The following is a 72,089-nucleotide window of genomic DNA, read 5'->3' as shown; positions in this document are numbered from 1 at the left end:
TGATATTGAGGGCCTCTCTAGTATATTCACTGGTGGTGTGACTGGTGTTGGTGTTGCTGTTGCTGTTGCGTTGTTTCCACCCGTCAGTTGGACAATGAGCTCATGCTGTCTCCGAGCCATTGCTTCTTGATTTGTGGCAGCAAAGTCCAGATTTAGCTGGTTCATCACTTACTGATAGGTGGCAAAGCAAGACAGAAACGTTGAAGAGAACAGATGGCACTCCTGCCTCTTGTGCTGCAGTCTTGCTACGGGTCGTCGGGTGGAATCTGCTTGGTGGATCTGCCGTCTCCCAGACATAAGGATACTTTTAAGGATAGAATGTGGATATGAGACAATTTTACTTTTTCGTCTGAAAAGACAATTTTGCTTTTTTAGTGTACACATAGAAGAGGGGAGTCCTTATGACTCACTTGTGCAAGATGCAATGCACAGTGCAAGAGAGCACGGGTGGAAGACAGCAGCCTGTACTGGACAGTGTTGTCCAATGTGAACGTGCCCCGGACACTGAAATACCCTATTAAAGAATGGGAGAGTCACACTGGGGAAGTTCCAACCACAGTTGCAGGAACTTTGAGCCAGAACTCTTGGCCACCTAGCACTGTCAAGTGTGTAGCAGCGTGTGCTTGTTAGTGACACTCCAAAGAGTGTCCTGTGGCATCTACGCCAGTTTTAGCGTATGTGTAACACAAATTTCCTCTCGCTCGCAGCTACTGCAGGTACAGGGGGAAGGCAGCTGCTCAGCTGTGACTCACCCGTAGTACTGCCCGTGGTTTTCCTTGGTGGGAGGACTGGAACGAGGTGCACCAAGCCTTGTGATGCCCATTGAGGAACTGTTGGACTGAGGCGTAGTGACTCTGAGGTCAAGAAAGCTGGCAGTGACCAGAACAGGGTGTGCTGACGCCGCCCCCCCCCCCCCCCCCCCTACTGCTTTCAGTGATGACATTTGCAGAGGATTACACTGTGGTTGGTCATCTGGTTTTGATGTGGGCCAGAACATGAAGCTTTCCTTTGCTTTTTTTTTGCTAAATTGTCTCTTACTTCTGCACACAAACACCTATACAGAGCAAATGTATTGGCATCCAAGGTTTGGTTATTTGGGGGGGGGGGCAGGGGGGAGTGACGGTCTGTTATTGTTTCCACCCCCCCTCGCCCAGCTTCCCTCAAAAATGCAACTCGCTAGCAACCTCGCTGTTAGCATACGACAGACATCTACAATTTTAATAACAATAATAAACACACAAAAATATATTAAATTATTCAATATAATAGTAACAATACAAATAGGTGGATCAAAGAAGGAAGAAAACATAGAACAAACAAAAGAACTTCAGAAAGTGTGCAAACTGACGTGGACACACTATAATAAAAGAAACATTTCAGTACAAGGCAAACACATGCACTACAATACAGTTATAGTATCAGAAGCACTCTTCGCATCAGAAATGACCACAATCTGAGGACCAGGCACCACAAAGCAGAAAGAATACAATGCAAAATCCTCAGAAAATTTTTTGGAGCAGTGCACAGAGATGGTGTATGGATGAAGAGATCAACCAGAGAATTATATAAACACAGAGGCAGACTCAGTCACAATCAGAAAACACCGACTAACATTCTATGGACACATACACACAATGAATAGCGACAGATTCACAAAGGGATTTAGGATGTAGTAAATGCCTTAATCAAAAAAACCAGGTGGTTTCAAGAAATAGAAGAAGGCTAAAACGAGCAGGAATCAGAATGGAAATGATGAATGAAAGAGACAAATTCAGAAACAAAACTATGAACATAAAACTTGAAGTAAAGGGAAGGAAGAAAGCAGAGAAAATATGTACATATCAAAGGAAACAAGAACACAGTCAAAGAATGAAAAGATTTTGGGAAGAGAAAAGGGAGGAGGAAAGAAGGAAAAAGCTGAACAATCACGTAACAACCAAGTTGAACTCTGTCAAAGTGTGTGCTCACCATCATTATTTCAATAAACATTATGACTGAACAGAGGTCTGCAAACACATGTGAATGAGGGGAATACTGTTTCTATCAGTGATTTCCAACTGTGTTCTGGAAGTCATTCTTTCTGTTGTTGTTGTATCGGATCTGTTGTTGACAGCTGGTATGTTCAACCCAGTCCTGTGCAGCTTTACCCGGCTGCAATGTTGTCAATCAGACCAAAAGCATGTCCTTGTGGGCAGACCCTAGCACGAGCAACTGAAAAGTGGCCTTTATTAAATGTAGCTTGTCATTGCTGGAAGAACTTGGCATTTTGTACACACTTCTGTTTCCACGCTACCTCCTTCTCCAAAAGTTATGTGTGCATTTGGAAATTGGTGAAGTAAAAAATATAAAGACATCGTGTCATTCTGCCACATCTGTCTGTAGTGTGCATTTTGGAGTGTGTGTACGATACAAGGCATTTAGGTATGGTGAGGTTACTTAGCCATTAGTGTTCACAATGGCTGGCATAAAGGAAACATGACAAGTATTACATTAGAAAGCAACAGCGATAGCTTTCCGACTGCATAAATTCTACTAGGCAGAGTTAGAAGCAGACACAGTGGCCTGTGCCAGATAGGAGTGTTGGAAGTGGCTGAAATGTGAGTCGTGGGACAGAGAGAAAGAAAGAGAGAGAGAGAGAGAGAGAGAGAGAGAGAGAGAGAGAGAGAACACACAGACAGCATCATAAAGCATTCCCCATCTCTTTCTGCACAGAATGCACCACATTGCTGCCTTCTTAAGTGCACCCCAGTATAATATGTTGTTTGGGAAGTGGGTGGTACTTATCACCATTGCCACGACCTCCCCTTGTATCCACTCCTGCAAGATTGTAAAATCTACAGCCACTGAGGAGATTTATGCGAGATGTTCCTATCAACTTTGTGTAATATTCATATTGCACACTTCTGCAGACAAAGCAGATTCTCGACCTTAGCTTAGGAAAGAAAAGAATCATCACAGATCATTAAGGTTCAAAGAACTTGTCTTGAACACTGTAAGGGATCCGTGATCCCACAAACATAGATGCTAGTATCTGACGCCCAGGTCGATAGCGGACAGGAGTCGATTGTCGAGCACTGCAGTAGGCAGTGAGACTAGTGCTGAGTGCGCAGTAGTATGGTAGAGTGTCGAGTGAGAAGTAGTGCGGGAATGACGGGCAAGAATGGTGGTCGAGTGAGTTGTAAACGGTAAAACTCACTGGAGTATGACGAGTGAGCACGTCCCCCTGATCGTCGTGGGGTTGACTCTCACTAATGCCGATTCGCGAGTGATATGAAACAGAAAGTGACAAGTGCCGAATTACGTGTTTCGCGTCAACCGCGTCGGCCAGCAACAACCATGGATTGCAGTGAGGATTGTTGTGAATGTTAACCATCAGCATTGCGTGTGACAAAGTACTGAAAATCAGCAATCAATAAAAAGAGATAACCGCAATTAGACGTGTAAGGCAAAGGTAGCAACTGCCTCAGAATTTGTGTGTTAGTAGGAAATATATATCAGTTGTACATCGCAACCTTTGTGATACTTAATAATAGACAAACTTTCAATCATTAGCTATTCCATCTCAGAACAGCCGCATTCGGTTGAAATACTCCCGAAACCACAGCAGAACAACCAATAGCCTTTCATCCATTAAGCACACGGTCACATAATAATTAACTGTTTGGTGGCTTCGGTAAATTACCCAAAATCCTGTAAAGGAATTAATCGGGGGTGTTTCAACACGAATGCTTAAAAATTCTTTTGTAGTTAACCTATTTTCAGATTATGAAGAGTTCTTTGTTACAGCTTGTATTTTTGTTCCAGGTGGCACTGAACTTGATGGCTGTAGTGATGTCATGAAGGCACAAATTCGGAAGTTGTTAAACCTTCAGAAACAAGATTTTCAAAGTACTTCTTCTCAGATGCCAATATTTTGCCCCTGTTTGTGTCGGATACACAGATGTCTCAGTTGTTATCACATAATTTGAGTGTAGTGACTGAATCTAGAAAACAGTTTCTTTTGCTTCCCTGTACCCCAAGCATTATGTGCAATGCAGGACTCCTAACAAGACAAACACACAGAGCACAGCCCTCTGTCTTCTCTTGCCATTTCTGCAGTTCGGTAGCACAGTCCGGAAGTCTGACTTATGTCGACCGGACCGGCAGTGCGAAAATGGTCGACGTGGGTTCGAAGCCGGTGACAGAACGGACTGCTACAGCATGAGCAAAGGTTTTTGTGGGACCCAAACTGATGAAACTCGTACGAGAAAATGGCCTGAAGAAAGGTGACGTACTTAGCGTTGCTCGCCTGGTGGGAATTGTGGGGGCCAAGCAGACGTCCAGCCTTTTCCCTCTGTGTCATAATATATCTTTATCCTCTGTGGCTGTGGACATTGAACTGGACTCTGCTCTCAACTGTGTGATTATAACTGGCACGGAAAAGTGTAGAGGGCAGACGGGCGTGGAGATGGAAGCTCTCACTGCTTTATCGGTGTCTGCCTTAACAGTGTACGATATGTGTAAAGCTGTGAGTCATGACATTATGATATCTGAAATAATGCTTCTGGCCAAAAGTGGGGGAACTAGAGGAGACTTCCACCGGACATGAGCATCTGTGTGGGTCAGTGAAATAAGTTAAGTATACCTGGTGTGATGTAGGCAAATTTCAAAGTCTGTTCATAGTTATCATAAATTATATACACATCGAATTGGCCTGAATATAAATTGCACCTTTAATTTCGAAAAAGAGAGAAACTTTATTAAAACTAATTTGTCAAGTTGCCCATTTACAATAGCTTTTCAAAATGTGATTTACCCTTAACCACTTTTTTTGTAGTACACTGTAGATAAATTACACACAAAAACAAAGCTTTAAGTTGCAGTTTTCATGTAAGACACTGTTAACTTCACTAACATTCATTGTTTTGTCACTGTCAGTATTTTTGTCACTCTCCTCCCAAAGTACAGTGCCGTCGCTACAATCCCGGGCATTGCATGTGCAGCATTTCTTGAACCGTACCTTTAAAAAGCACATTTGTTAGATGAATAACTGTGAGTTTGAAATTTGCAACGTAACTGTACCGAATTCCAAAATTTTCTCTCAATGTTGTGCTTCATTGGTGAAGAATAAATTATATTCTTTAGTCAGAGAAAAACTGTGCCTATCCCATTGTCTAAAATAGTGAAACTGTGAGAATGGTAATACAGAGGGGTCCAGAAAAATGTAGACTCTCTTTGATAGTCAATATTGATGGAACAAAATGGCATAGTGTCAAAATTCTTGCATGGGAGGAAGATCATTTTGTGTGTTCAAAGTAACACCTGTTAGCAGCCAAGCAACATCAATGTTGCTGAATTGTTGACTGAAGTACAGCTGTCAGTGTTGCCAGTGTGGTAGCTGCACAGGATGTCTTGATGGTTTCTCATATCTCATCCAGTGTAGCTGGTTTCTGTTGGTAAACTTTGTTTGTCGAGGTCCCCCATTGGTAGAAGTCGAGAATTGTAAGGTCCCGTGACCTTGGTGGGCACTTGACAGCTCCTCTTCGACTTATCCGTCGTCCAGGTAGATTTTCATCTAAGTAGAATCTGATGTCTCTGTTGTGGTGAGGCGGAGTACAGTCTTGTAGGTAAAAATCTTTTGTTTCCAAACACCTCTTGGATGGCTAATAAAATCAATGTTTGCAGCATATGATACACCTCACCAGTTATGTACCTTCAAAGAAGAATGGGTCAGAGAAACAATACTATGACGGACCACACCACACATTAACACCAAGTGAAGTAACATGTTTGTCCATGTGAACATGAGGATTTTCAGCAGCCCAATACACGCAGCTATGACAGTTTACATTACCATTCAGGTTGAATTGTGCCTCATTAGGCCAGATAACCTTCCCTGCAAACCATCATCTTCGTGAAGCATGCCTTCAGACCACTCGTAGTGCTCCATCCTTCATTCAGTGCTGCATTGTCATCTGCTGGAAACCCACACGACAAGATCTGTTGGGAAAACAGTGGCTTATGCTACCACTCAAAATTGCAGCCATATAACACTTTGTTCCTAAGGTAATAACTATCAGAGAATGTCTACATTTTTCTGGATCCCTCTGTAGTCACTACCTAAATGGGATAGTAACAAAGAGAATGTTTGCATTGCTACCTCATACACAACAATTGATTTACAAACTGTAGTGATATTTTTGGTTCATTTCAAACTTAAGAAGAAGCACTACAGTTGAGGTTTCTATGATTCATAAAAGTCCCAGTCTTTATGGGGTGTGGTGTATACTCTAATTTTTTTGGACATTTTTTGTAGAAACGGTGTAGCTTATATTCAGGCCAGTATGGTACCTGTTTACATCCTGTTTTAAGTCTTAATTCAAAATATTTATTTTTCTTTTTCCAATACCTGATCAATTTGAGAGAGATATTTAAAACAAAAAATAAGCACTAGCAAGTACGTTACTTTGCTATTGTTAAAACTTTTTCTCGTGCATGTTCTCTACAATTTTGATATGACACCACCTGCACTCTTATCTTGTTGCCAGTAAAAAGTGAGTAAGTAGGTCATTAAACACTCTCTCTCTCTCTCTCTCTCTCTCTCTCTCTCTCTCTCTCTCTCTGTGCCCTCCCCCAGCTGTGTGGTAGTGTCCTCTGTGTTGCTCTATTGTTTCAATTTTTGATGGTCCCATGCTGTGAAAAGTTGAGGTGAAGTGTTCATTCTTAAATAAATAGTGTGTATCAGCTCTTTTCTCCTAGGATCAGGTTGTCATTGCTGTGTTCATTGAAGTAAAATGGCACTTTTTTAACAGTTCCTAAAAGGTGCACCACTTCATTGACACTTTTGCTCACGTGTAGAGCATATTGGCCAGACTAATTTACATGTTTCAGCTTTACACTGTATGGTATCCTCTTTTTTAAAGGCCTATCATCTTTCTTGTGTGTGACTTGTCCAGCGATTGAAAATGTTTTATTTTGTAAGTTACCAATCCAGAACAGGTTTCTGTCAATTTAATTCTTCAGGTTTTTCCAGAAGTTTGCTGAAATTCCCGAGTTGTCCTTTGCACAGTCGGACATCATTGTCTTACTCGCATATTTCGGTGACATTAGTCGTTGCTTTTACAAATTGCTACTTGAGACTGATCGTCAGATGGAGCAGGTCTGTAATTTGTTCCCTCTGCCTTCCTGCTTCATCTGCAATCTGCTCTGACAGACACCATCCTCAGGTATCCGTGTTGCGTGATATTCCGAGTGCCATCTACACTCATGGGCATGATCCTTGTGTGTTATGTTTTCAGTCCAAGCTGGCTGGTAGAATTCTGTTTGTGGGCTGTCCCCGTTTGGGGACAAGGATCGGCAGGGCATTAAACCCTAATCTCTCATCTTTCAGTTAACTCAAATGTCGAGTGTCACTTTTTTCATGTACTGCGGTTACAAATATAAGAGAATACAAAATGAAAACTTCTCAACATAGTCATGTTTCTTTTCAGTATGTTTCTCAGATCAGTACACTGCAATGCAAATATTCCATTAAAAGAATATATTTTTGATTGTTACTTCAGTCAAAGATGCATTGCCTTTTTGACTTAACAATCAGTGTCAAATCATTGTCCCTCAAATAATCCTGCAGGGGTTTGACAACGTGAGACCACGGCTTTATGGAGCATCACCTAGAATTAGCTGCCGTCTTTTCTGACATGATTTTAAATCAATGCTATCATCACTGTTTCTTTTGCTTAGGGTTTTGAGTCTAGGAATGATGCAAACAATCAGCAGTTTATTTCTTTTTTACGTGATCTTTTTTCTCCTCCCTAGCCCCCTTTCTTCTTTCATTTGGTAGCCTCGAGCAAATTGAATATTCCTGCTTTTGTTTGTATTTATTAATCTGTTTGTGACCCTACTTCTTAAAAGACTTCATTATGACACTAATACTCTGAAGCAGCAAATTTGGGGAAAAAGAGCTGCATTCATTTATGCTGTTGTAAAATGGAGGAATTGGTTGTAGACGGAAAAAAAATCTGCCTTTTACAGCTGCTGATTTTTGTCATTTATTTTACGTAGCCCACCCATGATCTACAATCAGGTCTTCCTTTTTATGTTGTATTTTTCATAAGAATGTTGAAATATAGATGATTGTTATGCATCTTTGCAGCAGCTTAACTTGAATATTGTACTTAAAAATGTTATTTGTTGTCTTTTTTAAATTAAATTGTTATGTTTAAGAAGTGAATTAAATAATTGTTACCTGTGATAATTTTGTAGCAGCTAAAATTAAATGCTGGTCTTCAATATTTTAATTGTTATAGTTTGGGGTATGATTGTTGTAATTAGAAAATGAATGTGTGCCTTGTGCACTATGTTGTTACAGTAATTTGGAGTTTATTTTGTACATCATCTGGCGTAAATTATAAGAATTTAAGCAAAAACTTCTGTCTCTCAACAGCTTTCTTAATAACACTATTCCAGTAACTGGATATGCATATTGAAATATCTGTGTTGTATATTAGATTCTATGACCTGTACCGAGGCAATATTTTGCGGTTGCAAATTTTCTTGACTATTATTAAGTGTGTGTGTGTGTGTGTGTGTGTGTGTGTGTGTGTGTGTGTGTGTGTGTGTGTGTGTTGCTTATGCCCTACATACACGAGTCCTCCATGCTACTGATGATCTGACCAATGTACGACATGCCAAAATGCTACGGCTGCATGGGGAGATACAATTAAATCCCATCCCCCCCCCCCTCTCTCTCTCTCTCTCTCTCTCTCTCTCTCTCTCTCTCTCTCTCTCTCTCTCTCTCAAAGATCGGCAGGTTCAGGAATCTAACACAGAAAGAATTTAATCACGGTTTCTTTTTCATCTCTATCATACAATGTAGTCCAATTTTTTGCTAATACAGAAATAACATTTTGTGATTTATGTTGTGTACTCTTCAAAAGATCTAATGATGTCCTCATTCCTTTCTTATAAACAAAACAAGAAAAAACTGACAATAATTGTCGTTAAAATAAAACACAGAACAGTGTCTCCATAGCATCAATGAGAACATCCTTTCAGCACCTTTGACCCAGGCAGTGAACACAGCAGCGGTCAGTCTATGACTTGCAGCAGGTGAATCCCAGTCAGCTGCATTGCTCATGCACCCCACATAAATAATAATACACAAAATCTAACAATACACATAACCAAGGCTTGATTTGTGACAGTATACCGCTGATGATGAGAAAAATTGGACCCAAAGATTTTGAGATGTGATACAATAGAACTTTTGCTCTAGTTGAAGCAGTAAGATGCAAATGTTGTATTCACACTTTTAAAAAGTTCAGAAAAGTGTTATAACTTTTTCAGAAGTCTAAATCAAACTATGGAAACTCTCGGTAGGAACTTAGAAATATAGGAAATGATAGAGTGCTACTTACCATAAATACATATTAAGAAGTCTATTTTTTTTCCTTTAACAAATCTAGCACTGCATATTACTGCCAAATTAGTCATTACCTATGATTGCCCCAGTGGCAGAAGTATGTATAATAATGTCAAAACGTTTGTGACACTACACACTAGGAGAAGCTCAAGTTTCAGGTACACGTTGATTGCGTTCTTGATGATGCTATCTACATGTTCATCCACACACTGCAAACCACTATGAAGAGTATGACAGAGGGTACATCTCACTGTACCAGATATTAAAGCTTGTTCATGTTTCAAGACCATTTAAATCTTTCTCTGCATGCTGTAATTAATCTAATATTGTCCTCACGGTCCCTATGGGAGCAATAGTTACAAGGTTGTAACATATTCCTAGAGTCGTCTTTTGGTAAGCATACTTTCTTAGGATAGTGTACATCTTATCTTGAAGCATCTGCCAATTCAGTTACTTCAGCATCTCTGTGACACTCTCCCTTGGGTCAAACATACCTGTGACCATTTGATCTGCCCTTCTCTGCATGCGTTCAAATCACCCATTAATCCATTTTGATACGGGTCCCACACATTTGAGCAATATTCTAGGATGGATCATACAAACGATTTGTAGAATGACTGCATTTCTATGGTATTCTACCAAAAAAAATCTAACTCTTTCGCCTGCCTTACCCCTGAGTGGGCCTATATGACTGTTCCATTTCATATCCCTACAAAGTGCTCCACCCAGGTAATTGTATGAATAGACATAATCCAAGCAAGACACCCTGATACTGTAGTCATACCACACTGCGTTTTCTTCATTTTGCAAAATGCACAATTTTACATGTCTGAACATTTAAAAGAAAGTTTGAAATTATCAAGATCTGACGAATGTTTGTACAATTTCTTTCAGACTGTACTTTATTCTAGATAAATGCACTATCTGTGAAAAGAGTGCTTTACTATTAATATTGTCTGCAAAGTCATTAATGTACATGAACATGAACAGCAATGGTCACAACATACCTCTCTATGACACATCTGAGGTTACTTCTACATCAGATGATGACTCCCCAGCCAAGATAACATGTAAGTCATTCCTACCAAAATATCCACAATTCCAGTGACAAATTTCACTCGATACCCCTCATGGTAGCAATTTTGATAATAAGCATCGATCTGGCACTAAGTCAAAAGCTGTTCAGAAAGCGGGAAATACTGCCTGCACCTGTCGAGTCAGGAAGACGAAAGTTTTAAGGTCAGGTTGACAAAACAGATTTTTAATACTCTTGGAAACAACCCTAAAGTTTCTGACGTAGTTCAGGGGAAGACAAAGGGATCTTTGACAGGCTGGATTAAATCTAGGCGGCGTCTCAGACCGACCAGAGTTACAACTTTAAAGGCTTCTACGCTGAGCAAATACAACGGGCTGTTGGAGGAAGAATGCAAAGGCAGCATCTAGTAATGTGCAATTGCTATTCTGCGTGGTCTTTAATGGCCATTACCAAATTTTAAAAAATTAAGAATAACAATAACACAGTACACAACAGGAAGGGTACAGCAGACTTTCCCTGATTGTTCCTTACATTACCTTTCCTTGATTTTTTTTTTTTTTTTTTTAATGATAATGTTTCTAAGTCTTTCCTGGTTTCCATTGAAAGGTTTGGATTGTTTCAAAGATTAATTTACACATTTTTTAATATTTTAATGTATTCTAGGACAGGAACTCAAAGAGCACAAGTATAAAAAAACTGCATGTAGGACATTCGTGTAAAGCTTCCCATTTTTAACTGCAAGGTAATGGCAGTCTATTTTGTTACAAGAAAATGAATCGGGACTTAGTTCTCCAGAGCTGATACTATTATAAGGAGTTGTGATGGAAGAACATGAGTTCCAAACAATGGATGCCTTGGATCTGTTTGCTGCTGCTTCTTTTTAATCTCTGCTGCTAATCCCATGAGTGAAAGATCTCTACCAATGAAAAAGTAGATTTGAATGACATCAAGTTTCTTCTCTTGTCAATAGTTGTTTCTACTGAAGAGAAATGAGTCTGGTCATCTTTGTCCATTTGCAGTAATTCAAAGGTGTCGTGACACCTGACATGTATGCTTGAAAATAACAAACGATCAATATTGTAATTAACAAAAGTATTGACAGCAGTAAGCTGTATTTATCACATCCAAAAAGTTTGTAAAAGCTGTGGACCCTTGTTTTATCATGTCAATCCATTTGTGCCAATGGCTAACAGAGTACCATTCACCATCATGTCAAGTGGCAATAACAGTTTGCTTGCATCATAAATATTGAGTGTCAAAAGTTAATTCCAACAATATGAAATAGGACAGATTGCTACTCACCAGTTAGAGCAGGCAATGGGCAGCAGACAAGCATACTGAAAAAAAAGAAACTGTCAGATACTATATACTCAAAAAAACACTTAGGTACTGAAGGAATTATCGAAATACCAAATAGGGCTGAAATCAGTAAATGTGACATACATGTGAAGACAGAAAAATAATTACAGTTTCAGAAAAAACTGGATGATTTATTCAAGAGAAAGAGCATCACAAATTGGATGAGATGGTCCACCTCTGGCCCTTATACAAGCTTGGCTCTGGCTGATAGAGTTGTTGGATGTCCAACAGAGGGACATCATGCCAAATTCTATTCAAATGTCACGGTAGATAGTCAAAATCCCGAGGTGGTCTAATGGCCCTGCCCATAATGCTCCTTACATTCTCAATTGGGGAGAGATCCAGCAACTTTGCTGGCCAAGGTAGGGTTTGGCAAGCACGAGGGCAAGCTGTGTGCGGACAGGCATTACCTTGCTGAAATGTAAGCCTTGCCAAGAAGGGAAACAAAATAGGATGTACAGTATTGTCAACAGACGACTATGCTGTAGGGGTGACATCCATGTCACCCCTACAGCATAGTCGTCTGTTGACGAAAAGGGATCTGTTATGAAAAGAAATCGCACCCCAGATAATCAGTCCTGGTAGTTGGACCGTATGGGATGTGACATTCACGGTGGTATCCCACCGTCTGGGGCGTCTTCGGACACATCTGTGCTGATCATTGGGGCTCAATTCATAGTGGGATTCATCACTGAAGCCAATTATATTCCAGTCAATGCAATTCCAGACCAGGGACGTGCCTGGGGGCACACCAGATAGCAGTGCGATACCAACCCGGCTGCTGGCTGCCATACAGCCAAACGAGAACTGATGGTCTACTGTGCCATTTCTTTTCATAACAGGACCCCTTTGGTTGTCATCTGTGTCACCATTACAACACAGACATCTGTTGACGATATTATAAACCCCATTTTGTTTCTCTTCATGACAAGCCATCATTTGCTTACATTTCAGCAAGATAATGCCTGCCCACACACAATTCGTCTTCATACTTGCCACACCTTATCTTTGCCAGCGAGGTCACGGGATCTCTCCCCAACTGAGTATGTCTGGGGCATTATGGGCAGGGCCACCCAACCAGCTCATGATTTAGACAATACAATGCGCCACTTGGATAGAATTTGGCTTGATGTCCCTCAGTAGGACATCCAACAAATCTATCAATGCCAAACTTGCTCAAGAGTCAGAAGTGGACCAACTTGCTCAATTTGTGAAGCTCTTTCTCTTGAATAAATCATTCAATTTTTCTGACATTGTAATTTTTATTTTATTTTATTTATTTATTTTTTTGTCTGTGCACGTACATCACATCTACATATTTCCATCCCACACAGATAATTCTTTCATACTGGATAATGTTTATTTTTATCTTACGAGTGTAATCTAATGGACAGAACCCACCTCAGCATAGGGAGTCTCTGCTGGTTGGGAGTGTGGAGGTGGACAGACAGAGAGAGGTGTACTAGGGGGACAGTAACAGTGTGTGAGATTGGAATGGGAGCATGGGAGGGCATTGAGGTGTGGGGCCACAGGAACGAAGCCTAGAAACTCTAGCTGCGACATATTCTTCACTCCTGTAAACCCCGTTACCTAAACCTTTGCTAGTCTCTGTCTCACATATCTAGGCCTTTACCTGCTCCCACCCCAGCCTCACACCACCACACCTGCTTGATGAGGACTGTCCCATACTTTCTAATATCTAAAAACCTTCCTTCAATGTGCCAGTCTGCCACTCAGTGTCTCCTCTAGGTGGGGAGCAGAAAGCTATCCTATTTCATATTATTGTTATTCCATCCCAGATTTCCCAATGTTTAAAAATTAATTTTATGCTTGCCGTAAAGTATTACACAAACACTAAGTGGTTATTTTTTCTGATATTCAAATTATATTTTACTCTCATTTTTGTCCCTTTATCTAATCAACTTTGCAGTGTGACATTTCTGACGAAAGTACGAGTTATTCAGAAAGTAGGTAAAAAGTAGTGAATTCTTCCTTTGAATCACTCTCACTCTGTCTCAGGCGCGAGCAAATGTGTGTACCTGTATATGCATTTAGCTGTATCAAATTATCTTCCCCAACACACAAAATGGGGGTCATTATTCAATTTATCTTGAAAGTATGTGTGAAACGCACTTTCCACAAAAAGGCTCAGATGCATAACTCTTAAAATATGTGTTTGAACAATAGGTCTGGAATTTTTAAAGACAAGGTGAAGAAACCATTGGATTGTATAATTTTTTTATTAATCACAAAGAAACAACATGATTCAAAGACATCAACAACTGCAATGGACGTTCAAGTGAATTGTCTGCCTCCAATTCTGATCACAGAGAAACACTCCAATAGGAAAGAGGGCACAACATCCTGCTCCATTTTCAAAAGCTGCAATGTCAAATATTACAACCTGTAACAAAAAAAGGTCATGTGATAAATATTGTTTACATATCGATTACAGCAACAGAGGCATATATGGTCTAATAGGAAGGGGGAACAGAAGGGCAGGACATGGGGAACAATGAACAGATGAGATGTGAAACCATGGTAAGCTAATAGTGGTGATAATGCCAGTAAATTACATGTGTGGGAAAAGCAACCACTCTTGCAACTTAGAGCTACTCTTGTTTCTGCAACTGATCTTCCGTTCTTTCATTGTTCCTATTTTTTTCTCATATTAATAATTCTAGTTATAGAAGGTTTTCTAACTAAAAGCTTATTAGCATTTTGTAATGAAACCGATAAACAATACAGTCTCATTCTCTAATGGAAGAACACAGTACATCGCGTTCGTAAATAACTTGATCCAACAAAACTTTTTATATGAGTATCTGGACATTCATTACATGACATTTAATTTTAAGTATCAATACAAACACTTACATAAAACATTATTTACACTCAAAACCCATTATTCAAAACTGATGTCCATATGTGCAACTGTTTACAGTAGCAATTATTAATATAGTTACTATTGCTAGCTTTAATATGGATTGTTAAAAAGTTAAGAAATGTTAACTTAAAAATGAACTGTAAGCAAAATCTTTTCTGTTAAAAAGTTAATGTTGAAACCACTGGAGAAACATTATAATGTTTTATTGTAGTCATCATGTACATTGAAAAAAAAAAAAAAAAAAAAAAAATTTGCAACACCAAAAAGTAATTAACGTAGAGTAATGAAATTTCAGGAACATATATCTCTAAGTAACTTATTTAAGTGATTAACGTTGCAAGATCACAGGATAATATAAGTGCGAGATACACCACTGCAAATGTGATACACTAATACATTGAAATCCAGTGTAACTGCCCGAATGTAAGCATGCAAACGTGCATGCATTGTGCTGGATATGAGTTTGTGGGATGAAGTTCCATGCCTGTTTCACATTGTCATCGAAACAGGGATGGTTAATGCTGTTTTTGGGAGACACTGGAGTTGTTCGATGATGTCCCGTGTGCACTGAATTGGAGCCAGACCTGGTGATCAAACAGGTCAAGGCAACATGTTGACATACTGTAGAGTATACACCCATGCCTCCATCTTTGCTACCCTCCCTGTTTACCTCTACCCTGTTGCTTCATAACCTGGGTTGTGAGTAACTGAATCCACTTTCTCTTCTTCCCCTTCTTTCCCCTCTCTCCTCCCTGATGAAGGAACAAAGTTCCAAAAGCTAGGATACGTAAATTTTCTGTTATGTTTTGTGTATCTATTGGCTGTACTGGCCAGCCCCTCTATCTCTTTGTTAGTATTTGTTTCACGTCTTTATATGAGATTTTCCATCATCACAATAATGTTGGTTTATAATTTATGGACAGCCTAATCCATTATTTCCTGTCAAGGTTTGAAACTTTAGTAAATCATAATTTTTGTCTTGGTAAAATAAAGGTGATTAGATGTTTCCCTCATGCAGATGTAAGAGACTGTCGGTTCACATCTACGTTTATAATCTGCAATCCACCAGGAGGTGCATGGTACAGGGTAAGTCCCATTGTACCAGTTATCAGGGTTTCTTGCTGTTTCATTCATGTATGGAGCGTGGAAGAATGATTGTCTGAATGCCTCTGTGTGAGCAGTAATCATTCTAATCTTATCTTCACGACCCCTGTGAGAGCAATATGTGGGGGGGGTTGTAGTATATCCCTAGAGTAATCATTTAAAGACAGTTCTTGAAACTTTGCTAATACACTTTCTTGGGATAGTTTACACCTGTCTTCAACAGTCTGCCATTTCAGTTCCTTCAGTATCTCTGTGACACTCTCCCATGGATTAAGCAAACCTGTGACCATGCTGCCTTTCTTTGTATACATTCAATGTCCCCTGCTAGTCTTATGTGGTACAAGTCCCACACACTTTAGCAATAGTCTAGGGGGGGCGGGAGGGGGGGGGGGGGGGGGGTCACACGAATGACTTGTAAGCATCTCTTTAGTAGACTGATTGCACTTCCCCATTATTATACCAATAAACCAAAGTCTACAACCTGCTTTACCCACAACTGAACCTATGTGATCATGCCATTTCATATTCCTACAAAGTGTTACACACAGGTATTTGTACGAGTTGGCAGATTCCGACAGTGACTCACCAATATTATAGTCACAGGATACTAAGTTTATACATTTCTAAACATTCAGAGCAAGTTGCCAATCACTGCACTATGTTGAAATCTCATCAAGATCTGACTGAATATTTATGCAGCTTCTCTGAAATAGCACTTCATTACAGATAACTGCATCATCTGCAAAAATCCTGATTTACAGCAAGGTTATTAATGGACAAGAACTGCAAGGGCCCCAACACACTTCCCTGGGGCACACCTGAGGTTACTTCTACATCTGATGATGACTCTCCATCCAAGGTAACATGCTGTGTCCTTCCTATCAAAAAGTCCTCAATCCAGTCATGAATTTCACTTGATACCCCATATGATCGTACTTTTCACAGTCACTGTAGGTGTGGAACAGAATCAAATACTGTTAGGAAATCAAGAAACACTATCTACCTGTTGCCTTGATCCAACGCTTTCAGCAAGTTATGTGAGAAAAGTGAGAGTTGGGTTTCATATCATCTATGTTTTTGAAAACCATGCTGGTTGATATTGAGAAGGTAGTTCCGTTCGAGATACCTCATTATGTTTGAGCTCAAAATATTTTCTAAGAATCTACAACAAATCGATGTCAAGGCTACTGGATGGTAGTTTTGTCACTCCTACAACCCTTCTTGTAGACGGATGTGATCTGTAACTTTTTCCAAAAACTAGGTAAGGTTTTTTGGATAGATTACAGTGAGAAGAGAGGATAACTCAGCCACAAATTCAATATAGAATCTGACTGCGATTCCATCGGGGTCTGGAGCTTTGTTTAATGATTTCAACTGTTTCTCAACACAACTGACACTAATACCTATTTCGTTCATTTTTTCAGTGTACGAGGATTGAATTGGGGCAGTTCTCCTGGGTTTTTATTTGCAAAGGAACATTTGAAAATCGAGTTCAGAATTTCAGCTTTTACTTTGATACCCTCAATTTCAGTTCCTGTCTCACTTGCTAGGGACTGGACACTAACTTTTGTGCCACTAACAGCCCTTACATACGACCAGAATTTACTTGGATTTTGTGAAATGTCATTTGACAATATTCTGCTACAGTAGCCATTGAAGGCTTCATGCATTGCTCTCTTGACAGCCAAACATGTTTCATCCAGCGTCTCTCAATCTATAATCCTACACTTTGTTTTACACCTATTATGCAGTAATCTCTGTTCCTTTAGACGTTTTCTTTACAGTGACTGTATACCACGGAGGTTCCATCCCATTATGAATTGTTCTACTAGGAACCTATCTACTCAGTGAATGGTCAACTGTTCTTTTCAAGTAGAGGAAGAGCACCTCTACATACTCCTGACCTGTCCTGAAAGTTTCAAGTTCCTCACTGAGATAAGATATTACTAATTTCTACTTAGTTAACTGAACGCATAATAAGAGGATCCTCACGACACAGTAAATAACTGTGCGTCAGTCGGGTGTGGCCAATGCGGAGCCGACAAACGACGACTGAGTCCCTGCGGGTGGCTCGCAGGGATGACCGCCAAACAGTCGTCGTCTCCTTGATACGACGGAGTTTGTTTGGCACGGGCAGGTTGCGCCATTCAGTGTCCCAGAAATCAAAAACTTTGCGGCGTAATAGTGCCCGCAAATCAGTCGCCGGGAGGCAAATCTCCAGAGGTGGTTTACTGATGGCCTCTTTCACCAGGCGGTCAACATTCTCATTGCCGGGGATCCCAACATGGCCTGGGGTCCACACAAAGACCACAGAGCGGCCGCTACGTGCAAGAGTATGCAGGGACTCATGGACAGCCATCACCAGATGAGAACGAGGGAAATACTGGTTGAGAGCTCGTAAACTGCTCAGGGAATTGCTACAGATAACAAAGGACTCACCTGAGCAGGAGCGGATATACTCTAGGGCACAAAAGATGGCGACCAGCTCAGCTGTGTAAACGCTGCAGCCATCCAGCAAGGAACGTTGTTCAAAATGGTCCCCTAGCGTAAGCCCATATCCGACACGACCAGCAACCATCGAACCGTCAGTGTATACAACGCCAGAGCCCTGATACGTGGCCAAGATGGAATAAAAACGGCGGCGGAAGGCCTCTGGAGGGACGGAGTCCTTCGGGCCCTGTGCCAAGTCGAGCCGAAGGCAAGGGTGAGGAACACACCATGGGGGTGTCCGCAAAGTGGCCCGGAAAGGAGGTGGAACTGTAAAAACCCTAAGCCCGGAGAGAAGCTCTTTGACGCGGACCGCGATCGTACAACATGACTGGGGCCGACGTTCAGGAAGATGGACGACCGATTGCGGGAACAGGAGACGATAGTTTGGATGCCCGGCCAAGCTAAAAACATGGGCAGCATAAGCGGCCAGTAAATGTTGGCGCCTCAATAGCAGTGGAGGGACACCTGCCTCCATAAGTATGCTGTCCACAGGGCTGGTGCGGAATGCTCCTGTCACCTGTCGAACCCCACAGTGGTGAACGGGGTGCAGCAGTTGCAACGCTGAGGGCGACGCTGAGCCATACGCCACACTCCCATAATCAAGCCGGGACAGCACAAGGGCTTTGTAGAGCTGCAGCAGCGTATTACGATTGGCACCCCAAGTTGTGTTGCTGAGGCAGCGAAGGGCATTCAGATGCTGCCAGCACTGACGCTTGAGGTGACGAATATGTGGAAGCCAAGTAAGCCGGGCATCGAACAGCAATCCCAGAAAACGGTAAGTGTCAACAACCCTGAGCATGGCATCCTGAAGATAGAGCTCAGGGTGGGGATGGACAGTTCGACACCGACAAAAGTGCATAAAAAAAGTCTTCGCAGGAGAAAATTGAAACCCATGAGCTAGGGCCCATGACTGCGCCTTGCGTATGGCTCCCTGCAACCTATGTTCTGCAACACTAATGGTGGAGGAGCTGAACAAGATGCAGAATTCGTCAGCATATAACGTGGGTGAGACAGACGACCCAACTGCTGCTGCAAGGCCATTAATGGCCACAAGGAAAAGGGGCACGCTCAATACTGAGCCCTGTGGAACGCCGTTCTCCTGGATATGAAGTGAACTATGGGATGTGCCAATTAAAACACGGAATGTCCGAACAGATAAAAAATTCTGAATAAAAATGGGGAGAGAGCCCCGGAGACCCCACCCGTGCAACGTGGCTAGTATATGGTGCCGCCACGTCGTGTCATATGCTCTGGAGAGGTCAAAAAAGACGGAGACAATGTGTTGGCACCTGGAAAAAGCAGTGCGGATTGCAGACTCAAGAAAGACCAAAGTATTGGCGGTGGAACGGCCCTGACAGAAGCCGCTCTGGCACTGAGCCAGAAGACCCCGAGACTCGAGCAGCCAACACAGCCGTCGACTCACCATACGTGATGGTACTTTCTCGCCACTGCGACGGAAAGACACCATCGCCCCATATGCGGTTGAAGATGGCAAGAACACATCGCTGACAGACCGGGGACAGATGTTTGAGCATCTGATTGTTGACGCCATCTGGCCCAGAGGCTGTATCGGGGCACTGTGCCAGGGCGCTCTGGAGTTCCCACAAACTAAATGGGGCGTTATACGTCTCAGGGTGGCGAAAAGCAAAAGAAAACCATTTGCCTTCCTCCCGGCGTTTAAGAGCGCGAAACGCAGGCGGGTAATTCCCCGACGCAGTGGCCCGAACATAGTGCTGTGCGAAATGCTCGGCGATTGCATCAGCATCGGTGGATACCGCCCCGTTGATGGTAAGCCCTGGAACACCTGTAGTGTGCTGCACTCCAAAGATGCGCCGAATCTTCATCCACACCTGGGAGGGTGAAGTATGGGAACCAATGGTGGAAACGTACCTCTCCCAGCACTCCTGTTTCCGCCTCTTGATGAGCCGCCGTGCCTGAGCACGGAGACGTTTGAAGAAAATGAGGTTCTCCAAAGACGGGTGCCGCTTATGTCGCTGAAGAGCCCGCTGATGTTCTTTAATGGCTTCAGCGACCTCCAGAGACCACCAAGGCACTGCCTTTCGCCGGGGGCACCCTAACGAACGAGGAATGGTACATTCCGCAGCGGAAACAATCGCTGCAGTCAGTGTCTCAACTGCCACATCGATGGTACCGTGGGGGAGAGATGCAACAGTGGCAGCAGAGGAGAATGTTTCCCAGTTTGCCTTGCTAAATGCCCATCTAGGCAGGCGTTCATGGGATCGACGCTGGGGTAGTGAAAGGAAGATGGGAAAATGGTCACTACCACACAAGTCGTCATGGACTCTCCAGTGGACCGATGGTACAAGCCCTGGGCTGCACAACAACAGATCTATGGCCGAGAATGTGCTATGTGCCACACTGAAATGCATGGCAGCGCCAGTGTTTAAGAGGCAGAGTTCAAGTTGGGAGATGAGATTCTCGACATCTCTGCCTTGGCCAGTAATCTTCGATCCACCCCACAGGGGATTGTGGGCGTTAAAATCCCCAAGGAGAAGAAAAGGCATGGGAAGTAGGGCGACAAGTGCAGCCAATTCGGTCAGGGAGACTGTACCACCTGTAGGAAGATAGACACTGCAGACGGTTATGTCCTGGGTAGTCCTTACGCGGACAGCCACAGATTCCAAAGATGTTTGAAGTGCACAGGAGCACTATATACAGAGGTAAGGACATACACGCAGGCTCCACCTGACACACTATTGTAAGTGCTACGGTTGCAGTAATAACCCCTGTATCCACGGAGGACAGGGGTCCGCATTGCCGGGAACCAGGTTTCCTGGAGAGCAATGCATAAAGCAGGTGTCAAGCTTACAAGCTGACGCAGCTCAGGTAGATGGCTAAAATAACCGCCACAATTCCACTGGAGGATTGTACAAAGTGTGTCTTGTAGAGGCATTCAGGCACTGAAAAGGCAAATTACTGGGCAGGGTCACATGCTGCCACCGACTGAGTGACGGACGTCGCTACGGCCATCGTTTCTGAGGAGACGGCGAGATCCAGGTCATCAGGGGACGCAAAGAGCTCGACCTCATCCTCAGAGGCTGAGCTGACAGGAAGCGTTGGTGCGGGAACCACTGGGTCCTTATCCTTCTTGGAGAGCTTCCTCTTCTCTCTCTTGTCTTTGGGAGGAGGGTTGGCATGCTGGGAGGGCTTTCCTGACGCATTTTCAGGAACAGAGGAAGAGCGTGAAGCCCTTCGACCAGCAGCTGGTGGCTTCTTCAGCCACTGGCTAGTGGCTTGTGAGACACTGGGGAAGTCCTTGGAAGGGACTCCCCCAAGGGATCCCTTCCGAACAAGTGAGGCCGGAGGAGGCTGTTGCGTCTCCGGCTGAGCAGCCGGAGAGAGCTGTCGCTTCCCCGGCTGAGGAGCCGGAGAGGGCTGTCGCCGCTCCGGCTGAGAGATGGGGACTGACGTCCCCAGTTGCTTGGGGCGCACTGCTCCCAAACTGTGTGTTTTGGGAGCAGTGGAAGAGAGAGTGGCCCCCACCGGTGGTGGGGCAGGCGAAACGTGACTGTTCGGTGGGCCAACTGTGAAAGGAGTCTTTGCAGGAACTGGTGGCTGCAGTGTTACAGCAGCATAACTCCTCAACATAGGTGTGGGGTTGAGCCATTCTAATTTCTTCCTCGCCTCTTGGTAAGTTAAACGGTCCAGGGTCTTAATTTCTTGTATCTTCCGCTCTCGTTGGTAGACTGCACAGTCTGGCGAGCAGGGAGAATGATGCTCCCCACAGTTAACGCTGGTGGGAGGTGGAGCACACTGTGCATTTGGATGCGAAGGTCGTCCACAATCGCGACATGTGGGGCTGGTAGTGCATGTGGAGGACACGTGTCCGAATTTCCAGCACTGGAAGCATCGCATAGGGGGCGGGACATAGGGCTTGAAATCGCACCGGTAGATCATGACCTTGACCTTCTCAGGCAAGCAGTTGCCCTCAAAGGCCAGGATGAAAGCACCGGTAGCGATCCTATTATCCTTGGGTCCCCTAAAGACACGACGAACGAAGTGTGCACCTCGTCGTGGCAGGTTATCCCGTAGCTCGTCATCAGACGGTAGCAGAAGATCTTTATGAAAGATAGTCCCCTGGACCAAATTTAGTGACTTATGGGGAGTGATGTTAACAGGTATGTCACCAAGCTTCTCACAGGCGAGCAACGCCCTTGACTGTGCAGAGGAAGGTGCTTGTATCAAAATGGCCCCGCTCCGCATTTTGGAAAGAGAGGCCACTTCCCTGAACTTATCTTCAAGATGGGTCACAAAGAACAGAGGCTTAGTCCCCAAAAATGAATCCCCATCAGTTCTGCTGCACACAAGATATCGCGGTGAATATGGCTCCTGTCTGTCCACAGCCCTGCGTCCCTCCCAGGGCGTGGCTAGGGAAGGGGACGATTTGGGGTTATAAGCCACAGCGTTAAAGTCTACTTTATTGCGCTTAGAGACATTGGTGGTCGTGCGACCACCGGATTGAGATTGTACCCGCTTCATTGCGGGGTATCCGCCCCGATGCCACCCACTCCGACCAGGGGCTCTCCCCACGGGTGGCACCCAGCCACACCAAAGGCCACCTAGCAGGATGGCCGTTGCCGGGAGTCCTGATGCCCCAGAGAGACGGGTATCTACTGCTTGGCTTACGTGGGGAGGCGGCAGCTCAGGCATCGGCAGTACGATCCCTGTGTTGTTAGGGGGCTACAACCTAGAGGGTACATGACGACCCCACCACAACGGACTGGCTACCGTGCTGGATTTTGGGTGCCATGGGTAGTCCATAGTGATCGTGGGTGCAGATGATGATGCACTAAGGGCTTAACTTACACAATCCATCAGGTGTGTATGCCCAAAATGAGGGATGGAGGGTGCAGTTACGACGCCCAGACGATAAAGTGTGCCAAGGTCTTAGGGCACAGAGGACTGATGGTGCACCACGTAAGGGGTCCTTCCCCAAAAGGCTCTTACTTCTGTTGAATTTGGAAAAATGGAGGTCAAACCCTAATGGGGACCATCACATTAAAGGCCGAAACAGTTGAGACTCCTTTTAGTCGCCTCTTACGACAGGCAGGAATACCGCGGGCCTATTCTAACCCCCGAACCCGCAGGGGGGAAATGGACACAGGCAGACAGTGTTTGTTGGTAATGAGGATCACCCTGTGGCTAAACATGCCTTGGTGCACGGCCAGCACATCTTGGCACAGTGTTACACCGTCCGGGTTATCTGGATACCTCCCACTAACACCAACCTGTCAGAACTCTGGAGATGGGAACTTGCCCTTCAGTATATCATCTCTTCTCGTTATCCGCCAGGCCTCAACCTCCGCTAATTTCAAGTTGCCGCCGCTCGTACCTCACCTGTCTTTCAACATCATTGTTGCCTCTGTACTTCTGCCTCGACTGACATCTCTGCCGAATCTCTTTGCCTTTACAAATGTCTGCTTGTGTCTGTGTATGTGTGGTTGGATATGGGTGTGTGTGCAAGTGTATACCTGTTCTTTTTTCCCCCTAAGGTAAGTCTTTCCGCTCCCGGGATTGGAATGACTCCTTACCCTCTCCCTTAAAACGCACATCCTTTCATATATATATATACACACACAAACATACACACAAAATTCAAGCTTTCGCAACAAACTGTTGCCTCATCAGGAAAGAGGAAAGGAGAGGGAAAGACGAAAGGATGTGGGTTTTAAGGGAGAGGGTAAGGAGTCATTACAATCCCGGGAGTGGAAAGACTTACCTTAGGGGGGAAAAAAGGAAAAAAGGACGGGTATACACTCGCACACACACACATATCCATCCACACATATACAGACACAACCAGACGTATTTAAAGACAAAGAGTTTCGGCAGAGATCTCAGTCGTGGCAGAAGTGCAGAGGCAAAGATGTTGTTGAATGACAGGTGAGGTACGAGTGGCGAAAACTTGAAATTAGCGGAGATTGAGACCTGGTGGATAACGGGAAGAGAGGATATATTGAAGAGCAAGTTCCCATCTCCGGAGTTCGGATAGGTTGGTGTTAGTGGGAAGTATCCAGATAACCCGGACGGTGTAACACTGTGCCAAGATGTGCTGGCTGTGCACCAAGGAATGTTTAGCCACAGGGTGATCCTCATTACCAACAAACACTGTCTGCCTGTGTCCATTCATGCGAATGGACAGTTTGTTGCTGGTCAGTCCCACATAGAATGCGTCACAGTGTAGGCAGGTCAGTTGGTAGATCACGTGGGTGCTTTCACACGTGGCTCTGCCTTTGATCGTGTACACCTTCCGGGTTACAGGACTGGAGTAGGTGGTGGTGGGAGGGTGCATGGGACAGGTTTTACACCGGGGGCGGTTACAAGGGTAGGAGCCAGAGGGTAGGGAAGGTGGTTTGGGGATTTCATAGGGATGAACTAAGAGGTTACGAAGGTTCGGTGGACGGCGGAAAGACACTCTTGGTGGAGTGGGGAGGATTTCATGAAGGATGGATCTCATTTCAGGGCAGGATTTGAGGAAGTCGTATCCCTGCTGGAGAGCCACATTCAGAATCTGATCCAGTCCCGGAAAGTATCCTGTCACAAGTGGGGCACTTTTGTGGTTCTTCTGTGGGAGGTTCTGGGTTTGAGAGGATGAGGAAGTGGCTCTGGTTATTTGCTTCTGTACCAGGTCGGGAGGGTAGTTGCGGGATGTGAAAGCTGTTGTCAGGTTGTTGGTGTAATGCTTCAGGGATTCTGGACTGGAGCAGATTCGTTTGCCACGAAGACCTAGGCTGTAGGGAAGGGACCGTTTGATGTGGAATGGTTGGCAGCTGTCGTAATGGAGGTACTGTTGCTTGTTGGTGGGTTTGATGTGGACGGACGTGTGAAGTTGGCCATTGGACAGGTGGAGGTCACGATCAAGGAAAGTGGCATGGTATTTTGAGTAGGACCAGGTGAATCTGATGGAACCAAAGGAGTTGAGGTTGGAGAGGAAATTCTGGAGTTCTTCTTCACTGTGAGTCCAGATCATGAAGATGTCATCAATAAATCTGTACCAAACTTTGGGTTGGCAGGCCTGGGTAACCAAGAAGGCTTCCTCTAAGCGACCCATGAATAGGTTGGCGTACGAAGGGGCCATCCTGGTACCCATGGCTGTTCCCTTTAATTGTTGGTATGTCTGGCCTTCAAAAGTGAAGAAGTTGTGGGTCAGGATGAAGCTGGCTAAGGTAATGAGGAAAGAGGTTTTAGGTAGGGTGGCCGGTGATCGGCGTGAAAGGAAGTGCTCCATCGCAGCGAGGCCCTGGATGTGCGGGATATTTGTGTATAAGGAAGTCGCATCAATGGTTAAAAGGATGGTTTCTGGGGGTAACGGATTGGGTAAGGATTCCAGGCGTTCGAGAAAGTGGTTGGTGTCTTTGATGAAGGATGGGAGACTGCACGTAATGGGTTGAAGGTGTTGATCTACGTAGGCAGAGATACGTTCTGTTGGGGCTTGGTAACCAGCTACAATGGGGCAGCCGGGATGATTGGGTTTGTGAATTTTAGGAAGAAGGTAGGGGTGCCGGGTGTCGGTGGGGTCAGGAGGTTGATGGAGTCAGGTGAAAGGTTTTTTAGGGGGCCTAAGGTTCTGAGGATTCCTTGAAGCTCCGCCTGGACATCAGGAATGGGATTACCTTGGCAAACTTTGTATGTGGTGTTGTCTGAAAGCTGACGCAGTCCCTCAGCCACATACTCCTGACGATCAAGTACCACGGTCGTGGAACCCTTGTCCGCCGGAAGAATGACGATGGACTGGTCAGCCTTCAGATCACGGATAGCCTGGGCTTCAGCAGTGGTGATGTTGGGAGTAGGATTAAGGTGTTTTAAGAAGGATTGAGAGGCAAGGCTGGAAGTCAGAAATTCCTGGAAGGTTTGGAGAGGGTGATTTTGAGGAAGAGGAGGTGGGTCCCGCTGTGGCGGAGGACGGAACTGTTCCAGGCAGGGTTCAATTTGGATAGTGTCTTGGGGAGTTGGATCATTAGGGGTAGGAATAGGATCATTTTTCTTCATGGCAAAGTGATACTTCCAGCAGAGAGTACGAGTGTAGGACAGTAAATCTTTGACGAGGGCTGTTTGGTTGAATCTGGGAGTGGGGTTGAAGGTGAGGCCTTTGGATAGGACAGAGGTTTCGGATTGGGAGAGAGGTTTGGAGGAAAGGTTAACTACTGAATTAGGGTGTTGTGGTGCCAGATTGTGTTGATTGGAATTTTGAGGTTTTGGAGGGAGTGGAGCTGGAAGTGGGAGACTGAGTAGATGGGAGAGACTGGGTTTGTGTGCAATGAGAGGTGGTTGAGGTTTGCTGGAAAGGTTGTGAAGGGTGAGTGAGTTGCCTTTCCGGAGGTGGGAAACCAGGAGATTGGATAGTTTTTTGAAGTGAAGGGTGGCATGCTGGATACTTCCCACTAACACCAACCTATCCGAACTCCGGAGATGGGAACTTGCTCTTCAATATATCTTCTCTTCCCTTTATCCACCAGGCCTCAATCTCCGCTAATTTCAAGTTGCCGACACTCGTACCTCACCTGTCATTCAACAACATCTTTGCCTCTGCACTTCTGCCTCGACTGACATCTCTGTCGAAACTCTTTGTCTTTAAATACGTCTGCTTGTGTCTGTATAGGTGTGGATGGATGTGTGTGTGTGTGCGCGAGTGTATACCCGTCATTTTTTCCCCCCTAAGGTAAGTCTTTCCGCTCCCGGGATTGGAATGACTCCTTACCCTCTCCCTTAAAACCCACATCCTTTCGTCTTTCCCTCTCCTTCCCTCTTTCCTGATGAGGCAACAGTTTGTTGCGAAAGCTTAAATTTTATGTGTATGTTTGTGTTTGTTTGTGTGTCTGTCGACCTGCCAGCACTTTCATTTGGTAAGTCACATCATCTTTGTTTTTAGATATATTTTTCCTACGTGGAATGTTATATAAATCATTTATTGTTGATGTGCCCTATTCTTGTATACACATAATATACAGAGAAGAATTGCATTTTATGTTCTTTATATCTGCTTTTTTCATATTCTATTCGAATTTTACGATTCCAACAGGACAAAAACATGCCACGTGAACTTACATTTGAAGAAATTCTAGCAGAACTAGAGAACCATCAAGAGAGTGACGATGAAGATGATATACAGAATTGGCAATTATTCCACCCGATGCAGATGAAGAAGACACTGACGAAAATGTACTGTTGTACAAGATGACGCCGGTACTTTAGAGCTCACAACCAGCTGAGATGAAGTTAATGCTACAGTTGTACATCCAGAAGCCAAAAGAAGGAAAGCGTTGGGAGGTGGAGGAGAAAGTGGTATGTTATCTACAAAAAAATATATATGTAAGTGGTATAAATGTCAACCAATGTACACAAACAATAGTGAACCAGGGAAGAGCAACAAACATTATGATGCGGAATGTCTAGCAAATAACACAGTGCCCCAGGTGTTTGAGGATTTTTTTTCTGAGAAACTAATGGATACTATTATTGAACAAAGCGAAATTTATGCTTGCCAACATAACAGAATAAATTTTCTGCTAACCAAAGAAGAACTAAAATTATTTATTGGCGTACTACTTCTGAGTGGTTATCATAAGCTTCCCCACAAGAATAAGTACTGGGAACAGGCTCCTGATGTCGGTGTTCCTTTAGTCTTCAACTACGGGTCAAGAAATAGGTTTTGGGAAATAAAGAGATTCATTCATCTCAATGAAAACTCCAAAATAGACAGAAACGACAAGATGTACAAACTGAGGTTATAATTTGAAATGCTGATATAGGAATTTGGTAAATTTGGCGTATTTCATTCAGAACTCTCAACTGATGAAATAATGGTACATTATTATGGCAAACATTCAGCTAAAATGTTTCTGAGGGAAAAGCCTATCAAATTTGGATATAAAATTTGGTGTCTTACAAGTTCCAATGGCTTTCTTTATAATTTTTCACCATACTGTGGCAAGACTGACAACAAACAGGAGCCTTTAGGTGCAAGGGTAATAAATGAACTAATCACCATGATTCCAGAATCAGAGTATCCGAATTATAAGCTTTTCTTTGACAACTTTTTCACCAGTGTTGACACACTGATCACACTCGGAAAGAGTAAAATGAAAGCTGCAGGAACAATAACGGAGATCCGAACTAATGCATGTCCTTTTAATTGACTCGAAAAGAATGGCAAAAGGAAGGAACGAGGATTCTACGACTACATCTTTGACAAAGAGAATGAAGTTCTGGTTGTGGAATGGAGTGACAACAAACCAGTATGTGTAGTGACAAATAACAGTACTATTATTCCACGAGTTCTGCTAAAAGATATTCATGGGCAAAAAAAAGGAAATATCTGTTGCACTGCCACATATCATTGAAGAATACAATGCCCATATGGGTGGCATATATCTACTGGACAAGCAGATATCACTTTATAGGACGAGGATAAGGTCAAAGAAATGGTGGTGGCCATTATTCACACAGATGATATATATCTGCGTAGTAAACACATGGCGTGCATACCAAATTGCTAACTCTAATGAGAAGCTCTTATTTTTGGATGTCCGACAGAGAATAGTGATGTTTTTTCTATCAAAGAAAAAAGGATCAGTACCAAAACAAAGAGGACCACAAGGAAGCAAATTGATGGGAGGACGGGTGGGCACAGATGTACGACTAGATCCAGGAAATCATTTCTTTGTGCCAAGTAAAACACAGAAGAGATGTGCTTACTGCAAGAAAAAAACAACAAAAATTTGTGATAGGTGCAATGTTGGTGTACATGACAAGTGTTTTGCTTCATTTCATACTGAATATACATTCCTTAACATTAAAATATTCTTTATTTAATGTTTGTGTTGCTTCTTACAATATTATGCATGGAGAATAAGATTGTGAATTTGGATAGCGCATTTGGCCAATGTCCCAAAAATGGGACTTCTGTAGTTTTTGTTCTAATAAACTGAAACTTTTCAAAACAACTTTTTATTCAATTTATCACTCAATGTAACATATTTATGTATAAAAGTTTGCAAAAAAAAGATCCAATAGAGTTTTGGCCAGTAAAGGGTTAAGGGAAAACCAGATGTAACACAAAATGTCTGGCAGAAAATCTGCTACAGGAACTACATCACAAACCCCAACTGCTCACAGATTATGCAAAGGACAATGGTAATTTCCGAAAATTCTCAAAAATACACATTTATTTGCATTGACATACAATGAAATTCAGGGGTGATGTATACTTTGGCTGAGCTGTGAACCACAAAGCATTGATTTGCTATGTAAATTACGTATACAAAACACTGGTAGCACTAACTTACAAAGTATAGTTTTGCAGGCATCTCAAAATTCTGAAACTAAACTATTTCTCACATAATTGGACAACAAAATAAGAGACAGACTATTTTGAATGAGGATGATAGGCATACTGTTCTAAAAATTTTTGAAAGAGCACAATTCAGTTTAAGCCTACAATTGACGCTAATAGTACTAGTTTATCACGGGATTCCCAAATGTTTGAAATTTCACAACATATCAGAATTCAAACAAGTATCGATACAATCAATGAAAAATTACGCAGAAGTGACATGAACAGCAAAATATACAAATATAGAACTTCAAACAGACACTTTATCTAGTACAAACAGTCCCCACATAAGGGAAAATTCCTAAGTCAGCTTTATTTAAATGGGCAAATAAAATAAATAACAAAACTGGAAATTGTCCCTCCTCTTGCAATGAATTGCTACTGGACAACTGCTTTTGTACATTAAATGGAGAGTACAGTACACATCTAATTAACACCAATGGATTTCTTTTCACAGAATAACAATCTTTGGATACTGTACTGCATAGTGTGGGAATTCTGAGACACTCTGGGTTGCTGCAGAGTGATTCATTTTCTAAAATAGACAATGTGTAGTGGTGTACACTGTTAACACACTAGGCATATTACACGGGCCACTTGTTCACTCCTTTTGTACACACATCAGTTAGACTCAGGTAGCAATGGAGTTTAAAAGAAGACATTCATACATGGCACTGAATTTAAGATAGAAGTGAATTTAAAGCAGTATTTGGAATCTCTTCATGCAATAAACCAACAGTCTGCTGCTGATTTTATGATTTCTGAGACACACTCTTGAAGACTGAAGTCAATAATGACAGCCACTACTGAAAGAAACTAGCTTCACCTCTGGATAATGATGACTGAAGAGGACAGCTCCCCACTGTCTCTACCAACAAAATGAATGCAATCTTTGAATCAGATCAGAACTAGTTTCCTGCGTGGCAATCTTCAGATCAGAAAAATAGTTGTGAAGATCAGAAAAATAGTTGTTAGATACAACACCTTTTAACACTTGAGTAAAAAAACTTGCTGCTAAATCCTGATATTAAACAGTTGAAAAATTTGATTCTCAGTGGTCAAAAGCAGCATACAATAACTAATGACAGAAAACAACTGTACCAATCTTAGAAACAAACATGTGATAGACCTTCTCAGAACACACCCATATGGCAAAAGTGAAAAAGAGGACACAAATATTATTAATGTCATTGGATGAAAATGATATTTTTCAACTTAAGATAATAGAGTTACTAAAAATATTTTTAATTAAGCAACTAGTTTCAGCTCGAAAAGCCATTTTTCGGTTTACACACATAGCGAGGTCCCACAGAAATAAAAAGGCAGCAAACTCACACTATGTGCTACTGTTCATCATGGCTTACAAATTACAGTAGAAATGGTACTGTTTGTTGTACTTTAAAAACATTTAAAATGACTTTTTGGGCCAGAAATAACTGTACAGGGTGATTCAAAAAGAATACCACAACTTTAAAAATGTATATTCAATGAAAGAAACATAATATAACCTTCTGTTATACGTCATTACAAAGAGTATTTAAAAAGGTTTTCTTCACTCAAAAACAAGTTCAGTGATGTTCAATATGGCCCCCTCCAGACACTCGAGCAATATCAACCCGATACTCCAACTCGTTCCACACTCTCTGTAGCATATCAGGCGTAACAGTTTGGATAGCTGCTGTTATTTCTCATTTCAAATCATCAATGGTGGCTGGGAGAGGTGGCCGAAACACCATATCCTTAACATACCCCCATAAGAAAAAAATCGCAGGGGTAAGATCAGGGCTTCTTGGAGGCCAGTGATGAAGTGCTCTGTCACGGGCTGCCTGGCGGCCGATCCATCGCCTGGGGTAGTAGACGTTCAGGTAGTTACGGACAGATAAGTGCCAATGTGGTGGCGCTCCATCCTGCTGAAATACTAATTATTGTGCTTCTTGTTCGAGCTGAGGGAACAGCCAATTCTCCAACATCTCCAGATACTGTAGTCCAGTTACAGTAGCACCTTCGAAGAAAAAGGGACCAAAATCTTTATTGGCTGAAATGGCACAGAAAACGTTCACCTTAGGCGAGTCATGTTCATACTGAGTTGTTTCCCGCGGATTCTCAGTGCCCCATATACAGACATTGTGACGGTTGACTTTCCCGTTAGTGTGGAAAGTTGCTTCATCACTAAACACAATCTTTGAAATGAAAGATTCATCTGTTTCCATTTGAGCAAGGATAAAATCACAGAAATCGATTCTTTTAATCTTATCAGCTGCAGACAGTGCTTGAACCAATTTCAGACGATAAGGTTTCATAACTAACCTTTTTCGTAGGACTCTCCATACAGTTGATTGTGGAATTTGCAGCTCTCTGCTAGCTCTGTGAGTCGATTTTCCTGGGCTGCGAACAAATGCTTGCTGGATGCGTGCTACATTTTCATCACTCGTTCTCGACCGTCCAGAACTTTTCCCTTTGTACAAACACCCATTCTCTGTAAACTGTTTATACCAACGTTTAATACACCACCTATCAGGAGGTTTAACACCATACTTCGTTCGAAATGCATGCTGAACAACTGTCGTCGATTCACTTCTGCCGTACTCAATAACACAAAAAGCTTTCTGTTGAGCAGTCGCCATCTTAGCATCAACTGACGCTGACGCCTAGTCAACAGCGCCTCAAGCGAACAAATGTACAACTAAATGAAACTTTATACCTCCCTTAATTCGCCGACAGATAGTGCTTATCTCTGCCTTTTGTCGTTGCAGAGTTTTAAATTCCTAAAGTTGTGGTATTCTTTTTGAATCACCCCGTATAATTAAGGAGAGGTCTTATTAAAATACAACAGCTTAAATGCAAAAAACATCACCTTTATTCATTATGAAGGTTGTCGTAATGTCAGAGACATTTTGAATGTATCACACATATGTAAATTTAATTACCTGAGCAGATCAGTATCCTTCATCACTCCAAGTAATGTTGTAAACAGGATATGCAGTCTTCAGAATTTCTACAGTCTTGCTGTGGTCTGCCTTCCCAAACCCCTGAAATGAAGCAGTCTTTGGGTATTTTAAAACTAAAGTACAATTAAACAGTGTGCTACATATCACAATAATAATTAAACACTAAAACGAGAACTCTTAACTACAACTACATCATAAGTAAACAATGTGCTTGTACGTACACTAAAAATGCATCTAATACAGAGCACATGAAACTGTAAAGCAATCTGAAATTTTCTAAACCACACATCACAACACAAAAGCAGCAGAAAAAGGGAGTGTGTAAAGACCTTCAGAACAGATGTGCAAGATGCAGCATCAGAATTAATTTTTCTATTGATGGGTCTGGCATTGTACACAACACTGAAACACAAGCAGCAGTAACCGTGCAAAAACATTACACACGTACCCACAATCTGCAACTGTATTAATTGTGTTAAATGAAACAGGTAGGTCACAAAATGTGTGAAACACAGTCTGAAAAGTATAAAATAGGTGCGAGGGGTACAGAGGAATCATTTGGTCTGCTCCAAGTGCAAGGAATTGTTGATTTGAGTACTTATGACAACTGTTCTGGCAACTGGAAAAAGTCTTGTAAAAACACCAGGCTCACCACAATTCATGTGCTGCCGTAACTATACTCAATCAAAAGATACAGAAGCTGGTAATAATAATAATAATAATAATAATAATAATAATAATAATAATAATGTCATAAAATTATGGGACAGAAGATCCTCTCTCTCTCTCTCTCTCTCTCTCTCTCTCTCTCTCTCTCTCTCTTGCTACATACACAACTCTCTCTCGCTAAATATACAAGTGGAAGCAAGGATTGTGGCCTCAAAAGTAATCTGAAAGGTGTAAGAAAAAATCATGAATCAGATTGAACAGCACAGTTGGTATCAGCATTGTCCAAGGAAGGCAAGGTTTCAGGATGTAGTCCTGGCCCGGCACATAGTTTTAATTTGACAGGAAGTTTCATAATTATGGCTGCTACCCAGAACAACAGTAGCCATTTCAACCATAACACTTGTCCACAACACCACACCCAAATTATTGTACACGGTTGTAAGAAGCATGATGATGATGATTTACAGGTATTAACATCTGGTGACATTTGCTTCTGACCATCTAACAAGGTATTCTATAATTTGTGCCATGTAACCGAAGCAGAAACTGCTTTCCCATGGAGGAGCTTGGCGTATAACATTCTTAAAAACTTGAATTATAGGGCACACAACGTATGAACAGAAACTTCACTGTTCTTAAAATATTTTTTGTTAACTGTGGTCTGCAGCTTATACGAATTGTAGAAATGACATCACGTAACACTTTAAGCTGTTGATAATTTTTTTTTACGATGCAACCAGTTTTGGTCAAAGACCATTTTTGAGCACCTGTTGTACCCACAGCATGGAAACAGGAAAAATTCAGGCAAAAAGGATACTTCAAAATTGTAGTACCAATACATACAATGCTTGTGGATATTTAATTTATATTTCTGACACTGTATTCTTTTGATATATATAGTTTTTGCTGGTAATCAAATTCTGTAAGTGTTGCTTGTATTGTTACTACAATTTTCAAACATTCTTTTCATCCCAAATTTTCCCGTATCCACGATGTATATACAACAGGTGCCTGAAAATGGTCTTCAACTGAAACCAGTCACACAGTAAAAAATTAAGTTGAATAACAGCTCAAGATGACACATACTGTCATTTCTACAACTCACTGCTTTTGGTATCACCTGTGAGTAGCTGTACACTTTGATGACGTTGGCACTGGGGTCGTGCTGTATTCTGCCACCACCAGTGATATCGGTATCAACGCAGAGGCCTTACACCCTGTCCATCGTCTCATCGTAGACGTCCGAATGGAAGCCAACTCACTTGTATCCTCGCACCTAGTAGCAGGAACCATAGTCAAACTTTGAACAAAATGTATCAAGAGTACTAAGCAAGAAGAAAACACAAAAGTAGCAACGTGAGTGGAAATTGTGGCATCAAAAATAATCTGAAAACATAACTTGAAGGAGCTGTTGTTATATCCACTATCTATAGGAAACACAAACAGGAGCTTCTGTTTTTTTTTTTTTTTTTTTTTTTTTTTTTTTTTTTTTTTTCCATACCTACTGCAAATGCAAACGAAAGCTTTTGTATATTCGGACATGTGTTCTCTCGGAAAACACTGAACATAACGTAAATCATCTAGCTGACAAGGTAGTCGGCAACATCAGCACACGGCTTTTGGAGAACGGATAAATACTTCACTGCCAACAACTGAACTCTTGTAAAATAGAAATAGTCTTGTCCTGAGCTGGTCGAACAGACATTTTAAATTCTTAAGACTGAAGATAGATGAAAAGCTCTCTCAGAAGTATCATGTTCAACACCTTAAGCAGAAAATGAACACTCCTGTCTTCACTATACACTATGTCTTGGACACAAACACAAAAGCTTGTTTACTTTTGCTCTGTTATCTCATATGGTGTTATAGTTTGGGGCAATTCTGTGCACTTGGCAAGAATATTCTCATCCCTGAAAAATGCAGTCAGCAAGGTCTGCAGTGCCAGCTTGTGAACATTCAGGGTTGCCGCAAGTTTCCCCAAGTGACGTTCCCTGATTTCCAGCAAGTTTTAGCATTTTTCCCTGACAAATTTCGAGGTCTCAAGGGCAAGTAAAGACATAAGTTCACAAAAAAAATGTAAGGACTTCTGTATTTCTTCCCCTCATGAGCAAAAATCTTAAGTACTAATGTCAGCATCTTTTGTAATGAACAGTTTTTAGATGGAGAAAGAAAGACAATGGTATATAATATTCCATGAAGACCACTGATGTTATTTTATTTCAATAAAACTAAACATATTTGGTGACACAAATACGCATTTCCTTGGAGTCGCAAGACAGATTTAAAATACCTACACTGATTTCAGAAATAACCTCACAAAAAAGTAGGCCTATTGAAAGAAGTATATAAGGCAGGCCAAAATATACAGGTACATAGCATACAAACCGCCTGTGACTGCCACAAGTTGTTCTTCCTATCGCTCATACTTTCTAATATACAGGGTGTACATTACATCTGGGAACACTTTCAATTATTTATTGCACAAGAACCAAACATAGCACAGATATCACACATATGTCATTTTGAAGAGAAACCCTGAAAGTTCTTTTTCATGTATACCACCACAGCATACTTTGGTGATTTGCCGATAGCACCAGTCTTAAACATGGCAAGTTCAGGTGCGGAGCGAGCTTTCTGCGTGTTGGAGTTCGACAAAAAAAGTGTGTGCTACAGCTGTTCAATGGATGTTTAGAACAAAGTATGGTAAGAAACCACCAATAAGGAAGGCACAACAAATTTATTATGACGGGTTGCTTGTGCCCAGCACAGAGAAGCAGACATCCCAGTGTGAGTGAAGTGAATTTGGATTGCATACGAGAGACATTCATAAGGAGTCCAAACAAATTGGTGCGTCGTGCATCCCATGAACTCGAAATGGCTCCACTGACTGTGGCAAGTCATGCGACAGAAGTTGTCTATGAAACCATTCGAATTGGAGCTAGGGTAGAAGGTCAATAACAACGACAAAGACAAGTGTTTTGAGTTTTGTTCACAGTTGCAACAATTGAATAACAACGGGGGTGGAATTTCTGATCGCTTAAGTTTTAGCAATGAAGCCACTTTTCACACTAATGGGAAAGTATACAGGCATAATTGTCGAATCTGGGGTGCAAAGCATCCACACGAATGGATTGAATTTGGGTGTGATTCGCTAAATGTAAATGTTTTTTGTGCTTTGTCGTGTCGAAAACTGTACGGGCCATTCTTCTTCGCCAAGAGAACTGTCACTGGATGTTCCTACTCGGATATGTTGCAGCAATGGCTGATGCCTCAGATGCAATTGGGCTCTCCGTTCATCTTCCACCCCATTTTCATCGTGAAGTTTGTGGGTACCTGAATACAGAGCTGCCGCATCGATGAACTGGCCGTGCTGCAGAAGGGAACAGCTGTTTCATGAAATGGCCTCCCTGATCACCAGACCTCACTCCGTGTGACTTTTTTTCTGTGGGGACACATTTAAGATCCGGTGTATGTATGGTCTCTACCACGTGATGTAGCGGAGCTCCGGGAGAGAATACGAGAAACAAATATCACAATCGACGATGCCATGCTGGGACAGGTATGGCACGAATTCGATTATTGTATTGATGTCTGCCGGGTCACTCATGTTTCGCGTACTGAATGTTTGTAAAAAAAAAAAAAAGATATGTACATCCTGAATAAATTATTTTCTAAGCCCCAAAATGTACTACAATAAATAAAATGTTTATAAAACAATGTACCGCACAGTGTACTTGCAGTGAGAAAATCACAATTCCTGAAATCCATCGCCCGTGGCCTCTGGCCTGCCGAGGAGCACCACAGTCCTGAGTCCTCGGATAAATCATGAAAACCCACTGCATTATACCACACACAAACAGAGCCGGCCTGGGAGCAGATCGGCGAGACTAGATCCGATGAGCAGGGCTTGCACATTATTGGGAAACGATGGGCTTCAAATCGGCAGACCCAATCCGTTAGAGAGACCCACAGAAATGGCCTGTGGTTTTGGCCCATCATGGAAGTCCATTCATGTGGGCAGCTTTACACAAGTCACTGACATTATGTTGACGAAATGAGATGGTGGTGATAAATCCATCAATTTGTGCAAATACTCTGAGAATTAATGCTAATGAAGATAGGTAGCAACTCACCGTAAAGATGATCACTGAACCATGGACAGACACGTAGAAAAGACAATCACACTCTCACAACTAAATTTTTGGCCATAGCCTTTCTTGGAAAATAACACACACACACACATATTCACACAATCACTCAGACACAACTCGTGCACATATGACCGTTGTCTCCAGCCACTGGGTCAACAATCTCCAAGAATCATATCAAAACCAACCACCCCTCACGCCTCCCATCGGCAGCTACTAGGCTAGTGGCAAGAAGTGGTGGCAGCACTGACTGCAAGCTGAGGGGAGTGGTAGGAAGTGGAGAAGCAGTAAGAATGAGGGAGTAGGGAAGCGGTGCATGTATTAAGCTGTACCCAGCCAGCGACGATGCAGGAAATCTCAGTAAACAAACTGTTTCATCTACTGAGACAGAAAACAAGATTTCTCCAGGTTTTTTTTTTCCAAATTTCCCAGCATGGCAGAAAAAAAGAGTGATACACCTAAGTATTCAAATCCACACACAAAGGTTACCTTGTGGTATGCTAGAATTCCGCACAGGAGACCCTCACAATACATGAGAACTTCTCTATGCAACATGTAATTTATCCTAATTTCTCTTAATTTCATATTTTATTAATTCTGTAATTTTTTGTTTATAAATTTTATATTCAGCTTTCTGTAAACTAGGTACCACCTCGTCCCATGAGCTTTGGCTCAAAGTCTCAAGATACGCGATAAAAAAAATAAATGTCAATCCCAAAACCTCACATGCCAATATAATGATCTGCATGCAATCATTCTGTTGATAATGGCACATTAAATTTGGAAAAAAAAAATGCATTCAGCCCCCTCACATCATTACATCATCAGTGCAAACCAGACGATATTTCTCGTGTAAATCTACACAGCTATCTGGCAGTTCACACTCAAGGATACACGGCATTTTTCCAGCTCAATATTATGTAAAAATCAACACCTATTTCTTTCAGGCACTGTTTATAATGTATATGTTTTAAGATTTTTTTGTTGATATCAGGTAATAGAGCACACTTTCTAAACAAATTAGAAGTATTTTGAATATTTTTGAACCTGCTTAGAGTTATTTAAAAAAAGTAACAAGGAAATTCTTCCTCAAACTGAGGTACCATTTAATCCAATGTTATACATTTGAAGGAGACCAAATTTTTAAAAGACATGCATGACATGGCTGAGGTACTAGACCTATTTAATTCCACCTATTACGTATATTACAAGGTTAAAAAAGTATCACATCTTACATTTAATATTTATAATTTTTTCCTAATAAAAATGTTATTTTTTCTATGATTTAGCTGATTCTGCAATAAAGCTTAGGTCTACTACATAAGTATGGACTACCGAAAGTTACAGAAAAAATTAGGGCAATGCTTTATAAATTTTAGGAAATATTTGTACCTGAATTCTGAAGAAAACAACTTGCGGGAAATTGCGAATGAACATATGAGTCCAATTAAACTGTGCCTCAGAAAATTCCTGAAGCATAGTCTACATCCTGCAGCCTTTCTTAATCTTCAAGCTTCCTCTTGGCATTCCTTTTAGCACTTCTTGCTTCTTTGGTAACTTGAAGAGCGAATCTTTCAGCTTCATGCACCCGTTGTCTGTCACACAGAAGAAATTGATCTTTCATATTAGAGCCACATTTTATGCCTAAATTTCTCAGGACTTCCTACCTTCCTATCACTCCATCATTGAAACATAGCACACCATCTAGTACACCAACTATTAATGTATTTATTCCTACAAAAACATTCTTGAGTAATCTTTCCCGTATGGAATGGTTGAAACTTTCATTTGTATTCTGAGTGCCCCCATGAAGACATTTACCGTATTTACTCGAATCTGAGCCGCACTTATTTTCCAGTTTTTGTAATCCAAAAAATCGCCTGCGGCTTAGAATTGAGTGCAAAGTAAGCGGAAGTTCTGGAAAATGTTGGTAGGTGCCGCCACAACTAACTTCTGCTGTCGAATATATGTAGCGCTACACAGGCATGCTTTGCAGGCACAAAGATAAATACTGGCGCCAAACCCTCTGCATGAGTGTATTAAAAAAAAAAAAAAGAAAAAGAAAAAGGGGTGGCAGACAAGTTTTTCCTCCGCCTCGAGTTTCGACCACTGCATTTTCATACATTTTCCAACGAAGTAAATACAAATTCCGTATTGTGCACCTTTGAATGTAGCAGCATTTCAATGCACTACGAAAATCCGACTGGCAAGACTGTTTGGGATGTTTGTCAATATGGCCAACTCTACGTTCTGAATTTTTTCCTAACTGTGAGAAGAGATGGTTCCTTACAGGAACTTTTATGAATTGTGAATAGCATGTAGTATTCTCTTCACATAAGAATAATTAGAATATAAACATTTTGCCATGTATTCTTTCGTGTTTGCTGCTAACTCATTTAAATCCTGTCTGCCTAATAAACTACGAAACTAGAGTGAGACAACAGCAAACACGGAAAAATATAGATATCATCCCATATTTATATTTGTATTATTCTTATGCCTAATAGTGATACAGTCAGAAATGAAGCACGGCAATTGACTAGATTTTTAAATCTAAGATGACTAATTTCAGTGCAGAATCTGATGTACTAACAAGGTGCCTGCAAAGATTTTCAAACAGAGAAAAATTTTCACTAAACTCCCGTTCAGAATATCTTCTATCGTACGCTGTCTATTATTTGGTTCTTGTTGATCATTCTCAAAGAAAGCAGGAGTGTAGGTAACAGTAAATAGCAGTCTCTTGCCATTGTTTCGCTAACGAAGTACGCGAAAGAGGAAGGGTACCCGTATAATACGGACGGAGCGCCTGACGCATAGTAATGGCTACCTGGTAAAGCTTAACTACTGAGCTTACGACTCGAACCAAACTACTGTAGCTGTATCGTCATTCATTTGACCTAAATTGTGTCTCATATTACAATGGACCAACTTTGTTTCGATTTGGAGGTGCGCCCTAAAACTTTTCTCTCCCCTTGAATTTCAAGTCTCAAATTTCAGGTGCGGCTTAGATTCGGGAAATTTTTTTTTCCTGGATTTCGAGTCTCATTTTTCAGGTGCATCTTAGATTCTAGTAAATGTGGTACTAAGCAAAACAGGGTCCACTCAGGTCTCTAAAAATTGGTTTTATTTCATTCATAACAGGCTCAAGAAGATAATGCTTATGATATTTTGATAGTATATTTGACCACTTTCTTTTGCTTTTTGGTAAGCACACCTAAGAATCTACTCCTTTAGGGCAAAGTCCATGAACAGTGTGGTCATCTGTGGACAACTTATGAAAGTAGGTGGCCCATACAGCTTTCCTCATTGCTGTATCATCATTCAGAGGTGCAGTTTGTCTAATGGCCAGTCCTTAATACCTCTGAAGGAGGTCTATTTCAGTTTCTGTCAATCTGTCTCAGCCAGACAGAGATTTTCCATCAGATAGCAATTTTCCTTTCATTTCTCTTCTTAGCTTCCTCAATCTAGCACCCATCCTCTTTTGCACATGTCCACAACACTCCAGTTTTGTTACGAAGCTATTACCATAAACATTGAACTCATTAATTTTATTGAAAGCTTTAGATTCCCCATCACCTAGGTACTTTGTATATCTAAGGTTATGAACGGGCACTGACCTCTGAAATCATTTTAGAGCTCCATCACTCTCCATACCTCTACTGTAACCATCATAATTATTATAACACTGATGTTCAATATGTCCTTCAGTGTTACTATGGCAGGTGTGGCAATAATTAGATAAGCACTCAACATCAAAAACTTTTCCATTCTCCACAGAAGTAGCACTTAAAACACCATTCAAGGAACGATGTCCTCGATGTTGCCATGTCCCATCAAGTGCAACAGCAATGTCCCTTGTTTCACTAATATTAACAGTTTTTTCTACTGCACATTTCATAGATGCTTTAGACACAACCGTCAAGGCACCTAAAAGTATTCTTATGTACTTGCTGAACCTACTGGGAGGAGGAAGATCAATCAAATGACAGAACGTTTGTGCAGCCTTTTTTTCCTTTTCCTATTGCACGCATTGCGTACACTAACTTCAAATTCACATCATATGAATTATGCACAATGTTCGAAGTCATTTTCGAGGTAGATTTATTACAGGATCTACACAGACCAACTAATTTTGGCGCTAAACCCTTCCTGCTACTTTGTTGTTCAGTTAGTTCCAGACAGCCTACACCATCACATTGTTTACATTTTTCCACTTCCTTTATCAAAGAAGATAAGATACCCACACCAACAACAACAAATCCACTACAAACAGCGTCATTTTTAACACAAAAATTTGAATCACCAGGAGGCGTGCCACATGTGAATTTCTTCACTGAAGAACTGACACGTAGGTTACTTTCAACAGTGTGGCTTGTTTTGTTTGTCAACTGTTTACCACAGAATTTCCTTTTATTGAATTTCTTGATGTGTGGCACACTAAAAAATATGTATTTCCACAAATATATGTAGCACTTGGGAAACAAACGTTTATTAACATGTGAACAAACTGCTTCAGAACACAAAAGTAAATACTTGCAAAGATAATCATTTACAGACGCTAGAAACCTGCACTGTTACCAACATATACAATGTATCATACATATAATCGCTGGAAACAGAAAGAAAGTGCACAGTTCTTTTCAAAATAATACTGGTTTCTGTAACAGAAATAAAGGGGGCATGGCAGTATACAAGGTGCGAATGTAAAGTAATGACACTGATGTGAAAAAAAATGTTGCTTACAGTTTTAGTCAATTTTCGTGTTGTCTCCTTCAAAGTTCCCTTCTGATTGCACACACTTTCTTTAGCACTTCTGCCATTGATGGTAACATTTCTGGAACTAATCTTCTGTAATATCCTCCAAGACCTTCGTCACAGCTCTTGGGACATCTTGTGTTATTTGAAAATGGTGTCCTTGACCGCCATTTTGACTCTTTCACAGAGAAAAAAGTTGCACGGAGCAATATTTGGTGAATAAGGTGGCTCTGGTAGTACCGAAATTTGTTTTGAGGTAAAAAATTACTGTACTGACAGAGCAGTATGGGATAGTGCATTATCGTGATGCAGAATCCAATTATCAGCAATGTTATTATTAGACGAACCGTTCCTCAATTGATGTGCAGTTCTCCTGCAATCATTTTCATGGATAAACTTCTATCAGATTTTACGAGTTCATGCACCCGTCCGTGAGGTTGACAGTCGTCCACTGCAGTCTTCATCTTCAACATTTCTTCTGCCTTCACTAAACATTTTATGCCAATCAAAAACTTGAGCTTTTGACATAACCTCCTCTCCAAAAGCCTTCTTAAGCTTACCGTAAGTTGTCGTCGCGTTTTCACTCAATTTAACGCAAAAAGAAATGGCATACTGTTGCGCAATATTATGCAGTTCCATTTCTGTGATGAGAGACACTAACACGTGTTAACTTATTACAGCACAACTCGTGACTGAGCAGTTGCTTCAACATGCCGCTTGGACTAGAAGCGGCTTATAGACCAAGGTCACAGATATTGTGCCTACGCAAGCCTGCAGGGGTGCCACACCTTGCAAAGAAAATCAGTCTCATTACTTTATTGCCGCACCTCGTACATGACCGTAACTTTAAAATTTGGTATGTATAGGTCTTTTTTCATTTCAAACCCTACAGTGTATATATCAATGTAATCAGGAAAGACTATAGAATTTAATAAAGTCATTTAAAAAATTTTGATTTTTCCACCATTTATAAGTATCCTGTATCCTTAAGTGTTCGGCAGAGGATTCATCGAAAAGCCTTCAGACTATTTCTGTAACATTCCACTCTTCAACAGCACTGGGGAAAAATATCATTTAAATCTTTCTGTGGGAGCTCTGATTTCTCTTACTTTATCACGATAATAATTTCTCCCTATGTAGGTGGGTGCCAACAAAATATTTTGCCATTCAGAGGAAATTTCCTGAAAACATCTCATCATAACAAAAAACACCTTTGTTTTAATGACTGTCACCCCAACTTGTATATCATGTCAGGGTATACGCGGACAAGGAAAAAAAATTCCCAGATTTCTCAGTCAAAAATACACTTTCTCCCAAGTGAAAACATACTTTTTCCCTGTTAACTGACGGTATATTTTCTCTCGGAACTGTATAACTTATAAGTCCTTTGATTATGGTTTTATACACGGGCGTAGAATGTCCTGGCGCTTTAGGGGAAAAAAAAAAAAAAAAAAAAACACGCATTTTGGAAAGATCTTTGATGTGCAGCAACATGTATGCTGCATATTTTTGTATTAGGAAAGTATGAACTCGAATTCCACCAAACACCGCATGTTACTTTCCAAAGCATTGAAATTGAGATTGGGATGCGCTTTTGTAAGTTAGTCATAGCTCATTTCATGCGATTTCGCCAGCCGATCACAGCAGGTATTCAGAGCTTAGGACACGTGATGTAGTCAACCAACAGCAACATCACTGTTAAGTAGCGCGAACACACAAACAGAAAAAGTTAATGGTTCAAATTAATGTAAATAGTGTTGCTAAACGAAACGCAAAGCCTTCACATATAATATTGGTCTATCAGATTAATACGCTGCAAGAGAAGCTAAGCTTTCACATAAAATGTTGGTCTTTTATGCGCGTATTACAATTTAAGATGTATCACACAAAGGTGCCAGTAAAATTTTTAATAACGACATAAATGTCTGATCTTCCAGGCTCAAAATTCATCTAAATGGCTCATCATCAAAGAGTTGATTTTTAAATGAGAGTCAAACACTTTGTGATTTAAGAAATTCATCGTATATTATCTCACATAATTCTGGTGTAACTGCTAGAATGGTACTTTGATGGTAACGATTTTCAACCCACCCTTCGAAATATTTTCCCATGACCTGTTAGAAATAGGTTCGTTTCTGCAGTTGCCAGAGAGCGCCAGACGACAGGCATCACTGCGCAAGCGCAGCTACGATGTCGTAGGGAGCCCGCATGTTCGTACGTGTGAAACAATAAAAGATATTACATTATGTAAGAAACAAGACATCAGAGGATACTCCAAGAGAATCAGAATTTCATGACCCATACTAAAATGTTCACATTTAAAGTGCAAATTTGTATGTCCAGAATCCCACGACCTGTTATTAAGCTTTTCTATGTGGTTTTTGGGATGTAAATTTTCTTGGAGTACCAGTACTGTCCTGTCTCATATTTGGTTCTTTATTATGGCGTAATGCCAAATGTGCTACAAGTTGAAAATGTGCACTTGAAATGCAGCAAACACAGTGTGTGGAATTAAACACTTTGTCTCAATTATATTGTCTGCCTTAGTGGAAAAGATCAATGAAAGAAAATAACTTTGGCAAACCAACAAAAATAACTTCATTGTTCTAAAAGGCAATTAACGCTTGACTGTCAGAAAGATGGAAATAAAATAAAATCTGCTACTAATAACACAGTTTAGCCTTCCATAATTATGTGAATGTATTTTAATTCACTTGATAGCTCCCGGCCACAGAAATCTGTTTTGTCTTCATTTGACGTGGGAGCAGTAAATGAAGAGGAAACAGCAAAAACACTAAATGTAAAAATGGGTCACGTGGAGACTACACACTTCCCAACTGTAATTCAGACTGTTCTGCGCATCGGTCCCGGATCTCTAATCTTTCCGAACCGGGGCAATACCCCGCCATCCCCTCGAGCGTTTGAGATAGGACGTTAAAAAAAAAATTATATATATATATATATATATATATATATATATATATATATATCCCGGGAGTGGAAAGACTTACCTCAGGGGGAAAAAAAGGACGGGTATACACTCGCGCACACACACATATCCATCCACACATATACAGACACAAGCAGACATATTTAAAGACCACATATACAGACACAAGCAGACATACTTAAAGACCATTTTTTTGTGGGGGTGTTGTGAGGGTGACATGGTATTAGAAGGTGGAAAGTGTAACATGAGGTTGAAATGAAAATGAAAGATAAAAAAATATGGGGAGAGATAAAGGTGAACTAGAAACTTAAAGTAGCTGCTAGCTGTGGACTGTACAACTCGCCCTTACTAGTATAGCGATCTGCCCAAAAATTTTTTGTCAAAATTTCATTTTCTTGTATACACCGAGAACGTAATACGTAATCATTCTTACCTGTTATTCGTTTATTTCCACTCCTGTAATCTGAATCTATGGATTCCGCTAGTAATTACAACAACGCTCATCATTCGCAAACACAATCAACCACACAATCAGACAGCGGTTGGCATTCATCCGTTCAGCCTTACTTCGCTCAGCTCTGTCAGATTCCACTGACAGAGGAAACATGTACACTACGCACGCATTCACAAATCAACTTACGATTCATTCAAAATCAACTTAGAATGTGTTAAAAATGTTCAAAAACCGACAGGGATGAGTTTCAACGTAATATGAATAATCGATAAACTAACAAACTAACATGCGCAGGATGCGAGTCGCTTTGTGAAACAAGGTTTCCTCCCCCCCCCCCCCCCTCAAGAATATGAATTTGCCCCCCCTCCCTAGATTTGGACCTCCTGCGCATGTATAAATCTGGCAGCTTGGGCGCTCCAGTAAAATTTTTCCCAGTAGCATCTAGCTGCTTGCTGCGACTGCTTACACAGCCAACAATTTCTGTAGCCAGAAGCGGGAGAAGGTACTACTCAACTGTGCATGTACATGATCGAGCTCGTAACTGTTAAAATGAATTTAATGTAAACAGTTGTGACGTCACGCTCAGCAGAGGCAATTTGCTGTTACAAAGCATTGCACAGTCTTCCTAAAGCCTTTGACGCATTTTACTGTTGGCGGACACTTGTATGAGCACCGTTTTGTTGCTGTATATGGTGCATTTCCCTTGAAATTTAAGTTTTATTTTCGTTTTTTCTCTTGTTCATGTTTTATTGCTGCAGTATTGAGACACAGAAATATCCTTTGTTAGAGTATTGGTTCTTACCAATCAAAATTACACAAATTTAACTGAAAACAAAAACAATGAAAAATTTCCCGGGTTTTTCCCCGGCTCTTCCGGGTCGTACACACCCTGCATGTCCATGGCGCACTCCCCCTTCTTAGCAATAAAACAACATAAGTTGCTCTTCTTTGAATGCTTTTTCATGTCCTCTGTCAACACTATCTGACAAAGATACCATAGCACACAGGGCCATAACTGTAGTTCAACAGTGTTTCAGTGAAAATTTTTTGTGTGTTTTCAGTTGTATCACCATCCACCATCTCCCTTCCAATTTAACAGTAAACACTGAAACACTATGTTATGCAGATAACAACCAACCTTAGGCTACAATTCCCCATTGGAAGTCACCGACATCAAAAGAAAAATTCAACTGAGAAAATTGAAAAATGATGCTAACGACTGTCTCTCAAATAATAATGTATCACAAAGTTGACCAAATATTAGTTTACCAGTTACTGACCACTAATTTGCTCGGTTCTTTGCCATCAGGACCCTCTGGACCAAAGACACCTATTAGAACATACTTAAATGTTCCTTCTGGGTCGATATCCCCATCAGGAACAGTGGCAAGCTTCTCCGCTGCTGTCATTAGTGTCCTGTTAAACAGGTGATAAAATTATTCCAGAAATATTTATATACAACAGGTGAGAGAAAAGTAGTGCTGCAGTCACAATGTAAACAATACAATTCTGCCTCTAGGATTTATACTGGAAAAAATGTTTCCTTCAGAGAAATAATGATCTAATATTTGGATTTTGAAACGTGTGCCTATTAAGTAAATACAAGCATTCTGTGGAAGATCGTACACCATCCAAACCATAAAACTATCAATTACTTGTATCCAAAGGGAAACATACTTGAGAAAGCAATAAAATTACAAAGAGAGACAACTGCATTCTCGTAGAAAGAATTCGCTGGGTGAATTCCTTCATGTTTGGTGGACTCAAAAATATTTTTTAAAAACATTTATTGGTTATCGTTTAGAAAGAGCAGCCATTTTTGTTTCAGGCTGCAAGCATTCTTACACTTTTATAAGCGTCTGTGGTTTTTTAAATTATTCGGTAATGGATTGCGCCAGACCTTTCATATAAGAGGTATTTATTTCAGCAGACACTGGACCATAAATTAAAACCATGATCACCCTGCTGAATGTATTAGGGAATACACTTTTAATGTCTCAAAGTTGTTGGTTGTAAATTTAAAAAACCCATTTTTAATACTATCTTTCCAAAGAGTAGTTTCTTAGCCTTAATACATTTTGTGGTATTACACTACTCAGTATAGATACCTTTTTTTTTTTTAGAGAAACAATTATGACAAGCTTATACTTAAAAACACTTTAAAAACAAATGTTTTGAATTTTTTCATTCTTTGGTCTGCAAATCTTTGTTAATGGACCAGATATAAATCTGAAAATTACACATTTAATAGACCTTTATGATATCAAACTTCTGTATAAATTTCAACCTTGAGATTCCATGGACAAAAAAATTTCAAATATGAGTCAAAAATATGTTTCTTACTGTTTGCAATATCTGGGCTGATGGAAACAGTGTATAAATTACATAATTTAAAAATATCTAGGATAACTCTTTAAAAAATGAGACAATTCATTACATTATCCCGTTCTCAACTTATTTGTTTTTACTATGTTGTTTATTGAACAACAGAGATATTTCTTCACTCATGTTGGGCACAGGGTTAAATGTTCGCCTAGTCACAGTCATAAATTCCAGGGGAGAAGACAACTCCTTTAATGATTTTTAACGGGCCTCTCGAATTGATCCTTTTCAAATTTTTTAAATGGGGTTCTTGGTGCTGGTAAAATGTAACATCCACATCTTGGTTTTGACGAGCAATGTTACCAACTTTGGCAATCCACCACTGTTCGTCATAGACACAAGCCACTATGTCCTTACTTTGAAGTGTCAGTGGTACAAGTTTTCCACAGTGATGACGTTCACTATCAGAGGATGTTGATGTGAACTTACAGTTGAGCAAGTTGTATGACTAAGGTATAAAACAATGAAAAGATCAGGTGCCTTTAACCTTCTGACAAGTTTTGAATCTTTCCTCCAAGACATTGGCATAGAGTTCTCGTATTTCCTCACATTTAATGAAACATACGTAATCCCTTTTACCTATTCTTTATACAGAATGTGAACATTTCTTGACGTGTCCAGATTTGGTTCTCATAGGTCCGTTGCAGACTAGCTTTTGTGACAGCTCACTTTGTTGTACCCTTTATGCCATCACACTCACTCTTCCCAGGGCATGATGCAAAAAAGTGCTATTCTGCACCGAGCCAACGGTCTTTTTCTCTTTGAGAAAGGAGATATTAATATTTGTTTGCTTTTATATTGGCTTGCAGCACCATCAGAGAAGTTCATCAGTTTGTTTATGGAACTGTCATGCTGTTTTACGTAGTTTGTTAACTGCAGGTGAAAAGCATGCACTGCTGTAGCTTTGTGCTCAAAGTAATCATTTGCAACACAAAAACTATGACTCTAGTTTATCTGGATCTTTATAACAGAACATAAATGGACAAACTGTGGCCTGTTTGTTTACCCAGTGGTGCCCTTGTATTTCACTTGAACAACAAAGAAATAGTTTTCAGAAAAGTCAGCAAGAACTATACATTCATCAACTGCCAAGGTTTGCTTTTGTCCTTTAGAAATTTATCCTGACTTTGGCAATTAAATGACACACTATTGAGTTTTCAAGGTTAGTAACCAACACTTAGAAAAACTATTCTCATTATTTTGAGACTCCATTGTTCAACTGCACACTTCAAGGGCTCATTATTAACTAAGTGTGAGTGAATAGATGTTGGTGGAAGGGGGATGACAACAAACAGATTTGTACAGGCTTGTCTACATCTACATGGATACTCTGCAAATCACATTTAAGTGCCTAGCAGAGGGTTCATTGAACCACCTTCGCAGTTCTCTATTATTCCAATCTCGTATAGAGCGCAGAAAGAAGGAACACCTATATCTTTCCGTTCGAGCTCTGATTTCCCTTATTCTATCGTGGTGATCGTTTCTGCCTATGTAGGTCAGTGTCAACAAAATATTTTCACATTCAGAGGAGAAAGTTGGTGATTGGAATTTTATGAGAAGATTCTGTTGCAACAAAAAATGCGTTTCTTTTAATTATGTCCAGCCCAAATCCATTATCATTTCTGTGACACTCTCTCTCATATTTCACAATAATACAAAATGTGCTGCCCTTCTTTGAACTTTTTCAATGTACTCTGTCAGTCCTATGTGGCAAGGATCCCACACCGCGCAGCAGAATTCTAAAAGAGGACGGACAAGCGTAGTGTAGGCAATCTCCTTCGTACTGCCAATAAATTGCAGTCTTTGATTACACTTCCCCACAATATTTTCTGTTTGTTACTTCCAATTTAAGTTTGATATCATGAAGATCCATTAAGTGTGTAATTTTCAGACTTTTATCTGCTCTCCTTACAAAGATATTGTAGGTCAAAGAATGAAAAAAATCAAAAAATCAATTTTTTAAAATAGTGTACATTTTGTGTAAGCTTCTCACTATAAGAAGTAGTTATACTGTATAGTGAAATAGCACAATAAATATTAAGGCTGAGAAATTACTCTTACTATGGAAAAATACAATTAGGGTAGATAAAAAATCTACTCACCAAGTGGCAGCAGAACTCGCACATAAAAGACGGAAGAGGGGTGAAGGAAGAGAACTGGAGACGTCTAGGAAAATTGGTAGATATCGGGAAAGTCACCCAGAACAGCGGGTCAGAGGAGACTTACCGTAAGTAATGTCTTTCCTTCTCATCCCGTACGGTAAGTCTCCTCTGGCCCGCGGTTCTGGGTGACTTAACCAATATCTACCCCTTTTCCTAGACCTCTCCAGTCTTTCTCCTTCACTCGATTACTTCCCCTTCCACCCTTCTGCCTGAAGAAGGAGCCACTGGCTCCAAAAGCTTGCTAATTACAGCTGTCTTTTATGTATGTGTTCTGCCGCTGCTTGACGAGTAGAATTTTTATCTATTCAATTAAATAGTTTAAAGAATGAGCTTTTTTAGCTTGCAATCAACAAGTTTGAGCCATTAAAAGTAGGGCCTATATTAAGGAATACATTCAGCATGGTTATCATGGTTTTTAATTTATAGTCCAGTTAATGATTCTTATTTGAAATTTCTGGGGCAACTCAGTACTGAATAATTTATATAAAAACAGATGCCTGTAAAAGCAAAAAATAGCCACTGTTTCTAAATGTTGAGAATAAATTTTTTTTAAAAATGTCTTTAAACCCATTAAACATTCGGGAATTCATCCAGCAAATATCAATTTTTTTCTGAAATGACCGAGCGACTGGTTACTTTTTTCCCTGGCCCACTAGTCCTAGCTTACATAACAGAAATTTTGATTTTTATCAATACCAACTGTCTGCTTTCACCTATCACATCATCAAAATGCTGGACATAAATCACTCATCGAAATCAGCCACACACTGCAACGACAAGTAGCCCAAGTTACCTATGGTGTTGTAAGTTGCCACAAATCAGAAACTGCTGTGTTTCCAGTAGCAAAACATACTGTTGCAAAATTGGCAGCAAATGGGTAGCATCACGTTGTGGCACAGCAACCATAAAGCTTTGCTTTGTCTCAACGTCATAACCACCAAAGACCCATTGCTCTCGCACCTATGACTTCGATGGTGCTGACGAAGCAGCTCTCGTCTATTTCAACAGTATGGCCAGGGCCGCCCAAAACTATTGGCTCAATTAAGAAATATTCATGGCAGATATCTCTACAAAATTGGCACCAATCGAACACAGTGTGCTCACTGCCAATTTTGAGCTCCCTTATTAAAAACTTTTGCCTACTGAGATCGAAAACCCACATGTAAGACAGTTGCACAATTTTAGAAATGTCTAAATGACTGCCAGCAAAAAATGACATTTTCCTGACTGAACATTTCTTTCTACAGTCCCTGCCAATGGAGCAGCTCCAAATTTCGCCATCTTTCCCTGTAGTTTTCTCCAGCTTCATCTCGTTGTATCCAACACAATACCTATTTTCACACACCATATCGTTCTTCATAAGACCTTGTTGCCTAGCCCATTGTATTGAGCTTCGGGTGTTCTCCATAACATGGTATAAATCTTCCATTACCAAATTGCTCAAATCTGGAAAATTTCTCGCCATTTTGGCACACGCAGTAATATACGATACTTCAAAACGGACAGCCTCAACAGAAAAATATAGGTTGTTGGGCGCACTGATCAAGATGCATAACTGTGAGCAACAGGGACAAATACCATATGCAACAATATGCAAAGCCAACAATAGCTATCATGGTAAGGATGTATGAAACTGTCAGCATTACCTATGGCTAAAGAACTCTGTGAAGAAATATATTAAAATGTCTGCAGCATATTGGCATAGCAACATGAATAAGCTGGTGGAAGCAGACAGTTAATTAATCTTTCCCCCCCCCCCCCCCCCCGCCCCCCACCACCACCATATGAAAATAAGTACTTTTTTGGTATTCCGTGCATATATATGCTTATATCCTAAGAAATATGTGTTTGCTTCAAAAATAGGTATTTTTCTCATGATCAGCGCATGTACCCCCTAAACTGCGTAAGTGCCATTTTCGTTATTGCAGATGTTCGTTTTTTGGTATTGTGGGCTTGGTTTGAGCTATATAGGTCGAGTGAACTGTATGATTCCTGCTGGCTTTGTGGCTGTAGCATTATGTCGTAGGGTGAGACTTTTTTAGGGGTGATGTGATGTGATGTTTTGTATTGTTAAAATTAGGTTGTCCTTGCGCTAGACCCCCTATTTCCCGCGGTTGTTCTGTAGTTTCATTTTATCATTGAAGTAAGATTACTTTCACTGTTTCTATTTTCTCGATCCCTTTACAAACGCAACCACAAATCACATGGAGTCAGTCTGGCAAAAAGCTAAAGAAAAAAATCCTATAAGGCCTTTCAGAACTCACTGTGCTATGCTGAATAACTACCTGGCGGAATTTCTCTGGTGTCAACGTTTTGGGGAAAACCCATTCCACAATTTTGTTATTAATTCCACCTTTCTTGAAGAGAAAGAGAGAAAGAGAGAGAGAGAGAGAGAGAGAGAGAGAGAGAGAGGGAAAAAAAAAATTAAATTCCGTGCATACATATGCAATATGTCATTTTTGATACAAAAAAATTTTTTGAGACAGTTAACTGATTTTTTTCTTTGCATCCAAATGAAAAATAAGTACTTTTTTGGTGAAGAGCGCGTCAGATATGACCGTAACACTCAAGTTTTGAAATAAAAAATTTTTTGGCATTCAGCGCATATATATGCTTATATCTTCAGAAATACGTGTTTCCTTCAAAAATAGGTACTTTTCTCATGATCAGCGCATGTACTCCTTAGACTGCCTAAGTGCCACGAAAAGCAGAATCAGATGTTTCCCTCGACCTCTACAGCTGAAAGGAAGCCCAGATAGCAAGGAACCAATACAGCTGAAAGGAAGCCCAGATACCAAGGAACCAATAGCTACAACCTGAAGAGTGGAATCAGACATTTCCCTTGACCCATGTAGCTCAAATGCAGCTCTCAATACCTACCAGCAATAATAATAATAATAATAATAATAATAATGAAAACAATGTAAACTTCACACACCAACATAACTCAAAAATCACCACAAAAACCAAAACCTTCAACAACTCGAAAACGCAAAAACCTGTATATACACCAGATCAATTAAAACCAACCAAAGTACGATAAATGTAAAACAGACAGAACATCAGAATTACTACAGATTAAAACCAAAATAAAAGTTTATTACCAACAAAAGCATGCAACAAAATCACCTAGGTTGACCGCCGCTACCAGTACACACACACACACACACACACACACACACACACAAAACTAATCAAACCTAACAAAATGCCACACACATAAAAAACCATCACTGAAAAATGAAGATTTCCAAATCCACATTGCAGCACTGGCTACCCAGACTCAAATAAACCCATGTTACCATAGTGATAATGAACCCAATATCACATGTTAAACTCAACAAACACAAACCAATTCAAAAACACACACACAACACCATTATGTCATGGGTCAAAGGAGACAGGTGGAATAGAACACTTCCAATGGCCCCTTAACTTAGTTCCTACCTCACGCAGACAGACAGGATGTGAGGACAAGAATGAATAGTTCTGAAAAATAAGATTAGTGTGTCACTTTTAAAAGTGTTAATCAGCAGTAGGGCCTCCTGGGATCTTGCTTCCTTGACTATCAGTAGTGACCAGCCATACTGTTTCTTTATAAAACAATTCCTTAATAACTTCATTGTTTAATATTTGGATTCTTGCACTGATGTCACCTCACGTGTAAGATTGTTCCCCCTATTGTTATCTAGACAACAAACTTGAACTCTAAGACATGATATCACAGTACATAAAACGATTTTTACATGTTAGTCTGAGAACGTGGACAGTGACCAAGAAGGCATACACTAAAATTGCACTTACTTTAAGTTTTCAAAATGTCACAACCCCTTTCTTCTGTCATTTATCACTCTTTAACCTCTGGAAATAATCTGTTAATATAAAAACTGCACTGTTTTTAGGGTTCATGTTAAACCACAGACCTCTCTACAACTGACTGGTTGGAGAAAGGCAAGACAAAGAACTGGTTATGAACTGTTGTGTCCAAATCAATCTTTGAAATGCCAAAAACAGGATTAGTTAAAAATGTGATACCAAGCTTATGAACGACAACACCCTTAACGTGGTGGAGATATAAGACACAGAACTAATCAACTGCTCACCTAACTAATAACACGTAAATGTTAGCGAAATAAAATGCTAGGGACTAACAGGATCTCTGTGAGAAAAGGTAGTTTTGGGCCCAGGATGTTCTTTCTATTAGTCCTTCAAATATATTAAAAACTTGAAAATACCAGACCCCAATTCGAAAATGGAGCCTCACATAGGTACTTAAATGTACCTATGGAATGACCTACCAACCCAACCTATCCTAGATATATGTTTACACCAGTCTACAGATCAGCCTGTCAATGTAAATGAACACATATATACATCTTGTATGCCACAAGCATTCCCCCAGTCGAACACCATCTCCAGTAGGCCTAGACTTAAAGTACACCTAGCAAACAATACAGTCTAAGCTACCAGCCACAAAAAATAAACTTCATATTATGATCAAAACACACACTCAAAATATTTCACTGAAACAAACGAAATATCCTAGATGCCATATCACATCACATTTCATATAGGCTACCTATGGCTCATGTTGTTCACTGGACTCCAAACACGTTTATTTTTTCACACACAAGCATTTATTGCTTAGTCCAGTTTCTTGAATAAGTATCATGAGGCTATCGTGGTTAAGTTTGTCAAATTAACTCCCAAAAACATCTTTTTGATAGCAATATTCTTGAATACTGGTTGTTTCTCAGATTCCACACCCCCTTCGGAATACCAGCTTGGTGCTTTCTGGGGTTTAGATATTAGCTACACAGTCATAGTTATGCTACCAAGACTTTGTAATGGAACTGGGAGATGTTATTTTTTTACCGTATTTGTCGATACCGAATTGTAAATGTTTTCTTATATTTTTGTCAGAATCTATTATAATTTGTCTTATTATATGTTAATTTACTTCTGTTTTTGAGAGTAAAAGCATATTGATTACTATTAGAAAATGTATCCACAGTCTAATATAACAGTCGTGACACTCACTGCTGTAAAAATTGTTGCCGTTTGACAGATGGAGCGACACTAGCACTGCAAGTGGCAGGTAAGGTGAACGTCAGACGCGTCGTAAGCATAATGTTTGTTTGCATCCATTTCCTTCTTCATTTCCGAATTATTTGCGTTATTTTCTTGGCTCCAAGGGTTTGTGTGGTACCAGAAGGCATATATGTTACTAAAAATGATTCTAAAAAAAGCGCAAGTAAGGACAAAAATCATGAATAGAGTGGCAAGCTACAACACATTCGTGAAGAAACACTTGTGACATTGGACAGAATTGCAGCTTACCACGTTGATATCAAAAGATTATAAACACACAGATTTACATGTAGGAAGCACATACATGTACCTCTACATGCAAAAACGACCGACAGCTCGTTTATCGTACTGTAGGCCTACTGCGTTTGTCATTTTCGCCCGTTGCCACAAGTACGACCTTCATCTTTATATTATTCTAAGTGAGACAAGCAACTGCAAAATAGTGGGAGAAATATGCTAAAAACATTATAATGAGCTGATTACACTACATTTCAAGAAAAACCAAATATTTGAATAATTTTCAATCAATCAGTCAGTGCACAAGGTGCTGACAAAATAATGTCATCACACGAAAGAAGCAAGGAAAATTAGGTGACTAACAACAGAAGTGAACGAAATACATACCAAAGAAATCAGCAGCCCAAATGAGCCAACTACTTCAGTTTCTTATTTGCTTTCTTGTTGTTAGAAACTAAGTCTTGATTCCAATATTTGAGCCGGTAAACAAGTCTCACTTTAACAAATATCTTGATTAACAGCAGCTTAGTTTCTTCACAACATCCAGGGGGAAAACTTGGGACAGCCAGCAACAAGTTTACATATAATTCACCACAGTTTTTCTTGTGAGAATGTTCATCAAAAACTGATGCCATCTGATTTTCACAATCCCTCAAAAATAAACAAATATTTTCACTGCAAATAACCAAGCTTCAAAATTGTCTTCGTAACTTTTGAAATGGCAATAAAATTTGTCATTTGCATCTAAGTCCTGGCTGTTGTCTACAAGTAGATTCCTGCACTTGACACAATTATGTAAAGAAAAAAGTTTCTTCAATATGTAACCAAACACATATCTCATACTGTTTTGTTCTTCAAGGTCTGCTGGAACTTCCACATTTGGTAGCTTTGTTGCAGAACTTGTATCACTACTGCATAACAACTGAGAGACCTTTAATGTTTGAGCAGATTTCATGTCCAGTATTGCCTGACCCCAGTCAATTCCTTCACAATTACTGCTTGCCACATTAGAGGAATTTATCAGTTTGCTTAGTGTACAGTTGTTAAATGCAGCACAAAACTGCCTTGGAAATGGGTTGCTGCAAAAACCACCTCTCTGCCTCATAGTTGAAAAAAAGTTTTCCAATGTGTCTTGGTTAATTTTACGTGAGAATAAGTACAATTTTGTTCCAGTCAGTACCTCGGCAGCAAGCATTTCCAAAGCACATATATTGCTTAGAAGCCCCTTTACACATTTTATCCTCAGGGAGTAATCTTTTCCATCAGAGCCTACAAATTTCCAAGAGTGAATCCATGGCTTCATCACATGTAGAACATCCAGACGCTCTGAATCACTCCTAATACAGTTTCTTAGATGCACAGGCCCTTTCACACTGTATGTATTAAAGAAATCAAAAATGTCATTAACTTTCTGACAAAAGTCTGAAGTGCCAGTTGCAGATAATGGCATACTACCACAAAATACAAGTGTGTCAATACCAGCTGCCACTGTGTGGCTTAACACACGAACTGCAGTACCCACTTTCATTTTTGAAAAAGCTGGCAGTTTGACAGCTTTTTTAGTCAGCTTCGGAGCTAACTTGTATTTCCTGTGCAAGTCATTTGAATAGAGCTGAGAAATGTCCTTCCAAGAAGCAGTACCAACCAAACCATCATTTGATGTATGAATTATGCCATACCTAAATAGGTTGTTTCTGATGCTCTTAAACAAACATGGGGTATCATAGAAGAAATAGATCTTCTGCTCCTCATATACCAAACTTGGATTGTCTTGTGTAATTCCCAGTCTCTTTCTCCAGCCCACAAAATTTGAACCCTGATCAGTCACACAGGTCTTTACAACCAAGCCAATTTCCTTAAGTCTCTTGAGTACTTCATAAAATATAGCAGTCAAATGCATAGCTCCCACTGTTCCTTGCAATGGTTGTTTGAAACATGAAAAAATGCCACTAATCATTATCACCAACACACTGTTCGCAATTTTAGCTGTGCCTCATATGTCAAATTTGCCATTAGAGACATTTCATCCAATGACATATTCACAAGTTTATCAATATAAGAAAAATGTTGCACCTTTTGCTTCAAAAGATGGAATATATAGTCACTTATCCCACATTTTATTTGTATGCCTTCCACATACCTTTGTAATGTACGCACTGATGGAAGCATAAAACATTCTGACAAAAACCTGTATGCCTGAGTGCTGTAATATAATAAATTTAGAGGAAACAGATTATTTTCGTCTTTCCATCTTGCAGCACGTTTTTCTCTCAATGGCATGGTAATCTGGCTTACCAACAAGTCAAGGGCACTTTTTTTAAATATCGGGATCCTACAGTCTTTAACATTCGTTTGTCCTTGTTCACTTGCTCCTTCTGATACAGTTTCTGTCGCTGTCTGTAGGCACTTTCCTTGTCCCGTAATAGTTTCGCTCAAAGTCTAGCGATTTGCACATTCTGACACTTCACACGCTTTTGTAAGACACGAACAGCTGCACTTAATCTAACCACTTCATCGTCAAAGCAAGTCTGTGTTGACGATTCACACGAATCTGGCACTGATACATGAAGAGTTGAACCGGCTGCTTCTGTGTCATAGGACTGTTTTACTGCTTTAGATTGACTGCCGAATCTTTGTGGCAGTTTCCTCTTCATCGTCAGCTGAGGTGGCTTATTTGGAATGTCAAACAGTGTGGGTACTGCATTCCACACGAGTCTGTTGTTGTCTGCGTTCATGAACTGGTTTTGTTCGAAATGTGGCGAACAAAACCTAATATTATTATACAGGTACACTGGTTCTTTCTTAATGAGGCCTTCTCGCCTGCTATTAACAAGCCATTTTCTGCTCCTAAAACGAAACATTCATCATTTATACACATATAGTTTGCAAGTGAATCCTGACGATACAGTTTAGTAACATGATGGTATATACCTCTCAGGATCCTTAGGAAACGTAAAAAAAGACAGCTGTGGTGTCTTCTTCCTGTTGTTAGTGCAATTTATTGCGCTACAAACGCTCCCGCCAGTAAAAGCCATTGTATAAATCGAAATAAACAACCACTATTCTCTTTCACGATCGCGGCGAATTCACAGTGTAACGCACCAGCCTCTTGGGGCGCTGCTGGCGCTGTAGGCAACAAAATCGAGGCGAAGTGTCGCTACTGTTATGATGTATCGAAGAATAGCAAAGAGACTAATTACAAGTGGAAACTTGTGAATTGTGTAAAATATCTTTGACGTTGGAGTCGTCTTTGACTATTGTGTTGGTGTGTGTTGACGGAAGAACAATGTGAAGGTCGCCGTCATAAATAATTTTGAATTATGTTACTATTATTTTTGTATTAACTAAAAAGAAGAAACTGTATTTGAAACACCAAAATGAGAGAAACACGTTGAACCACGTCTTTTCTGCAGCCGACAACGATGCATTGTGGAATCATACTTAGACAACTGAAGCGAAGACTAATATCGCCTTGCAAACGTCTAACGGAAAAGGTACTGTCACGAAATACGGCAAATTTAAGTTAATAAAAAATAGTGATCATATTTTCAACTTGTGTCTTAGCCGGGATGCCATATTTCAACTGGGGACTGTAGCCGGGATATTGTGTTCACGAGATTTTCAACAGTGCTACGAGGAAGAACAGTTTTGTGTGTTAATACCTGTTTCTTCAGAATGTGTGTTACAATGTTTGTGTTCATCGGGAAGTAAAAGTTTTGGAGAAGAAATGTTTCGGCAAAAAATATAATTTTCGACAGAAGAAAATACTTCAAGAATTTTGGTCAATAATCACATGGATGGAAAACGTGGTTTTGCAACAGTAGAAGAGTGTTCCAGATAAGTCACGAAAACCTCGTATTTTGTTAATACAATATTTTTATCTTGTTTTATATTGTTGTGTATAAATTTTTGTTCTTCACAATGACTTATGAGTTTTTCGAGAGTATTGTGCCTAAAGTAGAAAGTAGTAATTTAATAGACTTCGAACATCAGGACAGGTCAAATCAAAGAGAAAGAACCGATCAATTTGATTTAAAAAGTTTTCTTGTAAATTTCACGAACGAAATTAAACAATCAGTTGACGACAATAAGACTTACTGGGATGAAAAAATTGATAACATTTTGTTGCAAGTCCAAGCAGTCAATACCCAAGTGGGTGAGCTTTCGAACAGAGTTGGCAGTGTTGAGGAAAAAATTGAATCTGTGGAAGCAAAAGTAAATGAAATTGATGCTAAATTGAGCGGTGAAATTAATACTGTAAAAAATGAGTTACTGGTAGATAGGGAACGAAATTTAATGGATTTTAATGAGATAAAAGGGGATATTAAAAATTTGGATGAGAATACAAAAAGTTTGACAATCGTTTGGTTACTCTAGAAGAAAAAGTAGAATGCAATGATTTAGAAAACAAAAAATCTGTCAAAGAACTTAGCGAAAAAATTGAAAGTTTTAACATTGAATTTCAAAGCAAAAATTACAATGTCAACACATGTAATCTCGTATCTAATATTCCACTGAAGCACTTTTCGGTAGATGGACCCTTACATCCCGTTGATTTTATGCTGTATTGTAAGGATTGTTTTTTACCTCACTCACCAGATGAAATAAAAATTAAATTTGTGAAAAAATTCTTAGAAGGGGAAGCTTTGACTTGGGCAAACCAGATTGTAACTCTGGAAAAATTTTGGGATGATCTTAAACAAACTAGAATCAAAAGTGAATTTTTGAATGGGCGAAACTATAGAGAATCAGATGGGAGCATGAAACAATTTTGCAAAAGTGAACTTCAAAAACTTATTCATTTAACAAAACCTTTGGATGACTTGATCAAAATTGATACCTTAAAGAGAAGATTGCCATCAGCAATGCAGTTGAGTTTAGTTCATTGTCCTGATGGGTTTACTCAGAAAGGTAATGGTCAAAATTGGGGAAATGACAACTTTCAAAAAAGGGAACAAAACAATTGTACAATTGTCATGGCGTCAGTCAAAATTCAGGGGGATATAACAATTTTGAAAAGAAGGACCATAAATTTTATCCAAAACAAGAACAACATTTTCACATTAATAATCAACAAAATAGAGAACACTTTAGGGATCAAAATCACAGAAATTTTGATAGAGGTCCGTACAATAGGAACTACCAACAATCAGGTAATGTTTGGCATAGGAATGGGATCAGAAATGTTGAACCGAGCGAGGTGGCGCAGTGGTTAGACACTGGACTCGCATTCGGGAGGACGACGGTTCAATCCCGCGTCCGGCCATCCTGATTTAGGTTTTCCATGATTTCCCTAAATCACTCCAGGCAAATGCCGGGATGGTTCCTCTGAAAGGGCACGGCCGAATTCCTTCCCCATCCTTCCCTAATCCGATGAGACCGTTGACCTCGCTGGCTGGTCCCCTTCCCCGAAACCAACCAACCAGAAATGTTGATCAGAGACATTGGCAGAACCACAATCACCAGTTCATACAAGAACCGGAAATAAAAAACGAGTAGACGCCCCCTTGAAGGTCCGCAAGGTTGAGGCAGAAGGTGAGCATGATGAAAGGACCAATGGATGTGACTATCATAAACCGAAACATGACAGTTCCAAACCTAAGCTATCACATGAGGTTATTAGTTGTTACTTATTGAATAAATTTCAAGAGGAAAATAATATTGATAAAGATAAAATTTTCAGTACACAAGAACATACAGTAGATAAAAGTAATTGTGATTCATTTAATTTAACAGAGTTTTACACTCGGGCAGAAAAGAACAACACTTTGTCAGATGATGTAATTTGTAGTAGTTCAGAGATGTGTGTGAATGAAAGAGAGAATGCATGCTGTGAGAATGAAAATGTTGGTGAAAGGGATCTGGTAACTTTAGAAAGAGGAAATAATATTTTGGGGAATAATTTGAATGTGTATGACCTGAATATGTGTAATGATAATGATGTTGTTGATAAAGTTGATAATGATGGTAATGGTATTGATGATGATGTTGAGGAAAGGTATTTCATTAGTTTAAATAGGGAATTGGGTATACACATGGTTGAAAATGGATTAAATAGTGAGAATATTATAGAAATTCCCAGGGATGTTACCAGGATGAATAAAGCTCACAAGCTGGATGTATGTGAAAGTGTGAATTTTGATGTTGTTGATAAAGAATCTGACTACACAAATGTCAATGACACATATATAACTTGTAACCTAAGTGAAACTTTTACAGATACTAATGATACACACGCATTTCTTATGAATATATGGCTCAACAGTGAAACTATTTCTTTTGACAAGAACTTTAGAAAGATGCTTATTAATGTATGTGAAACTGTATGTCCTGAGTGGTGGAAAAAGATGAGATATTTTATTTTTGAAAAGCTGAAGGATAAGTACTTCAATAGTATACAATGTGATTTGGATGAAAATTCTTGGCTGTTTGAGATAATAGAGTGTACTCATGACAATTTTGTGTCTTGTGCAAATTTTATAACTGTGACAAATAATACATGTAATGATATGCCATATGATTCTGATAAGTATAGGTTTGGGGAAATTGAAAGTGATTTATTACATGAGGATACAGGTTCTGAGAAAAGTGATCAATTTTGCAGTCCCTATATAAAAGTTCAAATTGGGTCATGGATTGGTAAATGTTTAATTGATACAGGAAGTGAGATCTCGGGAATATCTGAAAGGTTAAGCAAGAAATTGAAAGTGGGGAAAGATTATGTTGAAATGCCAGTTGTTGGGGTAAAGATAAAAGGTGCTACTGGGAAGAGCAGTAAATTGGTAAAAAGCCAGGCTTTAGTGACATTTTTAATTGGAGGCAAGTTGTTCACACATGGATGTTTCGTAATTCAGGAATTTAATGAGGATTTTCTTTTGGGTATGAATTGGATAGTAGAAGCAAATACAGCATTTGATTGGGTTGGAAAAAAACTTTTGTAGAAACTAGTGAAAGGGAGTACATTCAGACAAATTTTGCGAACACACTTGGTGATCAGAGTAATGGAAATTTTGACAGTATCAATTTACTAAAAGAAAAAAGATTGGAGAATATTGAAACTCATAGATTTGATACCGATGAAGTTGAATTTGGGAATTTAGTAAATTTGAAAATTTCAGAAACACAAAATTTATCTGGGGAGCGAAAACAACAGTTAGAAAATCTGCTGTGGGAATACAGTGATGTTTTCAGTGACATACCTGGAAGGGTAAAGGGTTGTCAGTGTGAGCTTCAGGTAAAACCTCATGAACCATTTTTCATAAAACCATACAGTATTGCAATATCAAAAAGACCTGGTGTTGAGAAAGAGCTGAAAAAGATGGAAGGATGTAATATAATAGAAAGGAGTATCAGTGCATATAATAATCCTCTAGTAGTAGTTTCGAAAAAAGATGGTGGAGTAACATTGGTTTTGGACTCTACACACTTAAACAAAATTTTGTTCAGACAGATAGACCATCCTGAAAATATTGATGAGTTACTCTGTAAATTTACGGATTTAAAATATATGTCAAGTTTGGATCTAACTTCGGGTTTTCATCAGGTACCACTTTCAGTTAATCCTAGAAAATATACTGCTTTCTTGTACAATGGTAAGAGTTACCGTTACCAATGTTGTGTTGTGCCATTTGGGTTAAATTCTTCTGTTTCTGAATTTATAAGAGCTTTGGATCATGTACTGGGGCAAGAACTTGCGTCTAAACTGATAATTTATGTAGATGACATTTTGGTTACAAGGCAAAATTGGGATGAACATTTTTTGATTTTGAAGTCAGTTTGTGAAAAACTTAGAAAAGGGGGGATGACATTGAAATTAGAGAAATGTAAATTTGCAGTTTCTGAATTGAAATTTTTGGGTCATGTTGTCACAGACAAGGGAATTTTGGCAGATCCAGAAAAAATTAAAGCAATTTCAGAAATTCCTATTCGTAAGACTAAAAGACAATTAAAGTCGTTCTTTGGGTTATGCGGTTATTACCGAAAACATATAAGTGATCAGAGTCTGAATGCACCATGTTTAAGCCAATTACTTAAGAAAAACACTGTTTGGGTTTGGGATAAAAGTTGTCAGGAAGAGTTTGATAAAATTAACCAAGAGTTGAGAAAGCAACACTTATTACACAGACCTGATTTTAGTTTTCCATTTTGTTTGAACACGGATAGCAGTAAATATGGGCTTGGAGCAGAGTTATTTCAAGAAAGAGTAGAGAATGGAGTTAAGATACATTGTACCATAGCATTTTCAAGCAGAATGTTGCTCAAGCATGAGAAAAATTATACAGTCACAGAGAAGGAACTTTTGGCAATTCATTGGGCTTTTACAAAATTTAGAATTTACCTTGTTGGACATAAAACCATAGTATTTTCGGATCACAAAGCTTTGAGTTACTTACAAGAGTGCAAATTATACCACAGTAGATTGACCAGATGGGCAATTTTACTGCAACAGTTTGACTTTGAAATCAAACACATAAAAGGTTCTGAGAATGTAGTAGCTGATTCACTTTCAAGTTTACCAATTGGGGGAGAAAAGGAGATTTTTGAACAAGAGGAGGAAAAGCAATTTAAAATTAGATACTTGAAAGGGGTGGAAAATGAAAAAACAATTAGAGCTATGTGTAACAAAATTAGAAAAAATCAAAATTTATATCAGAGTTGGAAATTAATCAAAGAATGTTTAGGCTAGAAGGGGTATGAGAAACTTGATAAATTTTACAAATTGCATAAGGGGATTTTGTTTCGGAGAACAGATGTAGATTCTGATAATTGGAAACTGCGTTGGTCAGAGGCAGATGCTGATAAGCTGATCATTTACATACATGAAAGTTTTGGTCATTGTGGGATACAAGAAAAAAATTTTTTTTTACAATATTGGAAAGAAGGTAAGAAAAGAATTGGCAACCTGTGACAAATGGCAGAGAGTTAAAGTGAGCAATCAAAGATGTGGTGGAGAGATGCAAAACATTATTCCGGAAAAACCTTTAGATCTTATCGCAGTGGACGTATATGGAATGTTACCAAAGAGTAAAGGTGGTTACTGTTACATATTTGTTATGGTAGATGTATTTTCAAAATGAATTAAACTATATCCAGTGAAAAAAGCTACTAGCCATGAAATTATAATAAAAATTGAAAGAGATTATTTCGAACAGGTGGGTAAACCAAAAGCTATATTATCAGATAATGGTTCACAGTTCACCTCTAAAATTTGGAAAAAGTTTATTGAAAGATAAAAATTGAAGCATATACTTATATCTGTTTAAAAATTGAAGCATATACTTATATCTGTTTATTCTCCGTCCACCAATCCTGCAGAAAGATATATGAGGGAAATTGGGAGACTTTGTAGAACCTATTGTAGCCATAAACATCCAACCTGGTTTGAGCACATTCGAAATTTTGAAGATATTATGAATAGCCTACAACATAGTTCCACAGGATTTTCACCATATGAGATTATGTTTAATATTAGACCTCCAAATCTTATATCAGAACTTATTGAATTTCCTAAATGTACACCTTTAACTATGCAAGAGAGAGAAGATATTGTCAGGGAAACTATGAGGAAACAAGGGGAAAAGAGAAAGATATAACAATAGGGTAAGATTAACCACTTTTAAAATTGGGGATCTTGTTCTGGTCAAATCTCATGAAAAATCAAAAATGTTAACTTCAGAAATTAAAAAATTCGTTGATATCTATATTGGGCCTGTTGAAGTCATAGAAAATCCACACCCTAATGCTTATCTTTTGGTGTATCCTAAGTCAAAGAAATTATTTGGTCTCAGGAATGTTGTCTCTTAAAAACTGTATAAACAGAAATCATAATTTCAAAATTTAAATAACCTATTATCATCTAAAACAAAAGTTCTCCACTGGAATACGCTTGTTAGAACAAAACTGCCTGTACAACGAAGTGTTTATATTTGCATGTATAAATTAATAATTTGAAGTCACATATTAATTGAAACTGATGGAAAACACTGTTCTAACAAAGAATGAGAGAAAGATTTATTTTTACTTTTTTACAAAAAAAAAGTCTCCATAGTGAGCATTTCTGAATTTTTCTAATTTTTGGAAGCTAAGTCTTCCCTGTGGGTGAAGGCATGCATGTGAGGACATGCATGCAAGGGTATAAGTTTCAAAACCAATTTTAGATAAAGCCTCATGATATATGAGCAGTTTATTGTTGTTTATACTGATGTTGTGGTGAGCAAAAGTACTCTTCACAAGAATGTGACTTGTAGTAATATTGTAGTAGAGAGGAAAGTGTACATAAATAATTGCAAAAAATTTAGATAATACTGATGTATCTTTAGCTGTACTAAAAGAAGAAAATCATAAAAAAATACAAAATAAAAAAAACCTAAGTAAAAAAATTTAAAAAGAAAATCATAAGCAAAAAAAATATACAAAAAACAAAAAATCCATGACTAATAAAAAAATATAAAAATTAAAAAAAAATCAGATGTTAAAAAATATATATATATATATATATATATAAAAGGCAAATATAGAGAAAAACACATTACACTATATATGTCCAATATCATTTTTACTGTACAATATGTAAGCATAATGAAATTAACATTAATATTTAAAAAAAAATTAAATCTTATTCTAGGAAATGAGTTTTACCTTTCTATTATTTTCAATCTGCATGCTGTATGTTAGAATATTTCTCATGTATGTTTTATACCATGTATATTTGTCATGTTAAATAATTTCTTTACTTGAAAATTTTGTGTATGGGATTGGTGGGGAAGTATCATTGCAACAACAGCCAGTAATAAGTCCACAGATTCAAAGAGTCCAAATTTGGAAGAGGCTATCAGACTGCATCATTAATGTACTAATTGTGTAATACAGATCCATCACTGAGTGTTGTCGGGTTTTTGTTGTATATGTCCATAACAACAAAAGCCCTGGGGAGCAGTTTAATGGATCTGGGAGATGTTATTTTTTTACCGTATTTGTCAATACCGAATTGTAAATGTTTTCTTATATTTTTGTCAGAATTTATTATAATTTGTCTAATTATATGTTAATTTACTTCTGTTTTTGAGAGTAAAAGCATATTGATTACTATTAGAAAATGTATCGAAGAATAGCAAAGAGACTGATTACAAGTGGAAACTTGTGAATCGTGTAAAATATCTTTCACATTGGAGTCGTCTTTGACTATAGTTAGTCGGCAGCTAACTCTTGGTGTATGTTGATGGAAGAACAATGTGAAGGTCGCCGTCATAAATAATTTTGAATTATGTTACTATTATTTTTGTATTAACTAAAAAGAAGAAACTACATTTGAAGAAACTGTATTTGAAACACCAAAATGAGAGAAACACGTTGAACCACGTCTTTTCTGCAGCCGACAATGATGCATTGTAGAATCATACTTAGACAACTGAAGCCAAGACTAATTTCGCCTTGCAAATGTCTAACGGAAAAGGTACTGTCATGAAATATGGCAAATTTAAGTAAATAAAAAATAGTGATCATATTTTCAACTTGTGTCTTAGCCGGGATGCCATATTTCAACCTTACCAATGATTTACGCTACAATTAAAACAAAACTTATTCACAATTCCAATTACAATAGCTACACATTTCATGTACCGGTTTTTGTAAATACAGATCTTTACGTACTTGGTTTAGGTGAAATAATGCCAATGCGTCACAATTATTTCGATGTGAGCAATGAAACTTCACGTAAAACATGACTGCGATAAAATGCGTAATAAAATAAATATACCGAGGTCTAGAAATAAGCATGATTACACATAAAAGGGATGATTAATACAGTTCAATATTAAAAATGTGTATTCAACAAAACCGTAGTCCTACAGAACTGGAGGGGTGTGACAGTAATGGTTTTATTTTATCAGTGAAATTACATACCGGTACTGGATGTTACTAATGCACCTGAAACCATCAAATAAATGATTACAAACTTAATTTACCGGTTTTTCTCCCCCGGAATCCAAAACATCAGACAGTATATATAATAATGGTATGAGACAATGAAGGGAGATTATTTGAGGACGTATTTTCATCAATTTTGAGACGTTATGACTCGTAATAGCCCTGGAGACGTCTTTTACAACAATCGAATAATTTGTAGCAGTACACCGATAAAAATAACTGCTTGCAACTAGCAAGTAATCGCGCAACGCGCAACCAAACTTCGAACACACAAATAACTTCTTAACACGATACGATTACATGACAATGGACACCATACGCATACTCAAAATAACAAACCTAGATGAACACAGCACCGGTTTTCGTACCCCTCCAAACAAACTGCTTTTCAGAGATTGTATTTTAATAAATGAAGACATACCGGAGCAGTGGATTTTAATAATACCGACAACCAAAGACAACAAAGCAACTGAACTACGCACTAGAACAAGCCAGTTTATTTGATTAATTTAAAATGTTTTGTTATTTGCTGACATGAATCCATGGCTTTTTAGATTAAAGTACTGACTTCGAAAGTGGGGGCATTTGATGACAGAATTAAAAATCATTATTGACAAAGCCAATCCAATCCAATAGAGACCGTAGATCTTACACTAATAACTAAACAAGAAATTTCCAGAAACTTACCTCCGCTTATAAAAATGTCCACAGTGTGCGTTAGAAAAATGTGTAGAAGAATGAAACTCAGGAAGAAAATACGAATTGCTTTGGAAGTAAAGGATACTTATTATAAATGTCACTATCTTTATCGTAAGTTTTGCATATGATTTTTACGGCTTAATGCTTTGGTTGCTATTATTGGCTCGTTGTAATACGAGAGTTTCTTATTTAAATTTGAACGAAACCATTAAACAGAGGCACATTTTCGAAGTGTTGTTTGACTGATTTAGTCACTCAGTACAAAACACCTTCCTATACTCTTTACTAGTTTAAAAAAAATGGTTCAAAAGGCTCTGAGCACTATGGGACTTAACTTCTGAGGTCATCAGTCCCCTAGAACTACTTAAACCTATTTAACCTAAGGACATCACACACACCCGTGCTCGAGGCAGGATTCGAACCTGCGACCATAGCGGTGGTCTGATCCCTGAAAATGTTACTGCAACTTTTCTGAAGTGTATAATCCTTGACTCATTTGCCAGATTTATGCATTCTGTAATCTCACTAAATAACTCAAGGAAAATAACAGAGACAGTTCTATCCTTCTCCAATCCGTGCATGTATCATGTCTTCAGTGAATTCGGCACCAACAGGACATTACGAATTTTACTTTTTTAAATGTCCAACCACACATGCATATTTCCTTGTCCAGCAGTTCATTCGGTTGGGCAGTCTCCAGTATATGTTTCCTTCTGTGTTTTGTTTGTACAGACATACCGGAGCAATGATCATTCACATAGATTTTAACTTATTTTTTGCCAGTGCACTGTTAGTATCTGCGAAAACAAAAACTGCTGCACAAGCTCTGCAAACAACAAATGTGATCTTACAAAACATCAAACAATGGTTCTTCGACAATAAAATGAAAACGAATGAAGAAATAACACAACAAAATCTTACATGCAGCCTTACAAATGTGGCATACCCCGATAATATGGAGGCTATCAAACTGCTGGGATTCCTGATTGACAGCAAATTAATAATGAATGAACAAACAGTGTATGTGTGCTCCCAGCTCTCCGATGTACTATCTGCAGAAAGTAAGTTGACACTCGGCGCCGTGGCTTATGGGAATGACTGTAAATGGGAGATGCCTCCACTGTCACTCGCTTCAGCCACCGCGCCGAGTGTCAACTTAGTTTGTGTGTACAGTAATATACCTTCTGAGGAGAACAGAAGGTGTATTAGCTGACCCATACCTTATAACAGTGCATTATGCAATATTTAATGGCCACATCAATCATGGCCTACTGTTATGGGGATATTCTGAAGGCTGCAAGTATGTGGCAGTGCTACATAAAAAAAGCAGTCAGAATCTTTGCATCAAGCTAAAGACAGCAGCACTGCAAGCCTATGTTCACCCAATTCGACCTGGTGGAGGCTCTGTAATGGTGTTGGACGTGTGCAGTTGGAATTAAATGGGACCCCTTATACTTCTAGATACGATTCTGACAGGTGACACATATGTAAACATCATGTCTACCTGCCTCCATTCATGTCCATTGTGCATTCCGACAGACTTGGAAAAATCCAGCAGGTCAATCCAACACCCCACACGTCCAGCACTTCCGCTGGCCTCCATCTCTCCAGACATGAACATGTTTGGGCATACCTGGGATGCCTTGCAACAAGCTGTTCAGTACAGATTCGACCCCCTTCTACTCTAGCAGATTGATGGGCAGCACTGCAGGATTCTTGGTGTCATTCCTTCCATGACTACTTTAGACATTAGTTGAGTCCATGCCACGTCATGCTGCAAAACTTCTGCATACTCGCGGGGGCCCTACCCGATATTAGGCAGGTGTACCAGTTTTTTTGGCTCTTCAGTGTGTGTATCATATATATTTCCTTATATATATGAAAAATGATAAATAACTCTTGCATATTTAATCTTCACACAGTCTGTCCAATCATGACTGGTAAACGACACAGATCCAGAAATTAAAAACATCAAGTTACTGGTATTTCTATAGATACGTTAACTTTGCACACCTTATGTTATGGAAGTAAGAGCTCTGGAAACCAAGGGGCTGTTAGTTCTGTTTTGCATATATATCTACTTGATTAGTTCTCATTAGTTGGAAAATAATATTGTGGCAATATAAAATCTACCACCCCAAGAAACGACGGTGAGAAAATGGATGTCATGTAAAAATCAGCAAACACTGCGGAAAGTGCTAGATTCCCAATTTCTGGAATAGACAGGAAGATTTATGGGTCTCTACGTCAGCCGAACATAACGAATAGAATAGTTTGGTAAATAGCATAAATGGATATAAGTCTGCCACAGCAGCCTGTATTCGAGATGACTGTAACTGCAAAATTATCTGAAAGGAAAAAAGATCAAGGTCAATTACAAATACACACTTTCTATCTAATCAAGTGCTTCAGATGAAGGATGTTTCATTTATTTATTTATTATATACCTTTAAAAATGCAACCAACATAATCTTTTGTGTACACAGACGTAGCAATACAATTACATAAATAACACGCACAGACTAAAAAATATTTTACGTAATTACTGTTCGACATTAAATTGTCCATCATACTGTGCATGATGTATTATGTAGAATCACATACATAAGTTTAATGTAATGAAACTATATTACTGTCTGAGATAATTTTTAAAGCCTATTTCGAACTCTTCTATTGTATAAAATGCTTTTTCTCTCAAAGCCACAACTGTGCGACGTCTTTAAACATATTGGTGACACATTGTGTACCTGTAGTGACAACATATTAAACTGTTTTACCCTCATGTATTTGTAACTGTCTAGAGTTTTCTTAAGTCTAGCGACTGTGATGTCTGTCTTCTGTTTTAGGTGTGTATTATATTGACGGGCCACGAGGCTACACCACCGCGGGGTCGAGGCACCTTGTCACAGTTCCTGCAGAACCCCCCCCCCCCCCCCCCCCCCCTTCGCCATCAGAGGTTCGGATCCTCCCTCGGGCGTGGATGGGTGTGTTATCCTTAGCGTGAGATAGTTTTAGATTAAGTAGTGTGTAAACCAATGACCTCATGACCTCAGCAGTTTGTCCCAATAGGAACGTACCACAAATTTCCAAAATAACATCAATGGATAGAGTGTTTTAGTTTGTAATAATGCTAGCTTTCTTTTGTATGTATTAGACAACTTAATATGAAGAGGAATGTAGCTGTGGGTATTTTTATTTATTTATTTTTTTTTTTTTTTTTAAATAGGGTTCCCAAGACATTATTTATAGCCCCACAGATGCATCTGAACTCCTTATTTTTGCCAAATGTGATCTTTTTTTGCTCCAGGGAAATTCCTCAATAACACAATGGCATGTCAATTGTGCTTGGAAAAAGGTATAGTATGCATTTAGCAATAGCTTATCATTAACACATGACCTTAGTTTACCTAACAAATATGTAGCACATACTAAGTTAGTAGAGATATATTTGGTATAATTCTTCCATGTTAATTTCGTGTGAAGACAGAAGTCAAGAAGTTTAGCTGAAGCAGTTATTGCCATCCTCTTTAATTGATAAGGTAAAGAGAATATTTACAGTTTGTCAGTATTAATACAAAATTCAGTGAGATGGAACCACTTACTGGCTGCTCTGAAATGATCCCTACTTTACTGCTTTAATGCTCCTCAATTTTTACCAGCTGGAACAAAAGTGGTACCATCATAACATAAATTTTCACATACTAATCACTGGTTATGACATAACGTATTGTGAGTCACTAAAATTAGGAAGTATTATGTTATGTGGCTGGCATTTGGCTGAAATCAGAAATTAGTGGCTAGTGTTTGGTTGAAATCAGAAATCGGTCATGTGACATTCCTCACTCACTAATTTTGAGACACAGTATTGTATCCATCATATTTCGTTGTGTCCATGTTATAACTTTGATTTTTTGACAGTATGCAATTTGAAGGCAATGTCAAATAGAAGATTTATCACAAACACATCACTCTATATACAATTTGTTATAATTAAATATCTCTTAGACACATCAGTCCTTAAGAGATTTCAAGATGAAATG

At 39.5% G+C, this 72,089-nt stretch overlaps 1 long non-coding RNA gene across 1 annotated transcript; it reads right to left on the bottom strand.

The window, feature by feature from the left end:
- Nucleotides 1-14,137: 14,137 nt before the first annotated feature.
- LOC124620189 lies at nt 14,138-55,872 on the bottom strand. The gene is made up of 5 exons (XR_006980170.1): nt 55,813-55,872; nt 46,834-46,969; nt 34,367-34,522; nt 32,557-32,658; nt 14,138-14,199 (listed from the first exon to the last, which is right to left on the bottom strand). It is a non-coding gene; the product is annotated as an uncharacterized LOC124620189 (long non-coding RNA).
- Between the last annotated feature and the right edge of the window lie 16,217 nt (nt 55,873-72,089).

Source organism: Schistocerca americana, chromosome 1, assembly GCF_021461395.2.
Source record: "Schistocerca americana isolate TAMUIC-IGC-003095 chromosome 1, iqSchAmer2.1, whole genome shotgun sequence".
In the NCBI taxonomy this organism is placed as follows: Eukaryota; Metazoa; Arthropoda; class Insecta; order Orthoptera; family Acrididae; genus Schistocerca; species Schistocerca americana.
Note: the sequence above shows the minus strand (reverse complement) of the source record. Positions and strands in the feature narration are given on the sequence as shown.